Source organism: Muscardinus avellanarius (genome assembly GCF_963383645.1).
Source record: "Muscardinus avellanarius genome assembly, chromosome: 10".
Classification (NCBI taxonomy): Eukaryota; Metazoa; Chordata; class Mammalia; order Rodentia; family Gliridae; genus Muscardinus; species Muscardinus avellanarius.
The window spans coordinates 78371058-78432005 of NC_137796.1; the positions used below are offsets into that span (position 1 = coordinate 78371058).

Below are 60948 nucleotides of genomic sequence, written 5' to 3' on the forward strand. Positions count from 1 at the left end.
CACACACACACACACAGAGTTATTTCTAAGTGACTCACTAAGTCTGGAATTCTATAAAATAGTATTCTTGGAAAACTCTGTAAGCCATTTCAAAAACATAGTTTAAAATAAATGTTTGCTTTGTAATGTTCAAAGAGGAACTCAAAGCCTATTTAAAAATAAATATAGGCACTATTTTTGCTTGGGCCTTAGTCCTTATTTCTCAAGCTTCTCATCACTTTTCATCTTGGTCTCACTTGCAACAGTAAAATGCCCCCTTCCTAGGAGGAAGACTGTAAGTACTATCTGTTCCCAACCATGTGGTTCTGCAGCTGGGAATGTGGGACTATATCTTAGTCCAGTCTCTGCTGCTATAACAAACTACCTGAGACTAAATAATTTATAAAGAACAAAGATTTTAGAGGCTAAAACAGAAAGATCAAGCCAGGCGTGGTGGGGCACGCTTGTAATTCCAGCATTCAGGAGGCTGAGACTGGAGGATCGTGGTTCGTGGACACCCTCAGCTACTTAGTGAGGCACTCTGTAACTTAGTGAGACCCTGTTTCAAAATAAAGAATAAAAAATAAGGCAGGGGGGTAGCTCGGAGGTCGAATGCCCCTGGGTTCCATCCCCAGACCCACGCACACACACACACAAAAAAAAAAAACCCAGAAGGATCACAAGTTCGAGGCCCATCTCAGCAACTTACTGAATCCCGGTTTCAAAATTAAAAATAAATACACACAACCCCGTTTCAAAATAAATCCACAAGTGTGGTAGTGAATGCTTGTAATTCCAGTACTTGGGAGGCTGAGGCAGAAGGATCACGGGTTTGAGGACAGTCTCAACAAGTAGCAAAACTCTCATCAACCTAGGGAGATGCTGTTTCAAAATAAAAATAAAATAGGACTGAGGGTGTAACACAGAGGTAGAATGCCCCTGAGTGTAATCTCCAGTACAAAAAGAAGAAGGAAGAAGAGGCAGAGAAGGAAAAGAAGGAGGAGGAGGAGGGGAGGTGGAAGAGGAGAGGAGGAGGAGGAGGAGAAGGAGAAGGAGAGATTTATTTAGCTTGCAGTTCTGGAGCATGGCTCTAGCATCTGACAAAGGTCTTTATTCTGCATCAACATGGCAGAAGACAAAAAGACGGGGGGGGGGGAGACAGTGTGCTGTTATAACAAGCCTGCTCTCATGATAACTAACCCGTTCCCATAATGACACTAATCCATTCATCTCTTATTAGGCACAATTGCATTGAGGACTAAGTTTTCAACACATGAGTGAGCCTTTTTGGGAACCAGATTTTATATATATACATATACATATACATATAACCAGTATATATATAATATATATAATATATAAAATATATATAATATATAACAATGTATTATATATTATATATTATATTATATTATATATTATATTGTATATAACATATATATATATATATATATATATATATATATATATATATATATATATATACACACACACACTTGAATCATGCCCTAACCATAGCAAGGAGCATCCTGTTTAATATCACTGAACCCACTCTCCTGTTCTTTTTCTTTTTTTTTCTTTTTTTGTATGGGGGATTAAACCCAGGGACATTCTACCTCCATGCTATATCCCCAGCCCTATTTTATTTCTATTATAAAACAGGGTCCAAATAAGTTGCTGGGAGTCTTGCTAAATTGCTGAGGCTGGCCTTGAACATGTGCTCCTCCTGTCTCAGCATCTCAAGTACTAGAATCACAGGTGTGTGCCACCATGCCTGCTGCTCTGTAGACCTTTCACTTTTGGACCTTATTTCTGCCTGGCCTTGAGTACTCGGTGAAGCATATCTTTCAATAAGCTTCCTAAAATAGAGTACCAGTGGAGTAAATATTTTGAAACTAAGCCGGGCGTGGTGTCGCACGCTTGTAATCCTAGTACTTGGGAGGCAGAGACAAGAGGATCTGGGTTCGTGGCCAGCCTCAGCTACTTAGAGTGAGATCCTCCACAACTTAATAAGACCTGTTTCAAATAAAGAATTAAAAAGCCGGGCGTGGTGACGCACACTTGTAATCCCAGCATTCGGGAGGCTGAGACCAGAGGATCACAGTTCACAGACAGCCTTGGCTACTAGTGAGGCCCTCCGTAACTTAGTGAGACCCTGTTTCAAAATAAAGAATAAAAAATAGGAGCCGGGCGTGGTGGCACACGCTTGTAATTCCAGCATTTGGGAGGCTGAGGCAGGAGGATCATGAAGGGGTTCGCGGACAGCCTCAGCTACTTAGTGAGGCCCTTTGCACCTCAGTGAGACCCTGCTTCAAAAAACAAAAACAAAAACAAAACAAAACAAAACAAAACAAAAAAAAAAAAAAATATATATATATATATATATATATATATATATATATATCATTGCTTAGAAGTTTGCCCCCTAAGTTCCAGGGTTGCCATTAAGAAAGTCAACAACATTTGATACTTTAGTCTTTTAGATGAGACGTCTTTTTTATTTTTTTAGATCTTTGAGCTCTAAAATTTCATATCAATTAGTCCATTTTTTTGTTTCACATTTATTTTGGGAGAGAATTCAGTGGTCTCTACGTGTACTTTATTTCTCAGACATTTTATTAAGTTCTTTTTTTTTTTACCCCTTTGGTGATAGGGATGGAATCCACAGCCTCACATATGCTGGGCAAATGTTCTACTCTGTGCTACACCCCTACTTCATTTTCCTTTCTTTTCTTTTCTTTCTTTTTCCTTTATTTTCTTCCTCCCTTCCTTCCTTTTCCTTTCTTCTGCTTCTTTTGTGTGTGTGTATGTGAGTGAGTGTGTGTGTGTGTGTGAGTGTGTATATGTGTGTGTGTGTGTGTGTGTGTATGTGTGTGTTACTGGGGATTAAACCCAGAGGCATTCTACCTTTTTATTTTTTGAAACAGGGTCTTGTTAAATTAGCCAGGCAGTCCTCAAATCTGCAGCACTCCTGTCTCAGCCTCCTGAGTAAAGGGATTACAAGTGTGTACCACCATGCCCACTTAATTTTTTCTGTTCTATTGTGTGTGTGCGTGTGTGTGTGTGTGTGTTTTAGCAGGGATTGAAGCAGCGGGTGTTCCACCTCTGAGCTAAACCCCCAGCCCTATTTTCTTTTATTTTTTAAATTTTGAAACAGGGTCTCACTAAATTACTGAGGGCCTCACTAAGTTGCCACTAAGAGGCTGGCTCTAAGAGCCTCACTCACTAAGAGGCTGGCTGCAAAACTGCATTCCTCCTATCTCAGCCTCCCAAGTACTGGGATGCAGCTCCGCACCTGACTCTGTTCTCTTTTCCAAAATTTCTTAAAATACAGATGTTCTCCTGAATTGATTCTCTAATTTTCATATACTTTTTGCCAATACTAATCTCTTCCTTTTTCTATTTGCTAAGGTGTTTCCTTAACCTTCTCCTCCACCAAATTTTTTTTCTTTTGCTTTTGCTCTCATACCTTCCATTCCAAGATATTTCCTTTGTTTTCTGTTCCTTATAGAGAGCATCCTGCCTTTTTTTTTCTCTCTCTCTCTCTCTCAGATCTCAAAGGACATTAACCGTGGTTTTTGTTAAATGTTTTCTTCCGCTGCTTGCCATCGTCATGGTTTCCTGGCTTTTTCTCCTGCGGCCTGCTGTTACATAAATGGCCCAAAGCTGAGCCCTGAGTTTCCTCCTCCCTAACCCCCAACAGCAGGCTGGGAACTTTAGCTCAACACTCCCCAGCCAGAACTGAGCTCAACTTCTAACCATCCAGTGGCTTTAAATATTGCCCAAATAAGCATATTTTTAGCCAGCTAGAGCCCGCCAGCTTTGTATACCCTTGCAGAACTGCAGCCAACATCTGCCAGCCATAAAGAAAACCCCTGCGGCCATAAAGACCCCCCCAACCCTGCTGTGCTATAGAGCGCTCTGTCTCCCCACCTTGCTGAGGAGTGATGTCACCTAGACACTTGAGCCCCTCTCTAATTCCCTCTTCCCTGAGAGTTTCTTGTCTTCTTCCCCTTTCGTGTGGTAACTGGTGCCGCTGTCCCTGTAAGGTCTCCTGATGAAAAGGAAAATCTCTTTCAGGTGCTCCTGTTTCAACTCTGCACAAGAAAGCTTGCTGTGTGACGTTGCCTCTTGTGTGGTTCTTTCTTCCTCGATCAGCCACCATACCTACCTCATTAGATAAGGGCTTGCAGCCTGGCATGGTGATGCAGGCCTGTAATCCTAGTACTTGGGAGGATGAAGAGGATCATAAGTTTGAGGCCAGCCTCAGCAATTTAGCAAGACCCTGTTTCAGAATTAAAAATACAAATCCAGGCCTGGCATGGTGGCACACGCTTATAATCCCAGTGTTTGGGAGGTTGAGACAGGATGATTGCAGGTTCTCTGCCAGCTTCGGTTACTTATTGAGGCCCTCAACAAATTAGTGAGACCCTGTTTCAAAATAAAGAATAAAAGAGCCGGACGTGGTGGCACACGTTTGTAATCTCTACACTTGGGAGGGGGAGAAAGGATCGCGCAGGTTCCGAAGCCAGCCTTGCTGGCTTAAGAGACCCTGTTTCCAAACAAAATATAAAATAGTTCTGGGAGTGTAGCCCGGAGGTAGAAGGGTTCCATCCCCAGTACCACCATAAAAAAAAAAAAAGAAAGAATAAAAGATAGGGCTGAAGGTGTAGCTCAGAAGTAGAATGCTCTTAGGTTCAATCCCCAGTACTGCAAAAACAAAAAGTCCAGCACTGTGGTGCAGGTTTTTTTATTTTTTTTTTATTTTTTTTTTTTGTGTGTGGTTCTGGGGGTGGAGCCCAGAGGCTTTCTACCTCCGGGCTATACTCCCAGACCTCTTTTATATTTTATTTGGAAACAGGGTCTCACTAAGTTGCTGAAAGCCTCACTAAGTAGCTGAGGCTGGCTTGGAACCCGTGCAATCCTCCTGTCTCAGCCTCCCAAGTGCGGGGATTACAAGCGTGCGCCATCACGCCCGGCTGTGGTGCAGGTTTGTAATCCCAGTATTTGGGGAGGATCACAGGTGTGTAGCCAGCCTTATAGTGAGGCCCTCTGCAACTTAGTAGGACCCTGTTTTCAAATAAAAAATAAAATAGGAGGCCGGGCGTGGTGGCGCACGCTTGTAATATCCACGCTTGGGAGATTGAGACAGGAGGATCGCACAGGTTCAAAGCCAGTCTCAGCTACTTAGCGAGGCTCTCAGCAACCTAGTGAGACCCTGTTTCCAAATAAAGTATAAAATAGGTCTAGGAGTATAGCCAGGAAGTAGGAAGCCTCTGGGTTCTACCCCCCAGGACCACCAAAAAATAATAATAAAATAAAATAGGGCTAAGGGTGTAACTCAGAGGTAGAAAATAATAATAATAATAATTAATAATAATAATAATAATAATAATAATAATAAATAGCCAGGTACTGTGGTGCATGCCTGTAATCCCAGTACTTGGGAGGTTAAAACAAAAGAATCACAGGTTCAAGGCCAGCATCAGCAGTTTAGCAAGACCTCCAATACTTTAGTGAGACCCTGTTTCAAATAAAAAATAAGCCAGGTGTGGTGGTACACACCAGTAATCCTAATACTTGGGAGGCTGAGGCAAGAGGATTGCAGGTCAAGGAACAGCAAGTAGTGAAACTCTCAGCAACCTAGTGAGACCCTGTTTCAGAATAAACAACAGGGCTGTGGGTATAGCTCAGAGATGGAATGCCTCTGGATTAAATCACCAGTACCAGAAAAACAAACAAATAAATTAATAAAGTTAGAGTTATAATGCAGAGGAAGTACCCCCTGTGTTAAATCCCCTGTCCCACACCAAAAAAAAAAAAATAATAAGTAAATAAATGTCAGGCTGGGTGTGGTACCTGTAATCCCAGTACTTGGGAGGCTAAGACAGGAGGATTGCAGGTTCGAAGCCAGCCTCAGCAACTCAATGAGGCTCTCATCAACTTAGTGAGACTCTGTTTCCAAATAAAAAGTAAAATAAGGCTGGGGGTATAACTCAGAGGTAGAATGTCCCTGAGTTTAATCCCCAGCACCACATAACTAAGTAACTAAATAAATAAATAAATGACTGGGGGTGTAGCTCAGAGGTAGAATGCCCCTGGATTCAATTCCCAGTACCAAAAAAAAAAAAAAAAAAAAAAATAGAAAAGGGCTTTCTTCAAATATCTGAGGTGCCCATGCACATGTGAATGGGGCTCCAGGAAGCCGTGTGGGCGCACTTTGTCCACTGTGAGCCTCCCTGAGGTCATCTGGTGGGCACAGGAGTCCCGGCTGTTGGTATTTGTAGATCTTGTCTTTGGGTCAGTCTCTCCCAAGGAAATTCCCCAGTCTCCTTCCTGAGAGTTCAAGCCAGGCTGTCACTCTGGATGCCAGTGGTGGAAAGGATTTGACCCTTGAAGGCGGGAGGGGTACAGTGGAATTGTACCGGGGTACCATTCACAACGAGTCTGAGATCCCAGGCCTCCCAGACACCCAGACCCAGGTGGACAAGGAAAACCAAGCACCATGTGGGGTACCAGTGCTCTACAGAAATCAGGAAGTTAAGTAACTCTTCACCTCCTGGATAATGAGCCCTCCTGCAGCCCTGCCCAGATAGAGGCTTATTCACAGAACAAGAGATGGCAGACCTTTTCTATAAAAGGCCAGATGGTGCTGGGCGTGATGCACACCTGTAATCTCAGTACCTGGGAGGCTGAGACAGGAGGATCATAGGTTCAAGAACAGCCTCAGCAATTTAGCAAGGCCCTCAGCAACTTAGCAAGACCTTGTCTCAAAGTTAAAAAAAAAAAAAAAGAGGGCCGGGGTGTAGCTCATAGGTAGACTGTCCCTGAGTTCAATCCCCAGTACCAAAATAAAAATGGAGGGGGCCAGATAGCACCATTGTAGGCCTCATGGTCGTATCACAAATACCGAACTCTGTCACTATAGCACAAAAACTGATTTGTCTACCCCCAAGCTATACCCAAGGCTGATTTTTTTTTTAATTTTTATTTGGAAACTGGGTCTTGCTAAGTTGCTGAGGCTGGCTTCTAATTTGTGATCTTCCTGTTTCAGCCTCCCAGGAATTGGGATTACAGGTGTACACAACCACACCAGGTTTCAACTCTTTAAAGGTGTAAAATTCTTAGATTGCTTGCTATGCAAACCCAGGTGCAGAGGCCCTGGCAATGTCTGTCCTACATCACTACAAAGAGTGCATTGTCAAAAGCCTTTGGAGCTTCCAAAAAGTGTTTCTATGCCTCCTAGCACACACATGTATGTGTTTGCGTGTGCACGTGCATGTGTATTAAACAGGAGCGTTCTTCCTCTGAGCTATGCCTCCAACCCTATTTTATTTTTTTATTTGGAAATAGGATTTCACTAAGTTACTGAGGCAGACCTCACACCTGTGATCCTCCTTCTATCTCAGCCTCCCAAGTACTAGGATTATACATGTAGCATCACTACTTTTTGTCTGTATGTAAAAGGGTTACTTTGTCTTTCTTCTTCGTGCAGCCTCCGAGATGTGCCATGGAAATTTAGACATTTATGAATTGCCTTGGAATGGAAAAGGTTGTAACAGCAATTCCAAGAGTTTCTGCCAAGTTCTACCCTGAGTAGAACAAGTTGTTGATTGTTCTCTTCTTCCCCTGGATTTTAACCAAGGTGATAAATAAGTCTAGTGAGAGGAGATATCTGGAAAGGTGAAGGCTCTGAGATAGAGCCTGGACTCCAGCCTTGAGTGTATCCCATCATAGCCCTAGCCCCAAGGAATAAAAATTGTTCTAGCCAGGCATGGTGGCACATGCTTGTAATCCCAGTACTTGGGAGCCTGAGACTGGAGGATCACAGGTTTGAGGCTAGCCTCAGCTACTTAGTGAACCCCCCCAAAAAAAAAATTAGTGAGACCCTGTCTTAAAATAAAGAATTTAAAAAATCAGGCTGGGGATGTAGCTCGGAAGTAGAATGCCCCTCTGTTCAATCCCTAGTACTGCAAAAGAATGTTTTTTAATAGAACAGTCCCTGCATAGTTACAACTTTGGAATGATCAAAGACATAAATCCCACCATTCTGAGCCACAGCAGTAGAATTAGGGTTGGAAATAAGAAGGGCTGCTCCTGGACACTTGCAAATATACATCAGGGGTAAGCCAGCGCTCCTTGCTAAGCCTCAATGTCTTTATCCCTAAAAGAGGGTAATGGTCCCTGCCAAATTGTGTATTTGCATAGATTAATAAAATACTATATAGCCGGGCATGGTGGCATACACCTGTAATCCTAGTACTTGGGAGACTGAGACAGGAGGGTCCCAGGTTCGAGGATAGCCACAGCAAGTGGGAAGACACCAACCAAGCAAGACCCTGTTTCAAAATAAAAATAAAATAGGGCTGGGGGATGTAGCTTGGAAGTAGAATGCCCCTGGGATCAATCCCCAGTACCACCAACAAAATAACATGCCGTATAAAAAGTCCCAGGACTAGCCGGGCGGGCGCGGTGGAGCACACTTGTAACCCCAGCATTTGGGAGGCTGAGACCAGAGGATCGCGGTTCACAGACAGCCTCAGCTACTTAGTGAGGCCCTTTGCAACTCAGTGAGACACTGTTTTAAAATAAAGAATAAAAACTAGGGCTGAGTGTGGGCACTGTGAGGTCTGCTGTGAGGCCTGGCCAGAGGCCCTGGAGAACAAAGAAATCCAGCAATGGCAGGAAAAGTGGCCCTAACCAACACCCTGCCCCAGCCCATAAACCTACCTGTCCAGCCCCCGGTCAAGACCACCAGTAGGGAAAAGCCATGACTCTGTAACCATCCCTCCCTCCTAATGCCCCATAAAAAGCCCTAGTCTGTAAGACAGGGGACCCTGACTCTCGTGGTCTCTCTTTCCCCATCAGGTGCCTCCTCCCAGATTTATCTCCAGATAAATCTGTTTCTCCTGTCAAGCTGTGCACTCCTTGTCCTGATATTTACCAACATATGGTATTTACCAATAGCTGAAGGTGTGGCTCAGAGGTAGAATGCCCTTGGGTTCCATCCCCAGTACTGGGGAAAATGAAAAAACGTCCCAGGACTGGGAGTGAGCTCCGTGGTAGAGAACTTCCATGCCCAGCCTGTGCAAAAGTCCTGGGTTAGATCCCAGCATCACAAAACCAATAAATAATTTCAAAAGTCCCTGTCATGTCAAAGATGCTCAGCAAATGGTAGACATTATGTCTCTGGTTTTTCTAGACAAGGAAACATACAAAATCAGGCAACATACAAAAGGCACACGGCATATTTGAGGTGGAAGCAGGAACACAATTTTTTTCTTTAACTTCCTATTATCTAATCTTCCTTTTACCTGTACTGCTGAAAGAGGAAGCCTTCGGTTTGGTTTTGTTTTTTGTTTTGTTTTGTTTTTTCATTTGACATGCTAAGGTAGGGAAGATGACAGGGTTATGGGATATTAGAGAATAAACTCCCCACTGGTCTGATGCCCCCACATACACCCTTGTGACTGACCGTCCTCTCTCAAGGCCAGACACTGGACACAGGTGACCAGTGTCTCTGCAGCCTGGGCATAGGAGGGGTTAGTAGGCTCCCCAACCCCTGTCGTACCCCTCATCGCCTCCTGATGCAGGCTCTCCTCTTTGGCCTGGGCAGGGCAGCTCTGCCTGGACAGTTACAAAGATTCTTTGTAATGTGTTTACAGGAGGAAGGGCGGGAGCCTGGGTCTGGCTGTACTGGAATCACATGGGCCCCCCGCCCTGTTTACATAAGGAGAGAAGGAGCCAGAAAAGATGACCCTGTTGCTGGGGGCCGGGGTTAAACACATAGCCTGGTGCTTCAGCCTCCTTGTTTCTGGGCTACACACCAGAAGTAGAACCCAGCAGCCTGTTTACTCGGCTGGGTGAAGGTGTTTGCACAGGGAGGAGTCAGCGGCCATCTGGCTGCTCTCTGGCTACCAGCCTTGTTCACAGGTCAAATATCCTCTGCTCCTGGGGGTCTGGGGAGGCAGCACCCCAATCCCACCCCCAACACTTTCTGAGATGCTCACCTCTCATAGTGAATGCTGACAATTTGGAAATTTCGTTTAAAAAAAATTTGCCAGGTGTGGTGGCGCACATTTGTAATCCCAGCATTCGGGAGGCTGAGACCGGAGGATCGCGGTTCACGGACAGCCTCAGCTACTAAGTGAAGCCCTCTGCAACTCAGTGAGACCTAGTTTCAAAATAAAGAGTAAAAAATAGGGCTGGGGGTGTAGCTCAGAGGTCGAATGCCCCTGGGTTCCATCCCCAGACCCTCAAAATAAATGAAAGAAAGAAAGAAAGAAAGCCAGGCATGGTGGGACACGCTTGTAATCCCCATGCTTGGGAGGCAGAGACAAGAGGATCACGCCAGTTCTAAGCCAGCCATGCTGGCTTAAGAGACCCTGTCCAAATAAAAATATAAAATAGGTCTGGGAATGTAGCCCTGAGAAGGGTTCCATCCCCAGTACCACCAAAAAAGGAAAAAGAAGAAAAGAAGAAAAAAGAATAAAAAATATGGAGTATAGTTTGGAGGTAGAATGTCCCTGGGTTCCATTCCCAGTACCACACACACAAAAAATCTTTCCCTATTTAATTATTACCTAAACAAACAAACAATAACAACAAGATATGTAGGACGCTTCCCTCAGTGTATATCTGCAAAGTGGTAAGAGAGGTAATTTTTCAGTACTTAAAGACAGGAGACACAGGTTTGAGGCCAGCCTAAGCAATTTAGCAAGACCCTCAGTAACTTAGCAGAACCCTGTGAGGTTGGTTGGTTGTTCGTTTGTTTGTCGTGGTACATGGGGCGGAACCCAGGGTTCATATTACCTCTGAGATACACTCCCAGCCCTATTTTATTCTCTTAATTTGAAACAGGGTCTCACTAAGTTGCTGAGGTTGGCTTCAAACCTGCAATCCTCCTGTGTCAGCTTCCCAAGTACTGGGATTACAAGCATGTGCTACCACACCTGACTAGAACCCTGTTCTAAAGTAAAATATAAGCCGGGTGTGGTGGCGCACGCTTGTAATCCCCGCGCTTGGGAGGCTGAGACAGGAGGATCGCGCAGGTTGGAAGCCAGCCGCGCGCGCTGGTTTAGGAGACCCTGTTTCCAAATAAAAATGTAAAAATAGGTCTGGAAGTGTAGCCCGGAGGTAGAAGGGCTTCCAGGAACCCCAGTACCACCAAAAAAAAAAAAATAAATAATAATAATAATAATAATAATAATAATAATAATAATAATAAATAAAAAGAGCTGGGGATGTAGGCTGGAGGTAGAATTTTTAAAAAATGATTTAGGTAGGTTGAGGGCATACAGCTCAGCGGTAGAGCGCTTGCCTCCATCCCTAGAACTACAAGGAGAAGGAGGAAAAGAAAGAAAAAGGAAGAAGAGGAGGAGGAGGAGGACAAGAATGAGGAGGAGGACGAGGAGAAAGGGAAGGATGAGAGTGATGATTGGCATCTATAAATTACTTTACACCTGGTCATGGTGGCACATACCTGCAATCCCGGTACTTAGGAGGATGATAATAGAGTCACAGGTTGGAGGTCAGCCTCAGCAACTTAGCAAGGTACTGTTTCCAAGTAAAAAATAAAATAGGTCTGGGACTATAGCTTGAAGGTAGAATGCACACACACACTTTACACTTTACGCTTTACAAAGCATTGCCACAGTCACAATTTCATATGATTCTCACAATGTCTGGGGTTGGGGGGTGGGAACTGAGAGTCTGTGGGAACTGTGTGGCTGTGAGATCTTGCTAGAGGGGACTGAGAACAAATGAACCCAGGAAAGGCATGAAATTAAGGAGAAACACCCCTAACCATTCCCCTGCCCCAGCCCCATAAATTCACGTACTCTGGCCTGGTGTCAAGCCCTCAATCAGAAATACACAACTGCTTTGCTCTCCCTCCCTCCTAACACCCCATCAAAGACCCCAATGAAACGGGGGTTTCTTGAGAGAAAACCCGGCGTTTCCTCGAGATGAAACAGAGTTTCCTAAGAAAGGACTCGACGTTTCCTTACCGGGTTGAGCGAAGAATGACACCCGCAGACCTCAGGAAGGGGAGTAAAAGGTTTATTGGAAGCAGCAGGGAATTGGGGGAAGGGTGGATGAACACCCCAAAGGGGCTGGAACTCAGGACAATATTTGAGAGTAGCCCAAACCGAATTGCCTTCAGGTGCAGGCTGCTTTCTTCCAGAGTCCACGCGATCTGCCAGAAGGGAATAGAGAAAAGTGGCCAAACACCCCAAAGGGGCGGTCGGAACTCTGAGGTCCAGTAGCTGCCTTCAGGGTCACTACCCAAGTGTTGCCCAAGCCACGTGCCCTCAGATGCATTCTGCCTTCCCTCAGGGTCAACACGACCTGCGAGAGAGAGAACAGCTCCCCAAAAGGGGAAGGGGTCCTGAGAGGGAAAGTCCCCTTGCGTTGAGTAAGGCAAAGGCCTGACCGCTTGCAAGTCTGTTTTTGGTTAGGGTGACTTTTGGGAATTCTGGGAAGCAGCTCTCAGGATTTGCATAGGGTATTTGCAAGTCCTTTGAAGGGTCTTCTTTCAGGAATGCCAGACTTGCTTAGTGGGTTTGTTGATTAGTAAACAGATGGCTTTGTGAAGCTCTGGCCTTCTTATCTCTGAGCCTTTGGAATTTCAGGTATTTGTCGCCCCTCAGGAAACTCAGGAAATTAACTTTTTTCTACCAAGGCCTTTTCCCTTTCTGCCTATTTCCTTTCTATCTCCTCACCAAGTGTGTAAGGAACTGGGCTCCTGAACTCAGGGGCTCTCTCTCTCTCCCAGCCAGTTGCCTCCTTCTGGGCTTTATTTATGCATAAAGCCTATTCCTTGCTGTCCAGCTGTGCGTCCTTTATCCCCATATAACCGAAAATGGGTACCTTGAATCTCTGATCCTCCTGTCTGAGCTTCCCCAGCCGTCATGAAAAGCATCCCTATTCTGCAGATGAGGGGTGGAGACTTGGAGAGGTCAAGTCACTTGCAAAAAACCACACACTAAACAAGAGACAAAGACCAGGGATTGCGTCCAGAAGTTATGCTCTTATAACTCGTCGCTGTCCCTCCCCATTCAGCTGTAAAGCAAAGCTAGCGAAGAGCGTAATTAACCACCTTACAAATGACTTCCTTCTTAGGCCAGATAAACCCTTAGGTAAAAAGACCCAGACCCAACCACATGAAATCACTTGTACATACAGAGCAGCCTGCCACCAGCTGAAATCACGGAGGTGAGGGAGGCAGCGTGTTCAGAATCATGGAGACTTCCTTTCACATCCTTTGCTCCTGTCTCCCTGTGTTAAACCTGTACACATCTACCTGAAGCCCTGGCCTGTGTTTTTTATCTTTCCCCCTTTTTTTGCGGTACTGGGGGTGAAACCCGGGGACATTCTACTTCCAAACTACACCCCCAGCCCTATTTTGTATTCTTTATTTTGAAACAGGGTCTCACTGAGTTGCAAAGGGCCTCTCTAAGTAGCTGCGGCTGTCTGCAAACCACAATCCTCCTGTCTCAGACTCCCAAATGCTGGGATTACAAGTGTATGCCACCACGCCCGGCTTCCCCCACCCCTTTTTTTTAACCCAAAACACTAAACCCACCCAGTAGGCATCTTTCCATATTCCTCCCCTTTCCCTCTCTACCTCTGTCCCAGTAATCCATGTTCCCTGCTCAATTCAAATTGCCTGGACCAGTAGAACCAATGAGAATTCTCTGACCCACCAAAGCCTCAGCTCTGTGACACCATCCTTAACCCAGCTGCCAGGCCCTTCTCCTGGTCTTTATTTCTCATCCCTATCAAGTCCCAGTTCTTCTGTCTTCTCCCCACTTTATCCTTCAATGATCATCTTATAAAAACTGATATGTCACTGTTTTGCAGTTTTCAAAGAACTTCTGCGCACATGTATATAAACATACATTCCTGTTGAGCTTCATTAGAAATAGTTCCTCCTCCTAATGCCGAAGCTACTAAAAGTATTTCTTCTTCCTCTTCCTCTTCCTCTTCCTCTTCCTCTTCATCTCCTCCTCCTCCTCCTCCTTCTTTGTCTTCTTTTTCTCCTCCTTCTTCTCCTCCTTCTTCTCCTTCCTTCTCCTCTCCCTCTTCTTCCTCTTTCTCTTCCTCCTCCCCTTTTTCCTTCTCCTCTTCCTCTTCTTCCTCTTCCTCCTCTTTCTCTTCCCCTTCTCCTCCTCCTTCCTTTTGTGGTACTGGGGATTGAACCCGGGGGCATTCTACCTCTGAGCTACACCCCCAGCCCAATTTTATTTTTTATTTGAAACAGGGTCTCCCTAAGTGAGTTGCAAAAGGCCTCACTACGTAGCTGAGGCTGGCTGGGAACTTGCGATCCTCCTGTCTCAGCCTCCCAAGTACTTGGATTACAAGCCTGTGCTACTACACCTGGCTCTAAAACTATTTCTTCTGTCTTCACTTTCAGTGTGTCTGAATTCTACCAACCATCATTCTTCTAACTAATCAACATTCAACTCTTTTATTATCTTCCTGGTAAAAATGCTATTTATAATTTTGGGGGGTACTGGGGACTGAAGCCAGGAGCATTCTACCTTAGAGCTACACCCCCATTTTTCTTTATTTTTTAATTTTGGGTCTCTCTAAATTTCTGAGGCTGTCCTCGAACCTATGGTCTTCCTTTCTCAACCTTTCAAGTACTAGGATTATGGGTGTGCACCACTACTCATAGCTTATTTATGCTTTTTCAAGTATTCTCTCTGCTACTGGGGTCTCACTTCCTTGAAAAACTTCAATTAGTGTTTTCCTTTATCTCTCATTTTCTCTATTTACATTCAATGTCTGTCATAGATTGGAGGGGGTATTCTATCTCCAAGATACATCTCCGGCCTTTTTCATTTTGAAACAGCATCTTTCTAGTTGCTGAGGCTGAACTTGAACCTGTGATCCTCCTGTATCAGCGCCCCCCCCCCCAGAACTGGGATAACAGGCCTGTGCAACCATGCCTGTCTCTTGTCATGGATTGTTAAAATAATCTCTGCAGCCTGGATTCCGGGAACCAGAAGTGTCTAGGATCATATGGCAGATAAACGCCAGCTCATCCTACAGCCAGCCACCCCACGTGGGCTGGATGTGTTTGTGCATCCACTTTGAGCTGCTTTATGCTTTGAGCTCCTTGCAGCTGTGACAATCCTTTTTCTTTATAAATTACTCAAATGCTTAGATGTTCTGGGTTCTTCCAACTGCTCTCCAGATTCCAGCCCAACCCTGACATGTGTCCCTATGCCACGTACCACCTCTCTACTACCACTTGGTGTCTATCAGAGGCAAAATTCAAATGCACTGTTGCGAATGACTTCCAGTTTGCCTGTGATTGGAACTCCAACAATCAGAAAAGCCTTTGTAGATTGCAATCGGGAGCATGGGAAGGACTCCAACTCCTGGATGCAGGACAGCAGGACCAGAGCCCAATGCCTGACCTAAATGGACCAGTATATGAGGCAAATTCCTAAATCAGGACATCAAACCTAAGGAAAAGGTCTAAGATTCCAGATATGGAGACACAGATACAAGGTGAAGGGAGACCTGGTCTTTCAAACCAAACAGAAATTCAGATACAAGCTAGTTGTGATGGCACACACCTGTAATCCCAGTACTCTGGCAGCTGAGACAGGAGGATCGCAGGCTCAAGACCAGCTTCAGCAACTTAGTGAGGCTCTCAGCAACTAACGAGAGACCCTGTTTCAAAATAAAAATAAAATAAGGCTGGGGGTGTAGCTCAGAGGTAAAATACCCTAGCCGGGCATGATGGTGCATACCTGTAATCTCAGTACTTGGAAAGCTGAGAAAGGAGGATCACAGGCTCAAGGACAGCCTCAGCAAGTACTGGAACTCTCAGCAACCTAGTGAGACCCTGTTTCAAAATAAAAATAAAATAGGGCCGGGCATGGTGGCGCACGTTTGTAATCCCTGCGCTTGGGAGACGGAGACAGGAGGATTGCGCAGGTTCGGAGCCAGCCTCACTGGCTTAAGAGACCCTGTTTCCCCCCAAAAAAAGTATAAAATAGGTCTGGGAGTGTAGCCTGGAGGTAGAAGGGCTTCCATGAACCCCAGTACCACACACACACACACACACACAAAAAAAAAAAAAAAAAAACAGAAACAGGGTCTCACTAAGTTGCGGAGGACCTCACCTAAGTAGCTGAGGGTGGCTGTGAACCTGTGATCCTCCTGTCAGCCTCTCACACCCAATTTATCCCAGCCCATTTAATTTTTTTTATTTTGTAACAGGATCTTGTTAAATTGCTGAGGCTGGCCTTGAACCTAAAATCCTCCTCTCTCAGCCTCCCAAGTACTAGGATTCCAGGCATGATGTGCCAGCACACTCAGCTCAGAGATATTTTTGTAATTGTGTACAAATATCCTCAAAAGAAAAAAAGTAAGCCAGGTGTGGTGATGCATGCCTGTAATTCCAGTACTTGGGATGCTGAGACTGGAGGATCCCAGGTTTGAGGACAATCTCAGCAAGTAGTGAGACTCTCATCAACCTAGAGAGACCCTGTTTCAAATAAAAATAAAATAGGAGCCAGGCATGGTGATGCACTCTTGCAATCCCAGCATTCGGGAGGCTGAGACAGGAGGATCCGGGTTCACAGCCAGCTTCAGCTACTTAGTGAGGCCCTCTGCAACTAAGTGATGTGCCAGTATTGGAAAATTGCTTTGGTATTAATTTCCAAAATGTAAAAAAGTAGTCAAGGCCTGAGTGCTGCACAGGCACTGAGGCAGGGAGGGACATCAGCTGTTACAGTGCAGAGTTCCCCTCTGTATTTGCCCTTCATTCTAAGGATTAACCTATAGTAAAAGCCTCAGCGTCAATTAAAGCCTTTAGCCCTAAAACCATATAGAGGCAATCAGTGCCTCTGTTTACCTCCTCTCCTCTGTGACCTGGCCTGGGTGTAAGAAAGGTAAACTCCATGTGCTGCTTTGAAGCACCCCTAGTTGATGAGCAACCAATACTGCCCCCATACAATAGAGGCAAAGGCCAGGTAGATTACTGACCCCTGCACTTAGGAAGTGCACTGTCCAGAGACCAAGAGGCACTGTCTAGCTAAGGAATAAGTTACTAGCCCATTGCCTTGGTAACGCTGATAAGAAAAATACCAATACAAAATCTATGTAAAGGCTGGGGTTCCAAAAAGGGCCAGAGTTCCATTTTCAGGCTCTCCAGCATGTGTGCCAGCACGCTGCTTTTTTTTTCTTCTCTTCCCTATTTCCTACTGATTCTGTAATAAAGACTTGTTAAAGCTGCACCGAGCTGCCTATAAGTTTTAATTTTTCTATTCAACAAAACTTTAGTTGAATAAGAAAAAGAGCCCTCAACACCATTTAAACTGTAACAAGTGAAACCCTGTTTCAAAATAAAGAATAGAAAATAGAAAACAGCTGGTGTAGCTTAGAGGTAGAATGCCTGGGTTCCATCCCCAATACTGCAAATAAATAAATAAATAAATAAATAAATAAATAAATAAATAAATAAATAAATAGGACTGGAGGTAGCCAGGCTGTGGTGGTGCATGCCTGTAACCCCAGTACTTGGGAGGCTGAGAAAGGAGGATTACAGGTTTGCAGTCAGCCTCAACTACTTAGTGAAGCCCTCTGCAACTTAAATGAGACCCTCTTTCAAAATAAAAAATAAAACAGAGCTGAGGTAGAAATAGAATGCCCCTGAGTTCAATCCCCAGTACTGAAAAAAATAAGTAGGACTGGGAGTGTAGCTCAGAGATAGAATGCCCGTGGGCTTATTCCCCAGTGCCACACACACAAACATGCAAAAACACAGAAGTATCCTCAAAACAGCTAGGTTTCCTATACAATTCATTAGTGATCTGTGTGAGTGAGCTACACTCCTCTTCCTGCCCAGAGCCATTCCAAATCAAAGAACCTCAGACTGGCAAACATATCTTCTTCCATTTAGCTACAGCTACAGTTCTAATAAAAACATCTTGAGGAATTATTTAGTCTGCTTTCTTTCTTTCTTTCTTTCCTTCTTTCTTTCTTTATTTTTATTTATTTATTTATTTTGCGAGTCTGGGGATGGTACCCAGGAGCATTTGACCTCCGAGCTATACCCCCTGCCCTATTTTTTAATTCTTTATTTTGAAACAGGGTCTCACTAAGTTGCAGAGGGCCTCACTAAGTAGCTGAGGCTGTCCGTGAACTGCGATCCTCAAGTCTCAGCCTCCCGAATGCTGGAATTATAAGCGTGTGCCACCATGCCCAGCTGCTTTTTTTCTCGATACAACATTCCCAACATCCTCTCTTTGATCATCTCTGAAACCATCCTTTCCAAAGGCAATGTTTTTTATGTGTGCGCGTGTGTGTGCGCGTGTGTGTGTGCGTGTGTGTGCTACTCAGAATAAATTGAATCCAGAGCATTCTACCTTCCAGCTATACTCCTAGCCCCATTTTATTTATTTATTTATTTATTTGTTGTGTGTAGTACTGGGGATTGAGCCTGGGGAAATTCTACCTCCGAGCCACACCCCCAGCCCTATTTTTATTTTTATTTTGAAACAGGTCTCCCTGAGTTGATGAGAGTTCCAGAGGCTGTCCTCGAACCTGCAATCCTCCTGTCTCAGTCTCCCAAGTACGGGGATAACAGGCATGTGTCACCACACCTGGTTTTATTTTTATTTATAAACAAGGTCTCATTAGGTTGCTGAGTCTCACTTCTTGCTGAGGCTGTCCTCGAACCTGCAATCTTCTTGTCTCAGCCTCCCAAGCACGGGATTACGGGCATGTGCCACCATGCCCAGCTCTGTCTGGCCCTTTCTAGCCTCAAACTTTAGAAAGGTCTGAGACCCTTGATCACATGATCTGAGTAGCCTAAAAGATCTCTAGTTAAATTAGTTTATAGTGGCCCCGACTTACACATGTCCCTGGGTGCATAACAAAATCAAACACAGAATCTTTTTGTGGGAACTTGTCCAACCCTGAGTTTGTAGTAAATCCCACAGAAAGAACCCCAAGGAACTCACAAAGGAAAAGTCACTAAAAACATGAGGAAACATCCCCCAGGGTCCCTCGTGCATAGTATCTGCAGCAGTCAGGGACACTTCCCTTCTGTATTGACTCCACCAGCTTTTGCAACACCAAGTGAAAGTTAACAGCTTAGCTGGGCGTGGCGCACGCTTGTAATCTCAGCATTCAGGAGGAGGCTGAGACCAGAGGATCGCGGTCCGCAGACAGCCTCAGCTACTTAGTGAGACCCTCCCCAACTTAGTGAGACCCTGTTTTAAAATAAAAAATAAAAAATAGGGCAGGGAGTGTAGCTCGGAGGTCGAATGCCCTTGAGTTCCATCTCAGACCTGGAAAGAAAGAAAGAGAGAGAGAGAGAGAGAGAGAGAGAGAGAGAGAAGGAGGGAGGGAGGGAGGGAAGGAAGGAAGGAAGGAAGGAAGGAAGGAAGGAAGGAAGGAAGGAAAGAAAGAAGTAGATAGATGAGTGCTTGCAGTTTCTAGGGTGTCCTTCAGAAATTTTTGTTCATTCAAGGCAGCCTGCCAAGTCTTTAAGCGCAGTATCTCTTAGCAATTGTAAATCATTGTTTCATGATTCTTTCAACACTTTGACCTTGACTTCTTTCAGAACTCTTGGTTGGATGCCACCAGAGCTCATTAGCTGAGCTTGCTTGCCAACAGGTCTAGAACCTCGGAGTTACCATAGTTACTTTCTCTAGTCCCTAAGACTATGTGTGGGATCAGCGATCTCATTTCTTGGACTCTATCCTTAGGAAACAACTGCGACTGTCTTTAAGAATTATGCAGAAACATGTGTTGCTTTTCTCATGGCACCACTAGAAATAGTTTCATTTGATTATTTATAGGATTACTATCTTCCCCCCATATGGAACGCCATCATTTGCTAATTAAGATTATGACAAGAATAAAAAATAATGACCAAATGATAGATCACAAGTGTTTGTGTGCCAAGCACGTTGCTGTGTGCCTTTCTTATTTTATTTTATTTTATTTTGTGGTGGTGATACTGGGGACTAAACTCAGGGACATTCTACCTCTGAACTACACCCTCCAGTTCTACTTTATTTTTTTTATTATTATTATTTTTATTTTTGGCGGTACTGGGGTTCCTGGAAGCCCTTCTACCTCTGGGTTACACTCCAAGACCTATTTTATATTTTTTATTTGGAAACAGGGTCTCCTAAGCCAGCGCACACGGCTGGCTTCGAACCTGCGTGATCCTCCTGTCTCCGCCTCCCAAGCGTGGGGATTACAAGCATGCGCCACCACGCCCGGCCTCTATTTTTTATTTATTTATTTTTTCGTGGTACTGGGGGTGGAACCCAGAGGCTTTCTACCTGCGGGCTATACTCCCAGACCTTTTTTATATTTTATTTGGAAACAGGGTCTCACTAAGTTGCTGAAAGCCTCACTAAGTTGCTGAAAGCCTCACTAAGTAGCTGAGGCTGGCTTCGAACCCGTGCAATCCTCCTGTCTCAGCCTCTCAAGGGCGGGGATTACAAGTGTGCACCACCACGCACGGCTTTTATTTTTTATTTTGAAATAGTGTCTCACAAAGTTGCTGAGACCCTCGCTAAGTTGCTAAGACTGGGCACTCACCTGTGATCCTCGTGTCTCAGCCTCTCAAGTACTGGGGTTACAGGCATGTGCCACCATGCCCGGCTTGGTGATTCTCAGCAACCTAGAAAGACCCTGTTTCTAAATAAATAAATAAATAAATAAATAAATAAATAAATAAATAAATAAATAAATAAATAAATAAATGGGCTGGGACATAGTTCAGAGATAGAATACCCTGGATTCAATCCCCAGTACCACAAAAAATAAAATAAAATAACCCCCAAGCCAGGTATGGTGGCTCATGCTTGTAATCCTAGTACTTGGGAGGCTGAGACAGGATTGCAGGTTCAAGACTAGCCTCAGCAAATCAGAGAGACTCAGCAACCTAGGAATACCTTCCCTGTTTCAAAATTAAATTTAAAAAAATTAAGCCGGGCGTGGTGGCGCACGCTTGTAATCCCAGTGCTTGGAAGGCTGAGACAGGAGGATCGCACAGGTTCCAAGCCAGCCTCAGCAACTTAGTGAGACCCTGTCTCCAAATAAAGTATAAAATAGGTCTGGGAGTGTAGCCCAGAAGTAGAAAAGCCTCTGGATTCCACCCCCAGTACCACCAAAAGTAAATAAATGAATGAATGAAAACTGTTCCGTATCCAAAAACTTACATAACTTATTTTCAAGTTACTTCCCTACACCCCCTCTGGTGTAGGGCTTTAACTCTGTCCTATCTTTCTGTCTTTGTAATAATAAAATTTATAAATTTTATAAATTTATATAATAATAAAATTTAAGCTTACAGCAAAAAAGGAGTTCGGGCTATTCTTTTTCTAAAAATAGCTCAGAACAAGAACCTGTGGCTACATCTCACACTGTTACAGTTTTGGAGCCCAACAAGAGCACCTCAACATTTCTCACCATAACACTTGGGAGGCTGAGACAGGAGGATCACAGGTCTGCAGTCAGCCTCAGCTACTTAGTGAGGCCTTCTGCAACTCAGTGAGACCCTGTTTCAAAATAAAGAATAAAAAAATAGGGCTGGGGCTGAAGGTCAGAGGTAGAATGCCCTTGGGTTCCATCCCCAGGACCGCAAAAAAAAAAAAAAAAAAAAAAAGGAAAGAAAAAAGAATAAAAAATAGGGGCTGGGGGTGTAGCTCAAGGGTAAAATGCCTGGGTTTAATCCCTAGAACCACACACACACACAAAAAAAAAAAAAAATTAAAATAGGTCTGGGATTGGAGGTAGGATGTCCCTGGTGTTCAATCCCCAGTAAAACACACACACACACACACACACACACACACACACACACACACACACACTATTAAAGCCACTTTAGTTGTGTAGGGTAGAGGATTAAGGTGATTATTTTTCTCCATTTTGCAAATTTCCTTTATGAAACTGTAATTGCTATTTCCTTTGGGGTAGTTGTTGCTGTTGTTGTTTTGCAGTACTGGGGATGGAACCTAAGGCATTCTACCTCTGAGCTACACCCCCATCCCTATCCATCCCTTTTTTTTGGGGGGGGTGGTACTAGGGGTGGAACCCAGAGGCTTTCTACCTTTGGGCTATACTCCCAGACCCATTTTTTTATATTTTATTTGGAAACAGGGTCTCACTAAGTTGCTGAGAACCTCACTAAGTAGCTGAGGCTGGCTTTAAACCTGTGTGATCCTCCTGTCTCAGCCTCCCAAGCGCGGGGATTACAAGCGTGCGCCACCATGCCCGGCCCTATTTTTTATTCTTTACTTTTTTTTATATTCTTTACTTTGAAACAGGGTCTCACTGAGTTGCAAAGGGCCTAAGAAGCTGAGGCTGTCCTCGAACCTGAATCCTCCTGTCTCAGCGTCCCAAATGCTGGGATTACAAGCCTGTACCACCACGCCCGGCTCTTATTCTTTACTTTGAAACAGGGTCTCAGTGAGTTTCAGAGGGCCTAAGTAGCTGAGGCTGTCTGTGAATGTGCAACCTACTGTCTTAGCCTCTCAATTACTGGGATTACAAGTGTGCATCACCAGACCTGGGTTGGAATTTTTGTTTGTTTGGTTGATTGTTTTTTGTGGTACTGGGAATTGAACCAAGGGGCATTCTACCTCCAAGCTACACTCCCAACTTATTTTTATTTTGAAACAGAGTCTCAATAGGTCGGTGAGAGTCTAACTACTTGTTGAGGCTGTCCTCAAACCTGAGATCCTCCTGTCTCAGCCTTCCAAGTACTGGGACAAGTATGCTTCATAAAGGTATCTCCCCAAGCTGGTCATACAGCCAAGCAGTTCAGTTCAGTCTATCCCACGAACTTGTCTTGGAATGTGGAGGATGGTCATAACCATTGAGGTCTGCGGTCCCCTTGATCGAGGTGGAGCTTTCTTTCTGCTTCAAGCAAAAAAGCAAAGGTGAGGACCATAATTCTGTACCTAGGTAGGGGAAACACCTTGAAGGCAAAATTGCAATGACTCTGAAAACTCCTTTTAAACTGCTATAATAGCACATAGCACATGTGCGAAGCACAGAACCTTGTAACTAGCTTGTTTGTGGGAAAAATGCCCTTTGTCCACAGGCCAAGTATCTGAAAATACCACCCACTCAATTGACCCTGCGAAAAGCTACCAGGGCAGCTCTGTGAAACCAGCCACCGCTAGCTTCTCTTTGATCTTCCTCTGTGTATACCCTTGCTTCAGTTCCTCTGCCACAAACATACAATTACTAAGTATTATTATTGCCTGGTAATAACTATAATTACTACAAGAACTGTCAGAAATGGAAAAGACAGGAGAAATGGAATTCTCATATGAACTGGTGTCAGAGCTGGAGAATCTCTGCATTTGGAAACGCTTCGGCCTTCGCATTCACTGGGAGCAGATAAGCCCAGAGCTTCCATCTCAAGGCTGAAGGTTGACCCACCTGAATGGGGCAGGGGCAGGGCCAGGGCCACAGCCAGAAACTCAGAAACCGAGATGCAGAGTCCTCCCGCGTTCCTAGAGAGGACCCGGAAGCTCCGCGCCATCCCGGAAGGCGGTGTGCTGACATACTTCCGGCCTTTGTGACTCATTGTGTCTGTGTCGAGGCATCGGGAGGGCCTAGGTTCGCGTGCGGTGCCCTTCAGCCGGCCCGAGCCCCAGAGTCAGCTCCCCTTTCTCGCCCAGCGCCCCCAGGCCGCTCCCGGGGCACACGGTGAGACTTGGGGCCGGCCTCCGGGGAGGTCGGGCGGGCCGCGGAGGTGTGCGCGGGGGCGGCCTCTGCAGCTGCTGCCCGGAGACCCCCTCCTGCGGCTCCCGCGGATGCGCAGGGAGCCCCTGCCCCTGCCCCTGCCCTTGCCCCTGCCCCTGCCCTGCCCTGCCGGAGGGAGCGCGGGCGCGGGAAGACGCCCCCACCCCACTCCAGGAGGGGAGGGCCGAGGGCGCCAGTGGCCGAGGATGCTCGGACACCTGTGCGGCCCCCTCCGGCCCCCTCACCTTCGGGGTCGTCACCGTCGCTTGACGTTTCTTAAGAACCCGGTTGCTAGCATGCTGACCCCCTTGTCTGATTTGTTTTTCTGCTCTCTGGTCGTCGCCATTTGCTTTGATTCTGGTGAAGGTTTTGGGGGCTGCCTTCCCTCCTCACGCGCGCGCGCGCGTACACACACACACAACCCCGGGACCTTGAGGACTTTGGGGTGAAAATGCAAAAGGCCGAGAGAAAGCGAGACACGTTTTGAGGTGCCGCGAGCATTTTTCACATCACCTGCTTCCTCCCCCGCTCCTGCCCATTCCCAACGGTGAGCGGTGCTTAAAGGATATTTGAAGCCTGGTCATAGTGAATAAAGAAATCGTAGAGATAGTGGACACTCCGCTCTCTTCTGGCGTTATGAAATGTTTTAAAAGGTTTGTCAAATGAGCCGTTTGGGAGATTCGAATTTTTTTCAGTTGACCCTGCTTGGCTTGGAGCGGTTGAGGAGTGAAGGGAATTTGTGGAAATCGCACTGGGCCATTTGGAGACTGATTAACCGAGTGACCTTGGCTAGGACAAGACACCAACTCCATTTAGTCATCTGCAAAATTAGATTTTTCTTACAAGGCCCTTCTGAATTTGAAGTCGTTTGATTTGGTCAATGGAATTGAAAAAATTCAGCTACTGTTTACCCTGACACTCCCCCTTCCCTCCCCTCCCTTTCCCGCAGTGCCTCCAGTACACAAAAAATACTTTCATTATAGAGAGTGGCTTTACATGGACTGGGACCAAAGAAAGCATTTATTGTACCGGCCAGTGCTAGGCGGATTAGAGGCGGTCAATAAATACGTGTTGAATTGTGGAGAATTCATTGCAACCAGATCAACAAAGCACTGTTACCATATATGCTGGTGAAATGTGGAAAAATAGCTTAATTACATAGGAAGCCATAGTAAAGATTTGCCCCAGAATGTTTCTCCAGATTTGTAAACTCGCTGAATCACTACACAAGATCCTTGTTTATTTCAGATAGTGTTCACCAACCTCAAAATGCAAACAGGGAAAATGGTTACTCAGTACTGTCTTTTTTTATTTTCTTTCTTTTTTTTGGGGGGGGGGTCTGGTTCTCTACTTGATTTAAGCATGTAATTTTTTAAACATTTTTATATTGCATCAAAATACAAGTAGTTAATGTTATGTTAAATCTTACTGTTCGTTGTGTGATAGAATCAACTTTTTTGGATAACCAGCTGTCTTTTAAGGGTAGCTTTTTCATATTTACTTCTTAAAATGTGGGGTGAAGGGGTGAAGGAAATTTATTTCAGCTTTCAAAACTATGCCCTGAAAAAGATACTGGCTGTTGAGAAAATAGCCTTTGAAGTAAACTAAGCTTGACATCCCAAGACCTTTTTGTCAGAAAACTGTTTATTTTTATCCTTGGTGAGAAATGGTGCTGGGGGCAATCTTATCTAAGGTGAATGGTATGTCAGAATGTTTCTCATCTCAGGACCCCAAAGTCCCCCTCCCCAATTTGACTGATAAGGATACTGATTTCCAGACAAGTTAAATAACTCACCCAAGGATGTGTAACTTACACTTGGGAAACAAAAATTTAGTTATTCTAGCCTGTGATGCTTTCACTGTTACAGGATTTTTCCCATTCCTAATCTTTAAAGTAGGGTGAAATGTACAGTTGCGTCTCTTTTGTTTACTTTGTGTGTGAGTGTAATACTGGAGATTGTGCCCAGGGGCATTCTACCTCCAAGCTATACCCCTGGCCCTATTTTCTTTTTTTGAAACAGGGTCTTGCTAGGTTGATGAGAATCTCACTACATGTTGAATGTATCCTCGAACCTGCAGTCCTCCCGTCTCGGCTTCCAAGTTCTGGAATTTTAAGTGTGTGCCTGCATACTTGGCTTGTTTGTTCATTCGTTCATTTATTTATTTAGTGTGTGTGTGTGTGTGTGTGTGTGTGTGTGTGTGTGTTTTAACTGAGGATTAACCCCAAGTGCATTCTACTTCCTAGCTATACCTCCAGCCCTGTTTTATTTTTTATTTTGAAACAGGGTCTAAGTTACTGAGGGCTTCACACAGTTGCAGAGGCTCGCCTCAAACCTGCTATTCTTCTGCCTCAGCCTCCCAAGTACTGGGATTACAAGCATGCATTAGCATGTCCCCCTTCCAAGCTCTGTTTTAAGTGATATCTATATGTTAACTCATTTAATCCTTAACAACTTTATAGGACAAATACTATTTTTATTCCCATTATACAGGTGAAGAAACTGATGAACAGTGAAGTTAACTTGCCTAAGGTCATCAGCTAGTAAATGGTGGAGAGCTAACCTGCAACTCTTCCAAGTACCCGTAAAACAGATTTGCGGCAAGATTGAAAGCAGAAAGAAGGGGCAAAAATAGCAATATTGCAATCTTACTATTAATCAGGCATTTTGTTTAAAAAAAAAATAATGCTTGCAAGGAATCTTGCCAAGTGGGGAGGAAAATGCATATTCTTAGCCATAGTTAAGAAAGAAGGCAAGAAAAACAAAATTATAAAGGGAGAGATGGCATAAGGAATTTGGTGAAGAATTTGGGCCATTAGAGGCAGGAGAGAAGATTGTGTGCTCAGGTCATCTGGGGAACCCAAGATGAAGCCCAGCCCTTCCACTGCTGCTGTCGGGGGCTCTTCTCTGGTCCAGTTAGAAGAGAAAAATATTGAGGAGGATGGCAAGGACCTGTCCATCTTGGGACCAAGGGAATGTGCCCATCCCCTCTTCTCAGTCTCTTTGGGTCTCATTTCCTCCTTGCAGTCTTTTCCTGTTAATTGCCAGTAACCCAAAGAGTGCCCTGCCCATAACTGAAACATGATAAAAACTTTCACAGAAGTAGAGTTCTCGTGGCTACCATGCTGTTCTGCTCAGTTGCACTGTTTGAAGGTCTCACCTGGGTAGGTTGCACAGTCTCCACTTGAATCTCCAGCCGTGACCCCCTTAGATCCTCATCACACAGTGACTTGGGTGAAACAGTGGATGGTAGATGAGGCCCGTTCCTGAGTGGTCACTTTCATAGTCCTTTGTTTTAGACTCTGTATACCCAGAAACTCCCTGTTCCACGTGTATAATGATTTAAGTGCTTGTACTCAGAGGTCAGACTTAATTTCAAATCCTGTTTTCTGCCATTTACTTGCTCTGTGTTCTTGCAAGGTAATGTCAGCCAACATCAGTTTTACTGTTAACAAAGTGAAATGATAGTGGTAGCTACTGTCCAAGGTTGTTGTAAGTTGAGTGAAGCATTCATGTAATACCTGGCACCTATAAAGCACTCAGTAAATGTCAGCCCCTACACCCAGAGGGTGCTTGAACAGCAACGAGAAGCAAGTGGCATCTCATCTTAGCTTTGAAGGATAAGAAGCAGGATTAGAAAAGACAGGACTGGAAGAAAAATCTTAGTTGCTGAGTATAGCTTGAGTAAAGGGTTGCCCATGAGCAGATGTTGATTAGATTCACTTTGCTGGATGGGGAGGATTTGCAGAGTGTGAATGATGGAAAATGAAGCTTAAGGGAAGATTAGAAACAGGTAGTAAGTAAAGCAACCTGACTGCAAGACTGCAAAGTTTTAGGAAGAATCATCTGAGAGGAAGGTAGCTGGTGAATTGTGGGAGGGTAGGAAGCAAATGAAGGCAGGGAACCAAGAAAGAGGCTGGACTTGAGACCAGATCAGATTTAAGTATGAACAGCGAAGTCCTCTCTGGTGCTGGGAGAATGAATGCATATATGGAGGGAGAGATGGAGGGTGAGGTGTTGAGCCTGCGCAACCAAGATACTCGTGGAATATCTCACTTCTCATTGCCACACTACAGGTAGTAAGAGGGAGGGGAGAGCTAGGATAGTTTGGGTATTTCTTTTCCAGCTCCACAGTGTAACCATTAAATAGCCAGGTTCTCTAGGAGGTAGGTACAAGGAAAGGTGAGAATACCTGCTCTTGGGGGCTTAGTTGGGAGGTAGGAAAGAACTGCAGCAACCCAAATAAGGAGAATCTAAGAGCTATAAGATAGAAACAAAGCACTAAAGGGTTCATGGTAGGGAGCTATCATTTAATTTGGAATATTAGGAGAGATTTGTGCATACTGAAGAATGAGTAAAAATTTGATCAATAAGAGTTGATACAATGGGAGATTGTTTACAGCAAAGGAGTGAAGGTAAAACATGGACCATGCTTGGCAGTTACTGATGGGCCAGGCTGGCTGAAATGGGGGAGGAAGCTGCTTGTGGTAGCGCTGGCCTGTAATCCCAGTACTTGGAAGGCTAAGATAGGAAGATTGAAGACAGCCTCAGCAAATAGAGTCTCATCAACTGAGCCATAATAAATAAAAATACGGGGAGGTAAGACTGGAAGAATGAAATGTGGAGGTAGAGGCTCTTAAATGCCGGACTGGTAGGTATCAAGGATTCGTTGACTATAGTTGAAGGGAAAGAGGGAATGACCTGAAACATTCTTTAGCAATACAGCACTGACCTCAGTATGATACATATATTGGGACAGGGAAAATTTGGAGCTGGAGAAACTATATAGAGATAGAGCTCTGGCTGTACTCTAGGCAAGAGATAGGAGGCCTGCATTAGGGTGATAGAAAGTAATTGTGAGAGGCTTAGCAAGAAAATCTGCCTTTCAGAATGAAATTTAGGACGAAACTAAGACATTTATTTATTTATTTATTTATTTATTTATTTATTTATTTAGTGGTGCTAGGGATGGAACCTAGAAGCTTTCTACCTCTGGGCTATATTCCCAGCCTTATTTTCTATTTTATTTTATTTTTTTATTTTATTTTTGGTACTGGGGTTCCTGGAAGCCCTTCTACCTCCGGGCTACACTCCCAGACCTATTTTATATTTTTATTTGGAAACAGGGTCTCTTAAGCCAGCATGGCTGGCTTCGAACCTGCGCGATCCTCCTGTCTCCACCTCCCAAGCGCTGGGATTACAAGCATGCACCACCACACCCGGCTTATTTTCTATTTTATTTGGAAACAGGGTCTCACTAAGTTGCTGAGAGCCTCATTAAGTAGCTGAGGCTGGCTTTGAACCTATGCAATCCTTCTGTCTCAGCCTCCCAAGCGCTGGGATTACAAGCATGCGCCACCATGCCCAGCTGAAACTAAGATTTCTTTGAAACAGGACCTCACTAAGTTGCTGAGGCTAGCTTCAAACTTGTGGTCCTCCTATCTTAGCCTCCCAAGTACTGAGATTATAGATGTGCGCCACCACACCTGACTGAAGCCCCCTCATATACCTGTCAATTGCTTCTCTGGGCTTCTTTAATACTTGTATTGAAACTTCTTGAAACAGTCTGCTTAGTACTATAATTTTTTGCATAAAAGTCAGAATAATGCTCTTCATCTTTTTGTTCTCCAGCTTTATAGGACATCTTGCAGATTGTAGATATGCAGAAAAATTTTAGGAAATGGAATCATTTTAGCTATAAAGACTTTAGAGGTAAAACTGACCTGAAGTTAAAAACCAACTTTATTTGCAAGGAGGGTAGAGAACAAAACAGGACTAAAGGAATCAATGGGAAGAGCTAGAAGGTGATTTACAGTAGGCTACTTACCTGTTTAAAATCACTGGAGAAATGGCTTAATTAAAGGACACCAAGACGAGGAAGAAAAACTAATCCTATGATAAATCTCAGATTAAAAGAATGAGCCTGAGCCGGGCTTGGTGGCTAATGTTTGTGATCCTAGGACTTGGGAGGCTGATGTTGGAGGATCATGAGGCCCTCCACAACTTATTGAGACCTTTAAAAAATAAAAAGAAGAAATAGGGCTGGAGGTAGGGCTCGGAGGTTTAATGCCCCTGGGTTCAATCCCTAGTGCTGCAAAAATAAATAAATTAATACTATAAAACTACACATGGCTGGGCATGGTGGTGCACGCTTGTAATCCCAGCATTGGGGAGGGCAAGACCTGAGGTTCGCGGACAGCCTCAGCTACTTAGGTCCTCTACAACGCAGTGAAACCCGGTTTCAAAATAAAAGAATAAAAATTAGGGCAGGGGGTGTAGCTTGGAGGTCGAATGCCCCTGGGTTCCATCCCCAGACCTGCCCCCCCCAAAAAATATATATATACATGGCTGGGTGTCTTGGTGCACACTTGTAATCCAGTACTTGGGAGACTAGGACAGGAAAGGAGGATCTTGGATTCGCAGCCAGTTTTAGTTACTTAGTTTCAAAATAAAAAAGAGGGGCTGGGTGTAGCCCAGGCCTGATATCCTGACAGAAGGATCACAGGCTCAGCAACCTAGTAAAACCCTGGTGTGTGTGTGTGTGTGTGTGTGTGTGTGTGTGTCTTGGAATGGACTCCCCCAGGGGTCTTGTTTTGGTTTATAACAGCACTGAGGGCTCTTTTCTTCAAATAGGTATGTTTAATCAAGAAATTAAAACTAATAGTTTGGTTGCAGCCTCAACAAATCTTTATTACAAAGTCAGTAGGAAATGGAAGAGAAAAAGAATAGCGTGTCTGGAAGACACACTGGAGAACACAAAAGTGGAATTTCACGTCCTCTCTGACACAGGCCCTTAAATATAGTTTTCTTATTGGCATGTTCCTAAGAGCATTACCAAGACAGTGGGCTAGTAACTTATTTTTTAGGCAGGTGATGCCATTTTGTCTCCAGGCAGTGCACTTACTAAGTGCAGGGGTTAATAATCTATCTTGAATTTACCTCTGTTGTACTGGTTGTTCATCAACTATGAGTGCTTTAAAGTAACACAGGGAGTTTACATTTCCCATACCAAGGCCAGGTCACAAAGAGGAGGAGGGAGACATCAGTAGTTACAGCCAGTGTAGCTGTGTGTAATACTAAGAGCAAGACATAAAGCCCTTGCTATCTTATGGCTTCAAAATGTGCCAGGTAGAGTCACTGTGATTGTAGAGCTTTTAATTGTTATATTTACATATTTGTAGTGCTCAAGACTTTAATTCCCTTTGTATTTCTAAGGCTAGAAGCTTTGTTTCTACATTCTTACTATGGGTTAACATTAAGACAAAGTGCGTGGTGGCGCACACTTGTAATCCCAGCATTTGGGAGGCTGAGACAGGAGGACTGTGGTTCAAGGACAGCCTCAGCTACTGAGTGAGGCCTTTTGCAACTCAGTGAGACCCTGTTTCAAAATAAAGAATAAAAAGTAGGGCTGGAGCTGGGCGTGGTGACACACGCTTGTAATCTCCGCACTTGGGAGGCTGAGAAGCCAGCCTCTGCTGGCTTAAGAGGCCCTGTTTCCAAATATAAAATAGGTCTTGGAGTGTAGCTCAGAGGTAGAAGGCCCCTGGGTTCCATCCCCAGTACCACCAAAAAAGAAAAAAAGTAGGGCTGGGTGTATAGCTCGGAGGTAGAATGTTCCTGGGTTCCATCCCCAGTGCCACAAAAAAAAAAAAAAAAGGGCGAAGAACATAGGGGAAGGAAAGTTACAGAGTATAAGGTCAGGCTGTGCTTCTGCTTGGGTGCCTTTGTGGCACCCAAACTCTGACTGCTTTTTATACTGGAAGTTAAAACTGGAGCAATTTTTCAATATCGGCACATTCTACCTCTAGGCTATTCCCCAGACCTTTTTTTTTTATTTAATTCCTTATTTTGAAACAAGGTCTCCCTGAGTTACAGAGGGGCTCACTAAGTAGCTGGGGCTGTCCTTGAACCGCCATCCTCCAGTCTCAGCCTCCTGGATGCTGGGATTACAAGCATGTGCCACCACACCCAGCCAGACCTACTTTTTATATTTTTAATTTGGAACGGGGGTCTTGCTAAATTGCTGAGGCTGGCTTCAAACCTGCAATCCTCCTGTTTTAGCCTCAAGTACTGGGATTACAAGCACATGCTGTGGACCCCGCTGTAAGACCCTGTTTCAAAACAAAAAAAGGGCTAGGGATGTACCTTGAAGGTAGAATGCCACTGAGTTCAATCCCCAGTACCACATCAAAAAAGTAAAGGCATTCCTAGTGCCTTGAAGTGTAGTAGTCTTTGTGGAGCATTAGTGGCATAGATCACTTTTCATGAATATACTAATAACTTTTTTCATTACTTCAGAAATAGTACAGAAACAAATAGAAAACATCCATTACTGAAAGGCTAGCACAGACCCTGTTTGGATCCCACCAGTTCCCTGAGCCTGAAGATGACTGCTGAGTCAAGAGAAGCCACGGGTCTGTCCCCTCAGGCTGTGCAGGAGAAGGATGGCATCGTAATAGTGAAGGTAGAAGAGGAGGATGAGGAGGACCACCTGTGGGGCCAGGATTCCAGCCTGCAGGAGACGCTTCCTCCCGACCCAGAGATATTCCGCCAGCGTTTCAGACGCTTCTGTTATCAGAACACTTTTGGACCTCGAGAGGCTCTAAGTCGACTGAAAGAACTTTGTCATCAGTGGCTGCGGCCAGAAATAAACACCAAGGAGCAGATCCTGGAGCTGTTGGTGCTGGAGCAGTTCCTTTCCATTCTGCCCAAGGAGCTGCAAGTCTGGCTCCAGGAGTATCGGCCCGATAGCGGAGAAGAGGCTGTGACCCTTCTGGAAGACTTGGAGCTTGATCTGTCAGGACAGCAGGTAAAGAAGGGGGAAGCCTGTACATGGGAGACGAGCGTGGGCTTGTATTGGCACTAGGAGAAAGTCACTGATTTTAGGCTAATATTAGGAGTTTTTGTGGTGGTTGTTTTGCCTCTTCTTCTAGGCAAAGGATTCTTGGAATTGGGGATGTAGGTCAGTGGGAGAATGTGTGATTGGTACTCATCAGGCCCAATCCCTAGCACTCCCCCGAAAATTGTGCTCTGGTCTTCTTCCTATATCCACTGGCATACTTATGGTTTTTTTTTTTTTTTTTTTTTTTCTGGTGGTACTGGGGTTCCTGGAAGCCCTTCTACCTCCGGGCTACACTCCCAGACCTATTTTTTTATTTTTGGAAACAGGGTCTCCTAAGCCAGCGCGGCTGGCTTCAAACCTGTGCCATCCTCCTGTCTATGCCTCCCAAGAGCGGGGATTACAAGTGTGCGCCACCACGCCCGGCCACTTATGGTCTTTTTTAAACATTTTAATTCCTATTTAAAAAGTGATTCACCCACCAGCACAACTTATTTTCCTCAGGTTCCAGGTCAAGTTCATGGGCCTGAGATGCTCGCCAGGGGGATGGTACCTCTGGATCCAGTTCAGGAATCCTCAAGCTTTGACCTTCATCACGAGTCCACCCAGTCCCATTTCAAGCATTCATCTCGGAAACCCCGCCTCTTGCAATCCCGAGGTAAGAAGTAAGGTTTGATGCAGAGGAAAGACGTAAATGTTTCAAGATGGGAGTTTCCTATCCGTGTTGTAAAATGTGGCGGTTGAAAAGCACCCTTGTTTTCCTTATTACTAAGTATACTCATAACTGTCCTTATTACTAAATATTAGGAAAACGTAACTCAGACCAATCTTAGGAGCTAAGTGATATTACCAAAGAGGTAAGTGAACTGTGTATAACTATCCCATCCTGACGGACATTCTGTTATTTATTGAACTGTTGGTGTTCCAGATGTCCTGCTGATTTCTAATAGGAGAGTGATGGGAACAGAGGATACCAGCCTGGGTTTTGAAACACTAGAGTATCTTAAATTATCTTTGAAAGGATTATAAATCTTTTTAAGGATTTATTGGATATAGTATATAATGATAACTGTATAGCATGATTCTTTTTTTTACTTTCAAAAAGTTCAAATAATAGGGAATGGGTTCTTTTTAGGAAATGAGAAAAATATCAGTTGAAGATCATATAAATAAAAATCTGTTTCATTTGTTTTGTTTGTTCTTTCTTTTTTCCCTTTCAGGGAAATATGTATTATCTTTGTCTAAGTTTAAAATCAAAGTAGATGCATAGAATGTTGGTAAAAACAATGAAATGCAAAAAATACAGTTGTTCAAGAAGAATTGACCAAGATACAATCCTTAGCCATCGTGTTTATTTGTGATGACATTTAAGATAGGAATGTTAGCTCATGAAGCTTAAGAGGGAGCGTTCTCTCTCCCATGCATGCTGGAGGACAGCCAGTAGACACATGCTGGAGAAACTCATCCAGACTAGCACATCGTGGTGTTTAACTCCGCCACTTTGATGTCTTTCCAGGGCCGGTGGGGTATCTCCACGCCTCACAAGCAGAAATCACAGAGGGTGACATTGGGAAACTGGAAAGGGTATTCATGACCTAAGCACTGGATTAGTACTTTAGGTTACCAGAAAAACCGTTTTAGAGACCCTGCACATAGAGTTGTTATTTAGCAAATCATTCTTGAACGACTTGAGGCATATACTTTTATTCTCAATTTCCTCTTTACCCTATTCATCGTCCAGTTTTTCTTAACCTTCAGAAGCTTCAAGTGCTAGGCTCTTGATCTTCATGTACACTCTTCTTTACCTCTTCTTAGATTTTACAGTTGGAAATTGTTATAAGGTTTAGTAATTCACTTTCAAGTGTATCTCTCTACTACCCTTGTACCTGGGCACCACCATCTGTCTACCAGAAACATTTCAGTAGTACTTGGCAAGGGGGGAAGGAAGGTTAGTTTTATGTTGCACCTAATGCGTTCTTATGATTTGCTATGTGTGTCTTTTACTGTGTGAACGTCAGCCCATACCTTTATACATTCCTAAACGCCTCATCAACATTTGAACCACATATGTGGCTTATTAAAAAACTTCGTTATGGCTAAGTGGAAGAAAAAAGTAGAGGGATTAAAAATAACAAAAACTTACCTAGAGGTAAGAAGACCTCCTGCCCTGACTTTCTAAATATTACTATAAAAGATTTTTAGTAGCTAGGCATGGTGGTGCACGCTTGTGATCCCAGCGTTCGGGAGGCTGAAACTGGAGGATCCCAGTTTGCGGACAGCCTCAGCTACTTAGTGAGGCTCTCTGCAACTCAGTGAGACCCTGTTTCAAAAATGAAGAATAAAAAAATAGGGCACGGGGTGTAGCTCGGAGGTCTAATGCCCCTGGGTTCCATCCCCAGACTGGCAAAAAAAAAAAAAAAAAAAAAAAAAAAAAGAAGCTGTGTTGCATATTTCTTTTATTTATTTATTTTTTTCGGTACTGGGGATGGAACCAAGAGGCATTGTACCTCCGAGCTATACCCCAGCCCTATTTTTTTATTCCTTATTTTGAAACAGGGTCTCACTGAGTTGCAAAGGGCCTCACTAAGTAGCTGAGGCTGGTCGCGAACTCAGATCCTTCTGTCTCGGCCTCCTGATTACAAGCGTGTGCCACCACGCCCAGCTTGTTGCATTTTTCCTAAGCACAAATGAGATTCTGGCACTGTTTCTTGGGCTAGAGAAACATGAGCCAGACTAGAAACACAGGACAAATGTTATGGCTTGTCAGAGACTAGGAACCTGAGTTGTAGACCTGGCTCTACTGTTCCCAAGTGACAAGAGACAAGTCATTTCTGCTCTCGGGGTTTCAATTCCCTGCCCCCCACTTTTTGTGTTGTGGCTTTCTACCTCTGAGCTATACCCCCAGCCTTGTTTTATTTTTATTTTGAAACAGACTCTCACTAGGTTGATGAGAACCTCGCTATTTGCTGAGGCTGTCCTCAAACCTGTGATCCTCCTGTCTCAGCTTACCAAGTACTGGGATTACAGCTGTTTGCCACCATGCCCAGCCATTCACCTTTTTTTTGTTGGTGTGTGTGTGGTCCTGGGGGTGGAACTCAGGGGCTTTTCTACCTCAAGGCTATACTCCCAGACCTATTTTGTATTTTATTTGGAAACAGGGCCTCACTAAGTAGCTGAGGCTGGCTTCGAACCTGTGAGATCCTTCTGTCTTAGCCTCCCAAGGGCTGGGATTACAAGCGTGTGCCACCACGCCCGGCTTCACCTTTTTTTTTAAAGTACAGGGGTGGAACTAGTTGATTTTAAGGACCCTTTTTATTTATTACTCTTTATGATTCTTGCTTAAGAATAGAGGTTTTGAGAAAACTGCAGTCTTGCTTTTTCTTGTTTGTGTTCTCTGGGGCTCTCTCCTCGGTAAAAACTGAACAGTGAACTCGCCGATGCAGGAACAAGAATGCCCCAGTCCTTTCTTTGAGGGAGGCTCAGAGCAGAGCTGATTTACTCACAGCTCCTTTCTCCTCCATCAGCTCACCCTGCCACCCACGTTCCTGCCCCTCACCACGAGGGGAGTCCCAGAGACCAGGCGATGGCATCTGCACTATTGACAGCAGATTCCCAGGTGAGCTGTGGCCCCTCTGCCCTCCTGAGTCCCAGTGTCTCCCCTCCCCCCTCCTCCTCCTGAGCTACTCACAGTCTCCATCAGTCACTCTTGATGCCCCACCCACAGAGTAGCCCACTCCACTCTTCTTTAGAGTCTTTGCGCCACAAACCCTGTCAGCCCACCATGCTCTGGTCACGTGTTCTCCCCCGCATTCTGAAGTGCTGCAGTCAGCTCTGTCCTTGACTTCAAGTGTGGGCAAGGGGACTGTCCCTGAGTTTGGGGAAACTGAGCATGGGGAATCTCCTGTTATTTCAGGCAATGGTGAAGATCGAGGACATGGCCGTGTCCCTCATCCTGGAGGAATGGGGATGTCAGAACCTGGCTCGGAGGAATCTCAATAGGGACAGCAGGCAGGAGAATTATGGGAACATGTTTTCCCAGGGTAAGACTGATGCAGGATTCTCATCTGATAAGATCATTTTTGTCTCTCTCTCTTTGTTAGTTCTGGAATCTCTGATGTATTCCGTTGATTGTTGGTAAGGATTTAAAGACTATTGACTCTTATTATTCACAATAGACAGGGGTAACATTTGATTCATTGAACTCCAAAAGGCATAGTACTTTAACTTATGATTAACCATGGGTTTTTTGTTGTTGTTGTTATTTTTTTGTTTTGTTTTGTTTTTATATCTCTAGGTAGTTTTTGCTCTTAACTCTTATGGTCTGAGTCACTTCTTCAACCACTCAGCTAGTTACCTGAGAGAATTCTGCCCCACTCCCCAGGGGTTACATTTTAAGTAACCGATCATCAATCTAATTCCAGCCATTGTCCTGGCATATCCAGGCATCCTTCCTTGGGCTTTGTCTTCTTCCATCCTCTGTGAGCACAGCTCAGAGACAGCTTTGCATCTGGACCTCCCCTGGAATCAAGTTCCCAGTTTCTAAAAACTTATGGTGCTCTTTGAAGAATTTTGGGCCCTGAGTGTGTATGAATAAAGAAGTTCAAGAGACTTCAGCCAGATAAAAGACAAGGTGACACGGTCATATGAGTGGGTCTCTATTAGATCTTAACCCCTAGGACACAGTGCTGCCAAGGAGCATTCAGGTACCTGCAGTAACAGAGAAGTTGGCAGTGAGACTTCTGCCTTGGCAGGGCAGAGGAAGGGAGAGCGAGGAGTGATTTTGGAGAAAGAATGTTACTGAAGAAACTTGGGGTTTGTTTGGAACCACAGGTATAAATGGGATGTGTAGTTTCTAGGTAATTGGCTTTTTGTACTAGATAAAAATTAAGCCAAAGAATCGATGTGTTCATGAACTGTTACTCGCTCTGATAAGTTGAACAAAAAAAAAGTATTAACAGTCTTGAGAATTATCCAGATAGTCAAGGACCTTAGCTTGGAATTCAAAGATTAGACCAAAGCCAGGCATGGTAGTACATACCTGTAACTGGATGACTGAGACAGGAAGATGGCAGGTTAGTGGCCAGCCTCAGCAACCTAGCAAGGCCATCCACAACTTAGTGAGACCCTGTTTCAAAATTTAAAAAATAGAACTGGGTCTGGTGGCATATGCCTATATGCCTCATAGGAGACTGAGACAGGAGGATTAGAGGTTGGCACCCAGTCTCAAGAACCTAGCAAGAACCTGTTTCAGAATTAAAGGGGGGGTCTGGGGGTGTAGCTTGGAGATAGAATGCCCCTGGGTTCAATTCCCAATACCATAAAAAAAGGGAAAAATTTTAAAAATAGTGCTGAGGGTATAACTTGGAAGGCAGAATGCCAGTACCACACAAAAAAAACAAAAAGAGAGAGAGAACAACAAGTAAACCAATTTCTTCTTCCTTGTAATTGACTCAGTATTTATGGCAATTTCATCATTAAAGTCAGGGGTTGGATATTATTCAACTCCCCCATGATTATATTCAGGGGCCTGTTAGGATTGTGCAGACCCTCTGGGAAAGGTTTCTTAAGGCCAAATAAATAAAGAATAGAGGTAATGAGTGTCAGTCTTCACTTAAAAACAGAGTGGCACACAGAATATAGCAGTATACAATTAAAAAGTATAGTATTATAATATACTGATTACTAAAATGATGGGTTTAGCTCTGCACTTGTAAAAAAAAAAATGTTTTATCTCCTTTGTGGGCTATCTCCAGGATTGTTTTCAGTTAACTTTCCTGTTCTGTTATTCTCAGTTGTCAGTTGATGAAGGTTTTAATTGTGTACTAGCAAATGTCCCCATCCCCATCAGCTCCTTCACCTCATCTCTCTTACTTAGGCATAATCACAGTTCTCCCAGTGGAGGGAAACTTTGCTGTGTCTGAAGGGCCCTGTAACCTGCCAACTGCAAAGCTGCCTGTTTTGCCTGTTAACCATCACCTTGTTGAAAAATATTAACAGAACTGGAGGAGTATTTGCTTTTCCTTTTTAAACTCTATTCCTTTTTTTTTCTTTCTGCTAATACCATTAACCATTTTCTAGCAAATACCTTTATTTGTTCTCTTTTTCTCTTTCTTTCCTTCCTTTTTTGTTGTTGTTATTATACTGGGAATTAAACCCATTGGGCTATACTGCAGCCCTCCCCTTTTTTTGCAGTACTGGAGATTGAATCCAGGGGTAGTCTATCTCTGAGCTATACCCCCAGTCCTATTTTTTATTCTTTATTTTGAAACAGGGTCTCACTAAGTTGCAGAGGGCCTCACTAAGTAGTTGAGGCTACTGCAAATTCACGATCCTCCTATCTCAGCCTCCCAAGGACTGGGATTACAAGTGTGCACTACCGTGCTCAACTAGAACATGACTTCTGAATTATGTATTCCTTCAAATTAATTACTCAGTGATCAAATAGTAGAATCGTGCCCTCTTAATTCCTTACTTCTTTCTTCCTTAACTGAGTCTCTTTCTTATTCTCCACTGCGCCTGTTTATTCACACTCTCTGCACACATCCCCACTGTAGGTACCCTGTTATTTTCTCATCTTTCCACTCTTTGCCTACCCTCTCATTTTCCAAATGTACTCCCCATTGTCTCAGTGTTTTCCTCTTTCATCTTTGATACTGTGAAGTTATTTTACAGCTTTACAAAACTTTATAGAAGCTTCCTGGAAAGTAGGGTCACTTGAGTAGGCTTTATATTCAAAAGAAAAAGGTGCTATTTGTATTTTCTATTTATTGTGTCAGGTTGTGAAAACAGAAATGAGAACAAGGAGTCCACCTCAAAGGCTGAAGGCACAGAAGACTCAGCCGCCCATGGGGAGAAAACAGGAAGGTTCCAAAAAGAATACGGTGAGAAACAAGAGCAGCAGGGAAGAGTAGTAGAAAGGCAGCAAAGAAACGCTGAGGAAAAAACTGGAAAAGAGAAGAGAGAGTCAGGTCCATCTACAGCGAAGGAAAAAAAACCCACCACAGGAGAACGAGGTCCAAGAGAGAAGGGCAAAGGGTTGGGAAGAAGCTTCAGTCTGAGTTCAAACTTTAATACCCCAGAAGAGGTTCCAACGGGAGCAAAGTCGCACAGATGCGATGAATGTGGTAAATGCTTCACAAGAAGCTCCAGCCTTATTCGCCATAAAATCATCCACACTGGAGAAAAGCCCTATGAATGTAGTGAGTGTGGGAAAGCCTTCAGTCTCAACTCCAACCTTGTCTTGCATCAACGAATCCACACAGGAGAGAAGCCTCATGAATGTAACGAGTGTGGCAAAGCCTTCAGTCACAGTTCAAATCTCATCCTGCACCAGCGCATCCACTCTGGAGAGAAGCCTTATGAATGTAACGAGTGTGGAAAGGCCTTCAGCCAGAGCTCAGACCTCACCAAGCATCAGAGAATCCACACAGGGGAGAAACCCTATGAATGTAGCGAATGTGGAAAAGCTTTCAACCGAAACTCATACCTTATTTTGCATCGGAGAATCCATACCCGAGAAAAGCCCTATAAGTGCACTAAGTGTGGCAAGGCCTTCACCCGGAGCTCAACCCTCACTCTACATCACAGAATCCATGCCAGAGAAAGAGCCTTGGAGTACAGCCCAGCCTCCCTGGATGCGTTTGGAGCGTTTCTAAAAAGTTGTGTGTAAAGCAAGAATTTGTCATCAAGCCATTTCCCCCTTTTGTTTCTAAAATTATTTAGAGATGTGTGCCCATTGAGGAAGAGAAAAAAAAAAACAGCTTCAGATTTTTTTTTTTTTAAATCACACTTAAGGATCCTTAAGAGTTATCTCAGTAGTGTTCTGCCATTGTGTAGTCTATGGGCATGGAATTCTTCCATATAGCCCCTGCAGTGAAAAGTTGGTCATGTGGGTAATCCACACAGTGTTTCCCCACAAAATAAAACACACCCACACAGTAAAATGTAAGCCTTTTAGTAATGAGGATACCTTTAAGGCACTATTAGACTCATAGCAACCACATGTAATAGACCAAGATCGGCTCTGTGAACATGATCTCCTGAGGTTAAGAAGCCACTTGCTGCAAACCAGCCCTGCTTGGCCAATGTCTTATTTCTCACAAAAAAAAAAAAAAAAGGAACCGTTAGACAAAAACTACATTGGGACATGCTGCTCAAGTTAGTTATATATCTGATAAGTTATATATCTGATCACTGGTAGCCTACCAAAGCTATAGAAATCTAGGACTGTGCTGATCAGTATCAAACCAAAGATTTCTATCTCTTCCTGAAAGAGAGGGTATGTGCACCAGTCTACAGTTCCAAAGGACTGCAACAAATGTAGATGGTTCTATCCTCATCACTGAGATCAGTTCTACTGAAATAGAAACAAGTTAAAACACTTCTTTCCCGTCTCAAGTCCCTAAAGCACTCTAGCACTCCTGAATGCGTTTCTTCACAAGTTAGCACTTGATTGTATACTGTCTTAAATCCTTCCTTGTTTCATGTATGGAAGTTTTTGTCACACCCTGCTCCCCATAAGAGATGCTTGGGTTGTCACGGGATAGCAGCACAGGACTGTATGTAGTGCTGAACACATAGAGGCACTTGTCATGACTGACTTCTAACGGGACTTTTAGGTTTACAATAAAGCCCTGTGAGTCATGAGCACCTGAACTATGATAGCCTGGCCCAGTGTTGAAAGAGGACTTTCAGAACCACGAGGCACGCCAAGACCTCTAGAGTCCATGCTATTTTTGTCCTAAATATAAATGTCAGTCTCTGGTTAGCCACCTCATAGACTCTTTCTAAGCATGGATCACTGAGTAAATACCACAGAACCTCAGAAGTGAGTACATTGTCATCATCTTCAGAAAGGAAAATGTGAACATGGACTAAGGATTTTTGATACTCTTCCATGGCAAAAAATCTTAGCCAGAATTCTCTTCAGTAAGCTGCTGAAGAATGATGATTTGGGTACTTTCTGAATCGTCTAATTTATATAATACAGAAGATGTGATTTTTTTTTGTCACTGTTGTTGCTTTTCAGAAAAAGGAAAGTTTTAGGGAACATTTTTCACACTTTTCCAGAAATTGCAAACACATTTATCATCATTAGCTGGCAATTACTAAAGGTATTTTATTGCTCTGAGAAGTTCAGCAACATACTAATACATGGTTGGTTGTATCATAGTAACAGTGCATGGTGACTTTTCTGCTTTTCCCTGAAGACTCAGATGAGGTTCTGGAACTTTAATCTTCCCTATTATCAGTGCAGTTTGATGTAGGTGGCTCCCTGGAAGCTGATACTTTCACACAGGAGACCCAAGTAATCAGGGGCTAGGTAAATATCAAGGCCTTGGTTAGATGCCCCTTTTTATGTGCATATTCAAATGGTCATGGACAGCCCTGCAGAAACTCAGATACATAGACTAAAGACTATTAGCATGAACACCTATAACGGGAAAATGGCACATACAGTTTAATATATTCCCTCAAGAAACAACTAACAAAACTAGCCATCTTCCATGACCATGAGGAGTCCATGAGGCAACATGGTGGAGCCACTGAGGTGGAGGCATGTGTGGGCTCAGCTCCAGACCAAGCTGGAATTCTGCACAGTGGTCATTCTTCAGTCTCTCTTTGTCTTCTTTACTTGCACCAACCACAACTTCTTTGTATCTTCTAAGTAGTTTCTTCAATGTTGCCTGGGAAGATCATTTAGCTGATTACCAGGATATTTCTGTCCATCAAATTAAGAAAAATGAAATATTCTAGAAGAGTATACCCAATGAGGTAAGAGTTAAAATGCTTGAATTTTCCTCAAAGAATGAGCCACAGTGATGGTTGCTAGGAAACTGCTGTTACTTTTGAGAGGATTTTTGCCCCCCTGAAAGTGCAGCACAACTCTAGGCACCATCCAAACACCTTGACTGTGTTCCACATTGGCCTTTTCTTTTAACCTCAGCTATGTGCTGACATAATTCAGCCATCATTTGGGGAGTTTTAGTTTAAAATGAAATTTAAATATGGACTTGGCCTCCATTTTATTGGGACATCATGCCAACTTGGTTGGCTAACCACTGGGGTTGCTTCATATCTTCCTTAGATGGACTCCTGAAGGCAAATATTTGAAGATGTGTTTTCCTGAGGAAGACAGGCTATAATTGGTTATTGAAACCATTTGCTTCACACTCACTTACTAGGTGCTTAGTGCAGAGTGTCATTGGGCCATGGTCAGCACTAAAAACATCTAATTAGTGCTCAGGATAATCATTCAAGAGTTCTTGACTGGCTGAAATCTGTTAACAATTTAAACACTCAGTAGTTAACCATTAGCATGTTAGTTGACCTAATGGAACTTTTCAAAGTTTTTAAAAATTATACCTTGACCTTACCAGGAAGAGAAATAAAATTCTTCAGGTTGTGGGGTATTTGTTTATACTCTAGACTGGCAGGCAAGGCTAAACCTGAGAATATAGATGTGTGAAACATCTTAGTATGTAACGCAGTTAATAATAAAGGCATAAAAGTGAAACTATGCTAAGTGTGTGTATAGAGAGATTGATATATTTGATACATGAAACAATTCACATATGCATCAGAATTTATTCCAGAAAGGAACCTCTTGTATGTGATAAGTATGGCAAAGCCTTTAATCACATCTCAGCCCTTAGCAACAGAAAGCGTACATTGTAAATAAACTATTAATAATGTGAGGAAAATGTTCATAGCCTTGGACAAGAAAAGGAATTCCTTCAGTATGTTCCAGCCATGTGGTAAATTTCAGAAAGCTGCAAAGGGAGCTCAGTCTTAACTCCAGAGGATCCACAGAAGAAAACAATGTGGGGAAATGCTAAAGAAATACAAAAATTGTTAATATTGGATACTTCTATATATTTTGTATGGCCATAATGTTGGTGTGTGTGTATTATGTTTTTTGTACATTTAACCCCTTGTGTTGTTCTGTATGTCCCCTGTAAACAAGTTATGTATTTTATTTTAATGTAGTTGACAAAACACATCACTCCAAAAGCGAAGTTTTGGAGTGAATAGTGAAGAAATTGATGTGATTAAAAGCAAAAAGTTCATAGAACTGAGAAAAGGGTGGAGGGCTTCATCGTTTGGTGCTTATTGAATTGAGAAGAGATCAGCAAGTTTGTGAGGGGTGACAGGTTAATAGGACACTAAAGCGAAACAACTATAAACATCTGCAGCTTCTTGAGAGTTTTCTCTTCAAAACTGGGAAATTGATCTCTGAGCTGCCAGGTCACTATTGCAAGCAAAGGGAGTGGATAGATTCTCCAAGCTTGGGGAAGGAATTGAATTAATGAGAGAAGTGTATTGGAATGGCTAGTGGAACCACTTAACCTGACGTGCTTCTATAAGCCACAGTCCTGCTTCCTCACCAGTTCTTAATATGCTTAGAAAATGTGGGATATGAGAAACGCCAAGAAGGTCTGTTGCCTGGAAAATAGGAACAGGTGCATCCACCAGTGTGAACTTGCAGGAGTGTCGTCTGGTACGGCCTGAGAAGCATCTTGAGCGAGAGTCTCTTCAGCTGTGCACCCTTGTACCTCCCCTGTTCCTACTCTCTTTCCCTCGTTTATGACAAGGAGAGAGGGTTTGTGAAGATTCATAGCTGTGAAATGTTTCTGTTTTGCTTTTTGTCCAGATAGGCACACTGATCTATTTATCCACAGTCAGATAAACAGGTTCATCCTGCCATCCTCATGGAAGACAAATGGTGTGAATTGAAATGACGATGTGGTCAAACAGTGACAGCAGTACCTGCCAGAAAAGCCCTGTTTTTGTTTTGTGCATCAAATTCTGAGGAGCTTCTGAAAACTATTTAAGAGAATACAGGGGTTCTCCGTGATAGAAACCAAATGGAGTTCTGCATCTTAAGTGGAGTCAGAAAAGCAAATTAAGTGGTATAAATAGATTATTTCATAGATCATTTCATAGAAGGTAGGGTAGATTCTTATTTCAGCTACCATTGGAGAGTTTACTAAAACATTAAATTTTTTCCTAACATAGATTTAGGTTTCATTTTTAGAATGGACACACTACTGTACATTTAAAGCATTTACTTATTTTGGTATTCAGATTAATTTTTTATTCTATCTGAAAATGAAATTATTTGTTTTACTTTTCAAAGCTTTCTAAGTCAAACTTGAAAGGGAGGTAAGCCATCTCCAGTTCTGCAGGTCAAACAAAAGGTTGGGAAATACTTTTGACATCCCGTAATACAGAATGTCTTAACGTGGAGAACTTAGTTTCTTACTGTCTGGTTCTGTTTGCTAGTAAACACCACTAATCTCACCTTTTTCTCTGTTATCCAAAATAGTGAAAAGGAGAAGAGTGGATGTTAGGCATCTTCTAAACTGTGGTCTACCGCGATTTTACAGCAATCTTTTTTTTTTTTTAAATTGGAAGATTCTCATGCCTCCATTTACTAAAAGAATCATGACTCACTTTGCATTACATAGTAATCAGCAAAGTTAAAATTAAGTTTCCTCTCTCCAAGCATTCACTAAGCAGCGAGTCCGAGTGCTTGAAGATAGGAAGAATGAGCTCTGTGCATTGCTTGGAAGAGGTGGTGCTGGGACTTGAATTTCGTTCCAGTTCCAGATTTGAGGTTTAAGTTCCTTCGGTCCAGGCAGCTGCAATAACTCTGAGCCAATATGTAGTCTCCAGCAGGGTCAGATGCATACCCTCTGCTGAGGAAGAGTAATGAGGCCGGAGGCCAGGGAGAAACATGGGAATGACCATGCTGGGGTCTGTGTGCGCACCTTCCTCTTCACCTCATCCAGGTAGCAGCATCCAGCAGCTGCTTAAAGTTTCTAGTCTGCCCTAACAAGGACAAAGCATGTTAGACTTAGAAATGTTTCTGCTGTTAGCAGAAGTCCTGTTGGAACATATATACAAGGGGTGGGGGGAGGAAGCAGGTTGTGATTGTGCAGGAAAGTTGTCCTAAGAAATATATGAGTGAAGGGGTGAAGGGTGGGTTGTGCAAGGAAGATCAGTAATTATTTTAAAATGAGCATATGTATTTTTATTAACGTTTAGTTAAATATAGATTATTACAACCAGGTCAACATGATAAGCCTAAATCTATAGAGAGAGCTAACTCAGGCATTGTCTTATTTGTAGACTAGATCAAACCACCTGTCCTGTCAGTTCCAAGCTTTTAGAATAAATTAGACCAAAAGAAGAAACTTTTGTTTTTGTATACCTACAGAATTAATTTATTGCTCTTAAAAACTGGATTTTTCATTTTACCAGTCTCTGAAAAGTCTAGATGCATAGTAGATGTTCAGCAAATGAGTTTTAAGTCAAATTTGCTTAAAATCTTAACATTTCTAGAAAGGCTTCTTTCACTAAATAGTGTCATCTTAGAGGGAAAGTGGTTTGTTTTTTTAAAAGCTAGGGAAGTCCTTCACTAAAATAATTTGAACCCTTGATTGAGAGCTAGAGTTTGAATCATAAGACAAATGGCATCAAAATGACATTTATAGTCCGTGGTCTATTTTAGAAGGCCGGTGATGTCTGAAAAAGAAGCGGTGATGTCTGAAAAAGAAGCGTTAGAGTAGTGACATTGGTAAAGGAGATTGTGGGGATTTGTAAAATTCTCTTTACATTGTTTCTCTTCTGGGTCATGGTAAAACAATAAATTATCATCTCTAAGTGGCAATGCTTGTGTTTGGTTTTTGGTATCCACTTACATCATAGGCACACAGGTTTGGGGTAAAGAAATCATGAAAAACGGGAAACAGCTATAATCTCAGCACTTGGGAGTCTGAGACAGGATCACAGGTTTGAGACCATCCTCAGCAATTAGGCCCTGTTTAAAAAAAAACAAAAATAGGGCTGAGGGTGTGGCTTGGAAGTAGAATTCCCCTGGTTAAGTCCCAAGTAAGACACAGAAAGTATAATTTCAAAGATAAAAGCTGGATCTATGACCCAGAAAAAATTCACACAACTGTGTGAGCCGGGTGTGGTGGTGCACGCTTATCATCCCAGCATTTGGGAGTCTGAAACAGGATCGTGGTTCTCAGCTTCAGCTACTAAGTAAAGCCCTTTGCAACTCAGTGAGCCTGTTTCAAAATAAACAATAAAAAATAGAGCCAGGCGTTGTGACACATGCTTGTAAACCTAGCATTTGGGAGGCTGAGACAGGAGGTTGGCAGACAGCTACTTAGCCCCTTTGCAACTCAGTGAGACCCTGTTTCAAAGTAAAGAATAAAAAATAGGGCTGGGAGTGTAGCTCAGAGGTAGAATGCCCCTGGGTTCCATCCCCAGTACTGCAAAAATAAAAGCAAGACTGGCATGCATGCTGGGCACAGTGGCACATGCCTGGAAGGCTGAAACAGGAAGATCACAGGTTCAAGTCCAGCCTCAGTAAATTAAAGAGGCTTTTATCAACTTAGCAGGACCCTGTTTCAAAAAAATAGAGCTGGGGAGGTAGCTCAGAGGTAGAACACCCCTGGGTTAAATCCCCAGTGCCCCCCTACACACACACACACACACACACACACACACACACACACACACACACAATCTGCTGGGTATGGTGGAACATACCTATAATCAATCCCAGGACTTGGGAGGCTGAGACAGGATAGCAGGTTCAAGATCAGCCTCAGCAAATTAGCAAGACTATTTCAAGTGGGGGGTGGGGGTACTGGAGTTCCTAGAAGCCCTTCAACCTCAGGGCTATACTCCCAGACCTATTTTATACTTTATTTTTGGAAACAGGGTCTCTTAAGCCATTGAGGCTGGCTTCGAACCTGTGTGATCCTCCTGTCTCCGCCTCCCAAGCGCGAGGCTTTACAAGCATACACCACCACACCCGGCTCAAAATTTTTAAAAAGGCAGGGGATGTCATTCAGAGGCAGCATACCCCTAGGTTCAATCACCAGTACCACAAATACACACACACACACACACAGTCTTCTGAAAACTGCCTCCTACCCATCTTAGATAGCTAGATCACATTCTATTTGTCTAGCTAGTCAATCTGACTATAAGACTGGGCCTTCCAGACCTGTTGATGAGGAGCCCCAGTGAGAGTCTAGGCTGGGCACAGAGGGAACCAAAGCCCCCACTGCATACGACAGCCCTGAGCCGTAAAGGTCAGGGTTTGCCTCCCAACACCCTCCTAACCTTTCATTCTGTCCTGTCCAGTGCAAACTCTCACAGCTTCCTCCACCCCCTCCATTCCTGGGCCTGCTCCAGAGAGCTGCAGGAGGAAAACCTGCAGACATGTCCTCCTACAACTTTAGGCACCTTCCTTCTTACCCTTGCCCCTTGCTGGACAAGCTTACTCACTGGTCATATTTCAAGGTTCAGTGTACCATGACGATCCAAGTATCTTCTGCTCCCCAGACTCCCATGGCTGCCACAGCCCCACCTTACTCTCAGTGGGTGTCCCTCAGTATTCTTTTCCAAAGCCCTCAGCCCATCCAGATGTGCCTGGCTGTCTCAGTCTGCCTCCCCCCCACACCCATGAGGTGCTTACACGCTCCTCCTCATCCTCGACTCTTATTCTTTGTCTAAATAAGCACAAACCTGTAGCTTTAAGGAGTAAAAGCAATTTTGTGAGTGTGTGTGTGGTGCTGGAAATCGAACCCAGGGACATTCTACCTCCAAGCTGCACCCCCAATCTTTTTTTTTTTTTTTTTTTTTTGGTGTGTGGTACTGGGGATTGAACTCAGGGCCATTCTACCTCCGAGCTACACCCCCAGCCCTATTTTTTTATTCTTTATTTTGAAACAGGGTCTCACTAAATTGCGGAGGGCCTCACTAAGTAGCTGAGTCTGGCTGCAAACTTGGATCTTCCTGTCTCATCCTCCCAAGTACCGGGATTACAAGCATGCACCATCAAGCTGGGCTCCCCACTCTTAAATTTTATTTGGAAACAGGTCTGACTAAGTTGCTGAGGCTGGCCTTGAACCTGAATCTGTGACCCTCCTGTCTCAGCCTCCCAAGTACTGGGATTACAACCATGTGACACCATGCCTGCCTTGATATTTAGTTTAGTTTTGTTTTTTGGTGGTACAGGGGTTCCTGGAAGCCCTTCTACCACTGGGCTACACTCCCAGACCTTATTTTTTGATATTTTTTTATTTGGAAACAGGGTCTCTTAAGCCAGCAAGGCTGGCTCTGAACCAGCGCGATCCTCCTGTCTTTGCCTCCCAAGCGCGGGGATTACAAGCGTGCGCCACCACGCCCGGCCGATATTTACTTTTTTAATACTCATGCACCCTTGTACTTTTGATTTAATTCACTGAGTTCTATTTTTTTTTTCTTTTTTTCTTTTTTCTTTTTTTTTTTTTTTTTTTGGCAGTACTGGGGATGGAACCCAGGGGTGTTCTACCTCTAAGCTACACCCCCACCCCTACTTTTTAGCCTTTATTTTTTTTTGAAACAGAGTCTCATTGAGTTGCAAAGGGCCTCACTAAGTAGCTAAGGCTGTCCACAAACCACAATCCTCCTTCCTCAGCCTCCCAAATGCTGGGATCAAAAGCATGCACCACCGTGCCCGAATTAATTCACTAAGTTCTTAGCTGTTCATTTTTAGCTTTTTCTTTTTTTCTTTTTTTGTACTGGGGATGGAACCCAGGGGCCTTCTATCTCCAGGTTACACGTCTAGCCCTATTTTATTTTTATTTGGAAGCAGAATCTTGCTAAATTGCTGAGGCTGATCTTAAACCTGCTATCCCCCTGTCTCAGCCTCCCAAGTACTGAGGTCACAGACATGTGCCACCACACCCAGCCTGGTGTTCATTTTTCATTAACATGATTATCAACGTGTGTCTTGAGTATACTATAGAGCTAGGGGTTATTTGCAGTTAAATTGTACATGTCTAGCCAGGCACACAAAAAAATGACATGGAGTACAGAACAGTCACAGCCTGCTCTCCAGAATCCCTTATTTCTCTCTCTTTTTTTTTTTTTTTTTGCCAATCTGGGGGTGGAACCCATGGACATTTGACCTCTGAGCTACCCTCCCTGCCCTATTTTTTAATTCTTTATTTTGAAACAGGGTCTCACTAAATTGTGGCGGGCCTAAGTAGCTGCAGCTGTCCACAAACCGCCATCCTCTGGTCTCAGCCTCCCAAATGCTGGAATTACAAGAGTGCGCCACCAGCCTCATTTCTCTCTCTTGATCACCAGGTTTCCCAACCAAGTGGTTCCTAACCACTACTGTTACTGCCTCACTGCTGCTGTTGTCCCTTGTATATAGCTCCAGTAACTTAGTTCTTCCCCTCACCACTTACTGGCTCTGGCTGTTACAGGTCACCAGTGGTATGTGTATCTGGGGGTCCTGGGGACTGAAACCAGGAGCATTCTACCTCTGAGTTATACCCCTAGCCCTATCTATCTATCCATCCATCCATCTATCTATCTATCTATCATCTATCTTTGGAAACAAGGTCTCAATAGGTTGCTGAGTCTCGTTAAGTTGATCTCGAACCTGTGATCCTCTTGTCTCAGCTTCCCAAATACTGGGATTACAGGCGTGCACTACCACACTAGCTTCCTTATTTTTATTTTGAAATGAGGTCTTGCATGGCTGTAATCCCTGTACTTGGGAGGCTGAAACAGAAGAATCACAGATTTGAGGGCAGCCTTAGCAACTTAGCAAGATGCTTTCAAAACAAAAAATAAAAGTTTCAAGGACAGCCTCAGCAAGTAGTGAGACTCATCAACCTAGTGAGACATTGTTTCAAAATAAAAATAAAAGAGGGAGCGGGGCATGGTGGCACACACTTGTAATCACCAGCATTTGGGAGGCTGAGACAGGAGGATCATGGTTTGTGGACAGCCTCAGCTACTTAGGCCCTTTGCAACACAGTGAGACCCTGTTTCAAAATAAAGAATAAAAAATAGGGCTGGGGATATTGCTTGGAGTTAGAATGCCCCTGAGTTCCATCTCTACCAGGTACTGTCAAAAAAAAAAGAAAGAAAAAGAAAAAAAAAAGAAATGCTGGGCATAGTGGCACACACCTATGTCCCCTGAGACATAAGGATTGCAGGTTCAAGTACAGCCTTAGAAGTAGTGAGACTCAGCAATCTATCAAGACTCTGTTTCAAAACAAAAAAATAAAATTAGGCTGGAAGGTATAGCTTGGAGGTGGAGTGCCCCTGGGGTTCAGTCCGAAGTTACACACATTGCACCCCTTGTCTAGAAATTCCCACTTGTCCCTGACATATTTGGACTTAGGCCTAATCTCTGTCTCCCACTCCAAAATCTTTTTCAGTGGTCTCTATACCCATCAGGCCCTGAATACGGTCTTTCTGTGCTCTAACAAGTATCACTGATTTTTTTCCCTTTATGCGTGTCTAATTCTTTACATTTTCTTTAGAAAATGTCTTTTCAGCTTCCCAACACATCTGTATCCATGAGCTTCTTCCAGGAAGAAAATAGGGACATTTTCTGAATTGTGATGGATGGGAAGCTCTGCCCCCTCAGCCCCCTTCCTGTTCTAAGAGAAAGTTTTTATCGCCCCCTACTGGCCAAGTGTTCTGATGGCAACAAAAATAAACGTGCCAGGATGAGTGAAAAAGATGGGGAAGAAAAACATTTTAGAAAAATCTTGCTGGAAAACGAGGGAACGAGCTGGGCATTGTACCACGCCTGTAACCCCAGTACTTGGGAGGCTGAGACAGGAGGATTGCAGGTTCACCTTGGGCTTTACTAAGTAGCTGAGGCTATCCTCTAACTTGTGATCCTCCTGTCTCAGCCTCTGAAGTACTGAGATTACAAGCGTGTGTCATCACACCCGACTTTTTTATTTTGAAATAGGCTTTTGCTAGGTTGATGAGAGTCTCATTACTTGCTTAGGCTGTCCAAAACTATGATCTTCCTGTCTCAGCCTCCCAAATACTGGGATTACCAGAGTGTACCACCATGCCCAGTTTACTTTTATTTTTTGAAACAGGGTCTCACTGGGTAGATGAAAGTCTCAGTTTTTATTGAGGCTGTCCTCCAACTTGCAATCTTTCTGTCTCTACCTTGTATGTCTTTGAAAATAAATGCATGGGGGAGGGTACTGGGAATTGAACCCAGTGTCATTCTACCTCTGAGCTACATCCCTAGTCCTATTTTATTTTTATTTTGAAATAGAGTCTACATACGTTGCTGAGCGTCTCACTGCTTGCTGAGGCTGTCCTCGAACCTGTGATCCTCCTGTCACAGCTTGCCAAGTACTGGGATTACCGGCCTGTGCCACCAGGCCCAGCATAAAAACTTTTAAATGAACATCAAGGTAAAATGATGTCATTACTAAATTTGTGGTGCATTTAGGCAGGTGATGGAGGACATGGACAAAGCCTGAGGAACGAAAGGTTCCGAAAGAGTTAAAGGAGATTCCACGAAAGGTCAAGGTCAAATTCTCCAAAAACGCTGGGTGTGACCATTGTCCTTCTGGAATTTGCCCTCTAAGGCCCACCTACAAAGCCAGGGGGCTGATCTTAAAAACAAGACCTGTAATCTTGGGGCTAATCACAAGACCTGTGACGTCACAGGTCTTCCTTTTGTCTTGTTTATGATTGGTGATTTACTTGTCTTTCACTTAATACCTCACTATTATTCTTTGGTGTTTACACTTTTCTACTAGGAATTTCACTGATGAAGGGCATAAAATCTTGGGTTTTAGGAATAAATTTGGTCAGTGGCTCATCAGGCGATTGTCCCTGCGTTCATTTCAGGGTAGTTGCTCATCAGGCAATTACATTTCAGTATGGCTACTCATCAGGTAGCGGTTGCTTTCATTTCAGGACAGTTGGTCATCAGCCAACTGTCCGGTGTTCAGGGCAGCTGCCCATCAGGTAGCTGTTCGATTTCCCCTCTCAGGTCTCTCCCTCCCAAGTCCCGGAGAAAAATCTCCACAGGCAGGGACTCTCATGTGCAGGTATGCTCTTATCCCTCAACACATTTAACTTTTGCAGGACCAGACAAAGCAAACTCACTGGAGGGAAAGACTGGGAAAGTCTTCTGTTGTACAACCAACCAAGGCTGGGAATTTGTGAGTTCTATCTGGTCATCCAGCAAAAGAAGCCAGGCATTTAAGGGGGAGAGACATGCCTTTATTCCAGCTTTGGCAAGCTGAAATAAGACACCGAGGTCTCTAGTACTCAGCAGCAACTGACTGGGTCCATGAGAGCTCCTCATAGACTTCCACACATCTGCCTATCCAGGCACTGGATTGTCCCAGTCGTTCATACAGCAAATTAGAACTAAAGTGGAAACTGGCCAGGACACAGGGTTACGTAAGATAATATGACATCCTCACGGACATGCTTAGTTTTTCATACGATAGTGGAAGACAAAGGCAAGGAAGCCTAACACATACCATGTTTTGTTTTGTTTTGCTTCTGGGGATTGAACCTAAAGGGATTCTACCTCCAAGTTATACTCCCAACTGGCTTTTATTTTTTATTTTTTGTGATACTGGGGATGGAACTCAGGGGCATTCTACCTCTGAGCTATACCCCCAGCCCTATTTTTTTTTTTTTAATTCTTTGAGACAGGGTCTCACTAAGTTGCAGAAAGCCTCAATAAGTAGCTGAGGCTGTCCACAAACCACGATCCTCCTGTCTCAGCCTCCCAAAAGCTGGGATTACAAGCATGTGCCACCACCATGCCCAGCATCCGCATTTATTTATTTATTTATTTATTTATTTATTTATTTATTTATTTATTTATTTTTGCGGGTTTGGGGATGGAACCCAGGGGCATTCGACCTCCGAGCTACATTCCTTGCCCTATTTTTTATTCTTTATTTTGAAACCGGGTCTCACTGAGTTGCAGAGGGCCTAAGTAGATGAGGCTGTCCACGAACTGAGATCCTTCGGTCTCAGCCTCCCAGCCTCCCAAATGCTGGGATTACAAGCGTGTGCCACCATACCTGGCCCACTTTTATTTATTTATTTATTTATTATTTTTTTATATGTGTGTGTGTGGTACTGGGGTGGAACCCAGAGGCTTTCTACTTCTGGGCTATACTCCCAGACCTATTTTATATTTTATTTGGAAACAGGGTCTCACTAAGTTGCTGAGAGCCTCACTACATAGCTGAGGCTGGCTTCGAACCTGTGCGATCCTCCTGTCTCAGCCTCCCAAACACAGGGATTACAAGCGTGTGCCACCACGCCCGGCTCGCTTTTATTTTTAATTTAACGGTTTCAGTTGTGGAAGAACTAGTAAGTTGCTAAGGCTGGCTTCCAACCTGTGATCCATCTGTCTCAGCCTTCCAAGTACTGGTATTACTTACAAGTGTGCTCCACCACACCCAGTTTACACACCATGTTTTATCCCCCCCCCCCCTTACTGGTGATGGAACCCTTGGAGGGTCATTCTACCTCTGAGCTACACCCCCAACCCTATTTTCTGTTTTGAAACCAGGTCTCACTGAGTTGCAAAGGGCCTCACTAAGTAGCTGAGGCTGTTGGTGAACTGTAATCCTCCGGAATGCTGGGATTACAAAGGTCCACCACCACATCCGGCTACACACCATGTTTTGACTTTCCTCCATTCTTGTAACATCAGGAGGATTTCTGCCTGGGAAGTTTAGGTTCCAGAGCTAGCCAGGCACAGTGGAGCATGCCTGTAAACCCACAGGTTTGAAGCCAGATCAGTAATTTAGGTTCTTGGCCACTTAGCAAGATCCTGTTTAAAAAAAAAACAAACAAAAAAACCCAGCGCGGTGTGTGTGGGGGGGCTCAGAGGTAGAACATCCTGGGTTCAATCCCAAGCACCCCTCCCCAAATTGTGCAGGCAGGGCTACTTTGGATTGCTGCCACCACCACCTGGATCCTAGAGTGATAACTGAATCTGAGGCTTCACAGACCAAGTGAGGGGTTCCAAGTACACAAACAGTGCAGGGCTCTAAACTCGGCTAGGGCCCCGGTCACCGCGCCCAGCCTCAGGAGATGGGTGAGAGAACTGCTGAAACATTAGCCCAGGTGGACTGACCTTCCTAAAAAAATAGGGTATGAGGTCTCTGCCTTTGTGTGTTTTTCTTTGTGTGTGTGTGCTACTGTGATATTAAAACACCCCTCGCCCAATTTTTTTTTTTTTTTTTTTTTTTTTTTTGCGGTACTGGGGATGGAACGCGGGCGTTTTACCTCTGAGCTACACCCCCGGCCCTATTTTTTTTTTTATTCTTTATTTTGAAACAGGGTCTCACGGAGCTGCAGAGGCTCTCTCTCCTCACTAATAGCTGAGGCTGTCCGAGAACCCCGATCCTCCTGTCTCAGCCTCCCAAATGCTGGGATTACAAGCGTGCGCCACCACGCCCGGCTCCCCCGCCCAACTTTTACTTTTTTGCCTCGAAGCGGGGTCTCGCCAAGCTGCGAAGTCTCCCTACTGGCCGAGGCTGCCCTCGAACCCGCGGCCCTCGCGCTCAGCCCGCCGAGTACCGTGGCGGCCGGCGCGCGTGCCCTTTGGGCCTCCCCAAGGAACCCGGATGCCGCGGTGCCCGAGTTCCTAGAGGGGCCGCGGCTCCGCGGGGCGGGGCGGGGCTCTGACGCACTTCCGGTCGCGCCGCCTCGAGCTGCGCGCTGCGTTCTGCGCTCTCCCGACGCCCGGAGCGACTCTGACTCACGGTGAGCTCGCCGGTCCCGGGCTGGCGCGGCGGGCGGGAGAGGCAGCCGGGGGCGGGGGCGGAGGGAGCGAGGAGCGGGCCTGGCCGCCGCGGGCGCGGAGGGCCCCAGGAGGGGTGGGGGCGTCCGCCGCCCCTGCCCGGCCCCAGCTGGGGGAGCGCCCGCCCCGGGAAAGCCTCGGCCCCCCGCCAGGGCTTCGACAAATGAAGCCTCGTCCCGGCTGCGCGGGCCCGACCCGCTCTGCTGTGCGCCCCCGCGGCGAGCTGTGGGTCGGCGGCCTGGGGCCGCCTTCGCCTTCTCCCCGGCGCTCAGGTCGGAACTGAGGGTTTATTGTTGGAAACGCCCGGGAACGTGCTGCGAGAACGCGGATCCCAGAAGCCTCGGCCAGTGCCCGCCCGAGGCAGGGAAGGGGCTCCCGGCGCTTTGGCCCGGTTAGGGTCGAGGAGGGTCCGCCCGAGGTTGGGAACACGCTTTTAGAGGGCCGCTCCTCGGGAGAGTGTAAAGAGAAAACGTGATTTGCTGCGTGAGATACGTGGACATGTATATTATATGAGGAAAAGTTAAAAGTGTGTGTGTGGGGGGGAGAGACAAGACAGTTATTTTTTCAAGTATATGGAAAACTACTGTGAAAGCGACTATTCTAGGACCCTACTAGGGTAATTTAAGTAATGGAGGATTTGGTTCTAAAAGGAGACCTCGTGTTGGGTGTGATGAGGCACGCCTGTGATCCGAGTATTTGGAAGGCTGAGATGGGAGGATTAAAGGTTGGAGGCCAGCTTTAGCAATTTAATGAGACCTTGTTTCTGGGTTCAATCTCCAGTACAAATGAATAAAAATAACATTGTAACGTTTAGGGCTATCCAACGGAATTCTGAGCCTCAAGAATTATCTAAACTGGGCGTGGTGGCCCAGGCTTGTAATCTCAGTCTTTGGGAGGCTGAGATAGGATTGCAGGTACAAGGACAGCCTCAGCAATTTAGTAAGGCCCTACGCAACTTAATGAAATCCTGCTTAAAAATAAAAGAATAAACCGGCGTGTTGGTGCATGCTTGTAATCCCAGTACTCTGGGAGGTTGAGAGGAGGATTGCAGGTTCGAGGCCAGCCTCGGGTACTTAGTAAGGCCCTGTTTAGAAATAAAAAGTTGGGCGTGGTGGCGCTTTTTTTTTTTTTTTTTTTTGTAATCCCATCATTTGGGAGGCTGAGACTGGAGGATCGCAGTTCGTGGACAGCCTCAGCTACTTAGGCCCTCGAAACTTAGTGAGACCCTGTTTCAAAATAAAGAATAAAAAATAGGGCAGGAAGTGTGGCTAAAAAATAATAATAATTTTTTTGGTGGTTCCGGGGGTGGAACCCAGAGGCTTTCTACCTCCGGGCTATACTCCCAGACCTTTTTTATATTTTATTTGGAAACAGGGTCTCACTGAGTTGTTGAAAGCCTCACTAAGTAGCTGAGGCAAAAATTGTGTGTGTGTGTGTGTGTGTGTGTGTGTGTGTGTGTGTGTGTGTGTTACTGAAGGTGGAACCTAGGGGCTTTCTACCACCGGGTTATACTCCCAGCCCTATTTTATACTTTATTTGGAAACAGAGTCTCACTAAGTTGCTGAGAGCCTAAGTAGCTGAGGCTGGCTTCAAACCTCTGCAATCCTTCAGTCTCAGCCTCCCAAGTGCTGGGATTACAAGCATGCGCCGCCACCCCTGGCAAAAAATAAAATATTTCAAAAAAAATAGTTTGAAGCTGGGCATGGTGGCGCACACTTGTAATCCCACCGTTGGGAAGGCTGAGACTGGAGGATCGCAGTTCGCAGACAGCCTTAGCTACTTAGTAAAGCCCTCTGCAACCTAGTGAGACCCTATTTCAAAGAAAAAAAAATAGGTAAGGGGGGGGTGTAGCTCAGAGGTGAATGCCCCTGGGTTTCATCTTCAGACCCGCAAAAAAAAAAATAATAATAATTCAGGATTTTTCTCGGAGATAGAATGTCCTTGGGTACTGTCACAGACTAATCTCAGTCGGGTCGTTATTGTCCGCTCCCGGTCAAATCCTCAGAAAGATGGGGCAAAAGGCAGGTGAAGTACTGCAGAATCTTATCTGCAGCGATTCTTTCCCTTTAGGGACTAAATTCTCCTTAGGTCCCTAAATGACGACGCTTTTGGAAAGAACCTGACATGGACAAAGGCTTCTTGAGCCAATGACACTTTATTACAAAAACCCCAAGAAATTTATACCCTTTACCAGTAAAGTTAAGAAAAAGGGGGGGTGGATGTCTTTCAGCTGGCTGTTGGCCCTGGAAGAATTAACTCCTGTTCCTCTCCAAGGTCTTGCAGATAAGCAGTTCCAGTTGGCAGCCTCCCAGAATAGTCAAGGCTTGGGAGCTTCTCGGGGAATCTTCTTTAACTTTTCCTGGAACTTTTTCATCTTTTTGGGCTCAGTTCATATAGCAAGTGTGGGGAAATGTGGTGATTCAGGTGGATGTGATGGAGTTTCTTCAGGTGTTGGTACCTTATCTTCTAAGTCTGAAAGCTTAAGCATACTCACAACACAGTTTGGCAGACAAAATACCACAAACAACACCACAAGGTTCTTAGTTCTAATTGTCAGATGTATTTCCTTAACTGCTAAGCACTCTTCTTTAGACAACAAGCCTATTAAAAGCCTACTCATCTTTAATAATCCACTTCCCTGTCACAAACCCTCTGCAACCTGCTTCTAACTTTCTAATTCCTTCCTTTCCCAGTTGGGACTTTCTTATGATAAGCTCTTCTTCATGCAAAAATGCTTTTCTTACTCTTACGGTATTTCCTTTCCTTCATACATATATATTTAGAACGTCTGTCCTTTAGTCATATTCATTTCTAACTATGCGGTCAGTCAACAGTCTTTTTCTTTGGGTCTATTGTATTTGGGCAGCTAAGTTGTTTATCAACTAAATTGCTCTAAGGTCACACACAAGGTTTTTCTCTGTCTCTAGGCAGGATTTCAAGGGTAAACGATTACTTTGAACTGAGGAGTTAATGGATAGTGATGAAGGTCGGAGGCCATTTGTGATTGCTGCAGCTGGGGTGCTTATCACAGTACCTGAATTCTGGCCAGTTTCTCATTATTGTTGAGCAGAGCCAAGGACGTTTAGACAAATTATTAGAGAGTTTATTTCCACGGACTCAGTTTCTTTTTATAGTCCTAATTTCACATCACTGGAGCAATTCGTGTAGAAAGTTAAAAGGAATAATAGTGAAGGGTATCTAAAAGTGGGGGGTACTTTGGCCAGAGACGACGCCTCCTTCTCGGGGCGTTTTTGCCGAATAACTATGTGGAGTGGGGTCTCAACACATAGATGCCGAGGCAGCAGGATGTCTTGGCAAGGTACACACACACACACACACACACACAGCACTCAAAAAAAAAAAAGAATATAGTAGGGCTAGGGATGTAGCTAGGAGGTAGAATGCCCCCGGATTCCATCCCCAGTGCCAAAAAAGAAAAAGAAAAAATCTACTTAGTTGAGTGTGGTGTCACACACTTCTAATCCCAGTTCTTAGGAGCCTGAGCCATGGGGATCCCAGGTTCACAGTCACCCTCAGCAATTTAGTGAGGCACCTTCTCCAACTTAGTGAGAACGTTTCAAAATAAAATAGGGCTGGTGGTATAGCTAGGTGGTAGAATGCCCCTGGGTTCAATCTCCATACCACAAAAATAAATGGGGTAGCCAGGCGAGGTGGTGAACACTCATAATCCTAGTACTTGGGAGGTGGAGACAGTAGGATCGCAGGTTCATAGCTGGCCTCAGCTATTTATGGAGACTTTCTGCAACTTAGACCCTGTTTCAAAATAAAAGTGGAGGTTGCCTGGGTTCAATCCCCAGTGCTGCAAAAAAACAAAAAAAGTCTGAGGGTGTGGTTCAGAGGTAGAATGTTCCTGAGTTAAATCCCCAGTATTGTGTGTACGCGCACACACACACATCTAGTTTGAGTCATGTGTGATAGACCAAGACAGTAATCCTTGTACTTGGAGGTTAAGAAAGGAGTTAAGAAAGTATTGGAGACTTTTAAGGCCAGTCATGATTTAGTGAGAGTCTCAGTAATTTAGTGAGTGTTGCAGCAATTTAGCAAGACTCTATTTCAAAAAATAAAAAATAAACTAGGGTTAAGAGTCCAGCTCAGGTAGAACGCCCGGGTTTAATATCCAGTACCAAAAAAGAAAAGAAAAAGATTAATTTGCTTGTCTAAGAGGTGTGTATCTGTGTCTATGTATGGTACTGGGGATGGAACCCAGGGCCTTCTACTCTGGGCTACACCCCCATATCTATTTAATTAATTAATTTATTTATTTATTTATCTATTTATTTATTTGCAGCACTGGGGATGGGACCCAGGGGCATCTGACCTCCGAGCTACAACCCCTGCACAATTTTTTATTCTTTATTTTGAAACCGAGTCTCATTGAGTTGCAGAGAGCCTCACTAAGTGGCTGAAGCCCTCCACGAACCCGCGATCCTCTAGTCTCAGCCTCCCGAATGCTGGGATTACAAGCCTGTGCCACCAAGCCTGGCTTATGTTTTATTTGGAAACAGTTTTGCTAATTTGCTGAGAGCCTAAGTTTCTGAGGCTGGCCAAGAACCTGTCTCAGTCTCCCAAATACTGTGATTACAAGCATGGCCACCAGACCCGAGCACCTTTTTTAAGAGTTTTCACATATTACTAACTAGGTGGTAAATGCTATTAGTTAGAATCTACGATAATTTGATTTATTTGTATTTCATTGTGTTTGAAAATATATTTGAGACATTCTCTATGTTTTTTTGTTTTTTTGGTGCTGGGGATTAAACTCAGGGGCTTTCTACCTCCCAATCTACTCCCACTGCCCAAATTTATTATTTTGGGCACGTCATTTTTTATGTATCTTTTTTGTGGTACTAGGGGGTCGAACCCAGGGGCATTTTACCTTTGACTTAACACTCCCAGCCCTTTTTTTCGGGGGAAGCATTGGGAATTGAACCCAGGGGCTTTCTAATTTTGAGCTATGCCACCAAGCCTTATTCTATTTTGAAACAGGGTCTCTCGGTTGATGAGAGTCTCACTATTTTCTGAGGCCGTCCTTGAACCTGCAATCCTCTTGTCTCAGCCTCCCAAGTACTGTGATTACCATGCCCGGCATTATTTTTATTTTTGAAACAAGGTCTCAGTTGTAGAGGATGGCTGCAAACCTATAATATTCCTGTTTCTGCCTCCCTAGTTTTGGGATTACAGGCATGCACCACCACACCTGGCTTCAGTATATTTACTTTTGTGTGTGTGTGTGTGGTACTGGGGATGGGACCCTTCTACCTCTGGGCTACAGTCCCAGACCTATTTTATATTTTATTTGGAAACAGGGTCTCTTAAGCCAGCGAGGTGGCTGCGAACCTGCTTGATCCTCCTGTCTCCGCCTCCCAGCAGGGATTACAAGCGTGTGCAAGCCCTGGTTTATTCTTTGTTTTGAAACCAGGTCTCCTTGGGTTGCTGAGTTTTGCTACTTGCTGAAGCTGTCCTGAACCTGTGATCTTCTTGTCTTAGCCTCCCAAGTACTAGGATTACAGTTTTGCACCCCCACATGGGGCTATTTGGGGCACTTTAATAGGGGCTTGTAAGAGCTGGGTGTGGTTGTACATGCCTGTAATCCCAGTACTCAGGAGACTGAGACAGGAGGACTGTGAGTTTACCAAGAGCCTCAACAACTTAGTGAGGCCCTACTTCAAAATAAAAAATAAGAAGGGCTGGGGGTGTAGCTCAGCAAAATACTCTTGAGTTCAATCCCCAGT

At 44.3% G+C, this 60948-nt stretch overlaps 1 protein-coding gene across 1 annotated transcript; it reads left to right on the top strand.

Moving 5' to 3' along the window:
* Nucleotides 1-32109: 32109 nt before the first annotated feature.
* On the top strand, nucleotides 32110-55591 carry ZKSCAN1 (zinc finger with KRAB and SCAN domains 1; the record flags this gene model as incomplete). The annotated part of the gene is made up of 7 exons (XM_080703849.1): nucleotides 32110-32532; nucleotides 33067-33220; nucleotides 36087-36178; nucleotides 36476-36602; nucleotides 39825-40200; nucleotides 55012-55158; nucleotides 55348-55591. 7 exons carry the CDS (start codon nucleotides 32110-32112, stop codon nucleotides 55589-55591), a joined length of 1563 nt encoding a protein of 520 aa, XP_080559975.1.
* Between the last annotated feature and the right edge of the window lie 5357 nt (nucleotides 55592-60948).